The following is a 72,089-nucleotide window of genomic DNA, read 5'->3' as shown; positions in this document are numbered from 1 at the left end:
CCCCTGAAATACACGTACCCTGCTGAAATGGCGTGTGGGACTTCCCGCGCACCCCTGAAATACACGTACCCTGCTCGCACTGGGACTCTCGCGTGTGGAACTTCCCGCGCACCCCTGAAATACACGTACCCTGCTCGCACTGGGCCAATCCCGTGTGGAACTTCCCGCGCACCCCTGAAATACACGTACCCTGCTCGCACTGGGCCAATCGCGTGTGTAACTTCCCGCGCACCCCTGAAATACACGTACCCTGCTCGCACTGGGCCAATCGCGTGTGTAACTTCCCGCGCACCCCTGAAATACACGTACCCTGCTCGCACTGGGCCAATCGCGTGTGGAACTTCCCGCGCACCCCTGAAATACACGTACCCTGCTGTAATCGCGTGTGTAACTTCCCGCGCACCCCTGAAATACACGTACCCTGCTGAAATCGCGTGTGTAACTTCCCGCGCACCCCTGAAATACATGTACCCTGCTGAAATCGCGTGTGTAACTTCCCGCGCACCCCTGAAATACATGTACCCTGCTCGCACTGGCCCAATCGCGTGTGTAACTTCCCGCGCACCCCTGAAATACACGTATCCTGCTGAAATCGCGTGTGTAACTTCCCGCGCACCCCTGAAATACATGTACCCTGCTCGCACTGGGCCAATCGCGTGTGGAACTTCCCGCGCACCCCTGAAATACACGTACCCTGCTGAAATCGCGTGTGTAACTTCCCGCGCACCCCTGAAATACACGTACCCTGCTTGCACTGGGCCAATCGCGTGTGGAACTTCCCGCGCACCCCTGAAATACACGTACCCTGCTCGCACTGGGCCAATCGCGTGTGGAACTTCCCGCGCACCCCTGAAATACACGTACCCTGCTGAAATCGCGTGTGTAACTTCCCGCGCACCCCTGAAATACACGTACCCTGCTCGCACTGGCCCAATCGCGTGTGTAACTTCCCGCGCACCCCTGAAATACACGTACCCTGCTGAAATCGCGTGTGGAACTTCCCGCGCACCCCTGAAATACACGTACCCTGCTGAAATCGCGTGTGTAACTTTCCGCGCACCCCTGAAATACACGTAACCTGCTGAAATCGCATGTGGAAAACGTATTTTTTGTCAGTGGGTGTCCCTGTTTGTGGGTACCCCTTTGCACGTCATTTGTCCTGGAGGGCCACAGTATAGGACATTCATCATGGCAGTATATAGGTGCTATTTGTTGGCGCACGTTTTGGCGCACATTTCTTACAGCCGCAGAGACGCTACCGCCTGCTTTCTTGTGGCGGTCGTGTTTGTACCTGTGCGCTGGTTTGAGCGTGCGCTTTTTTGGCCTATTCTATTCCATGAATACGTGTTGTAGGCGAGCGTGTGGGCGTTCCGCGCACTTGTGCCCTGTACTTCACCCCGTGACGCCCACTTTTTGGCAAGTTGTTCCCCATTCCGAGTGTTACGCCCGTGTTCCGCCTACTTTTGTTGCGTGCGCCGCGCTATGTGCGAATTTCGCTGTGGCCTGTGCGATTTTCGCTGTGACCTGGCGCACGCTGTTAGATGGCCTGTGCGCCAACGTGCGCCGCGCTATTTTTTATCGCACATCCGCTGGTTTTCTCGCGCACGGACTTCCATGAATCGATGTGCGCTGCTTTTCGTGCGATTTTCGCACTTGCACTGCGATTTTTGCTATTCCACTGCGATTCGCACGTTTTTGGCCACTTGCGCCACGCTAATTATTCCATGAATCGGCCTGTATGTCCATTCACTGAGTCTTGCCCACTTCTATTGATGAAAAATTACAGTGAAAATTTGTTGGGATTAAATTTACTAAAGAAATTGAATGCGGTTATTTATTGTTCTCCTGATGGGGTGTATTTGACAATATCGCCACAGAAAACCCCTGTGTCACAATTTCTGTCTGAACCATTACAGACCGAATTGAGTAAAGTACCGAGGGTGAACGATAATTATGTTGGTTGTTTAAAAGTAGAGCCAATGAAAATTGTTCTAAAAGAAGGAATTACTTCCACAATATAAAATTTCGGCTGAAGGGGAGAAAGCATTGAAATGCATTGTGTCGAAATTGATTAAAAGAAACGTAATTGAAGAAATTTCAGGTAGCACTTACAATAGTCCGATTCTTCCAGTTTACAAGAAAGGAGGTAATGAAATACTGTACCGTTTCATAATTGATTTGCGCGTAGTGAATAAAGTTGTTGATCCGCAATTTCCATTAGTCCCGGATGTGACTACAATTCTGACTATGATCCCACCGTCTGCATCGTATTGTAGTGTTGTGGATTTTGAAGAATGCGTTTTTCAGCATTCCAGTACATCCAGATAGCAGATATTTATTTGCTTTTACTTTAGGAGGATGTTCATTTACATTCACACGGATTCCGCAGGGTTACACTGAAAGTCAGAGTATTTACAGTAGAGCCTTAAAAGAACAACTAGATATGCTAGAACTACCAGAAGGTTGTGTTTTGTTACAATACATAGACAATTTATTGATAGTAGCATATATGGAAGAAATGTGTAAAGAAAGTACAGTTGCGCTATTGAAACATTTGGCAATGCATGGACACAAAGCTGTCGAAAGGAAGTATCTTACTTGGGCTACCTCCTTTTTTTAGAAGATTGACACCTGAAAGGATAGAAAGCATCTCTGGTATGCCTATTCCAAAGACGCAGAAAGAAGTCAGGGATTTAATTGGCATGGCTTCATATTGTAGGCAGTGGATCGCCAGTTTTTCTATGATTGTGAAACCAATAGTGGCATTGACAAGGAAAGATATTACCTTACCTTTGCCTTGGAATATGGAATGTCAGGAAGCATTTGACCTGCTCAAAGCTGCATTATGTTCAGCTCCAGTTTTGGGCACACCAAATTATGACAAGAGTTTTAAGTTATTTGTGCATGAGAAGGATGGATGTGCTTTGGCTGTTTTGACTCAGGAACAAGGAGGGAGAAATAGACTATGCAGCTACTTCTCTTCCAAGTTGGATCCTGTCACCTGTGCTTTGCTGTGCTGCTTGTGAGCTGTTGCTGCAGCTGCCGCGTCAGTAAAGCAAACTGAGGGTATGGTTTTAGGTCATGCTTTAACCGTCATGGTGCCCCATGCAGTGGTCATTCTCTTAAACAGAACGCAGACTCAACACCTTACATTAGCCAGATTAACAAGGTATGAAATTGTCCTTTTTGCACCTCATATTCAAATTATGAGGTGTTACGCTTTAAATCCGGCTAAGTTAATGCCCCCTCCCAATGAAAAAGGGGGTGAAAAAGAACTCCCACATGATTGTTTAATGGCTACTGAACCAGAGATGAATGGAAGAATTGATCTAACTGATCTAACTGATACCCCACAGAAAGATCCAGATGGAGAACTGTTCTGTGAAGGTTCTTGTTTTAAATTACCCAATGGTACATCAACTGCTGCATATGCCATTACTACACTGAAAGATATTGTAGAGAGCAAAAGAATCCCATACAACTCAGTGCAAGCCGCAGAGATAATAGCGTTAACCAGAGCATGTGAAATTTCTGCAAACCTGAATGTAAACATATATACTGACAGTCAGTATGAATTTGGGGTGGTACATAATTGTGGTCGATTATGGGCTGAAAGGGGTTTCCTGACATCACATGGAACTAAAATCCAACATGGCACTTTGATAGTGAGACTGCTGTCTGCACTCGCGCTTCCCAAACGCTTAGCAATAATGAAATGCGAAGCACATAAAAAGGTAACATGTAACGTTGGAATGGGAAATGCATTTGTAGACAAAATTGCGAAACAAACTGCCACTGATTTACACACAAAAATGTTCATTGAGATAATGAAAGAGGTAACCTGCATGATAGAAAATGGGATTGCCACAGTTAAGGAAATGCAAGCAGAAGCTACTGCAGATTAAATAAAAGCATGGTCTGGGGGTCCAGCAGAATTAGACTTTGAAGGTTGTTCGGTGGACAAAAAGAACAAAAGATGGATGTTGCCAAATGCCTATTTAATGGCGATGGTCACTATGGCCCACAGTCCTACACACATATGTGCTAAGAAAATGATTCAGCATTTAGATACGGTTTGGCAAAATCCAAATATCAGAACAACTGCTGACAGATTGGTCCAAAACTGTATTACGTGTCTACAACATAACAGTGGAAAAGGGACAGCAACACCAACAGGAAGTTAGTTTTGCCCCCGCTCTATGCCATTTGAAGTCATCCATTTTGACTTCATAGAAATGAAAAGGTGCCACAATTATAACTATGTCCTCGTGGTGGTCTGCGCATTTAACAAATGGGTAGAGGCCTATCCCCTGAAAGATTGTACATCTATGTCCACAGCAAGTGTTATGCTAAAAGAGTACTTTTCCTGTTTTGGCCTACCCCGTGTCATATGGTCAGATAACGGCCCGCATTTTATTGCAGCCGTGATATTACAAATTTGTGCAGGTCTCCAAATTGACAAAAGATTTCATTCGGCCAGGCACCTGATGAGTGCCAGTTTGGTGGAACGCCAGAACAGTATTTTGAAGAATAAAATTAGCAAGATTTGTGAGGGGAGCAATTTGAAATGGCCAGACGCATTGCTGCTAGCTCTGTTGTGTATGTGAACCTCTGTACAGGCAAGGACTGGACTCTCCTCCTATGAAATTTTCATGGGGAGACCAGCGAATGTTTGGAATGCTCCACAGCCAAAATGTCTTAGGGATATAGAACACCCAACATCACAACAGATATGCGCCCTTGAGTGCATACAAAGGGATCACCTGTAGCCATTGTACTGATACACACCGTACACCTCTACTGAAGTGCCGCTTCACAGCATGGGGACATCGATTACAAAATGGCAGTACACTAGCAGTGTGGAACAAACGTGGCCTGGGCCCAGAAACACTAATGACTTGACCTCACCCAGAAAATGGCAATAACTGCCATAGTCATGCATGGTGCATTTCCACTTGCAAATCAGAGTAACTGCAATGTTGAAAGGTGAGGTAGTTCACCTTCCAACATTGCAGTTCCTCTGATTGCCTCCATACATGCTGGGATTTGTGGATGTCAATCACAATGCAAAGTTGATTTGTCTGATATGTACAGGTTCCACTTGATGTAACACGAACACACACCCATTGTTGCACCCATGCAGGCGATGCTGGCTATCCCCTGAAGAGGTGGCTCCTTACCCCTGTACGGAACCCACAGAACAGGCACAAAGAGGAATACAATCGTGCACCTACCCGTACCCGCGTGGTAATTGAGCAGACATTTGGCCTTTTCAAGACACGTTTCCGGTGCCTCGGCAGGTCGGGTGGGGCACTCCTGTACGGCCATGAGAAGGTGACCAAGATCACCATGGCATGTGTCATGCTTCACAATATGTGTATCAGACGGAATGTGCCAATGCCCCCTGACATTCAAATGCAACCACCTGATGAGGTGATGATGGGGATGAGGAGGGAGGCGATGGGGCTGCAGGTCATGCAGGTGGCGATGCCCAGGAGGGACGTGCTGTGCGTCAGCCTCTGATCGATCAAATTTTCTGATTCACATGGTTGAACTCTGTTGAATGGATGTTGGTATTTGTCCACTGGGCTTTGTGGTGAAGTGCACACTGGGCCCTGTCCCCCAATAAAGCACACATACACAATGATAAGGTCCAATCCTGTGATTTAACTTGTCACCAATGTGTTTAATATATTATGAGGTAAAGAAGTGCATGGTCCCAACTACGCAAACACCCTTTCCCCCCTCCCACACAACACTCCCAAAATACCCTTTCCCGCTCCCACACAATACTCCCAAAACACCCTTTCCCCTTCTCCCCCCACAACACTCCCAAAACACCCTTTCCCCCCTCCTCCCACAACAACCCCATGTATGGCTGGTACAACAGTGCTGCCTTGCTGTACATGTGTCAGCAACATCTGGCTGGCCCTAGTTCCCATCCCCACTGGCACCGTTAGGGGGTTGAGAGGTTGTGCGCCGCATGACTCACAAGGACCGGCGCTGGGGGCTGGTCTGCCTCGAGCTGGCAGAGGAGGAGGTGCACGGTTGTTCCGGTGCCAGTGGGGGGTTCTGTCTGTCCATTGCATCAGCTATGCATGTGAGGACCTGCCTCACAAGTGACATTTCCTCACATAGCCTGTTGGTGCTCTCTTCCATGGCCTGTCTGATGTCTCTTGCATGCTCCCTGCACTCCTCCCTCAAACGTGCTGCCTCATCCACATGATGGCCAAACAGCGCAGTGATGTCCTCCTGCCACTGTCTGATGATGGCCATGTCATGGCCACTGTGTCTTGCTCGTGGGGTGGGTGCTGCACCTTGTTCTGTAGGTCCAGCATCAGGTGATGACACCGGTGGACTCCAGCACCCTGCCACTATTTCATCACCAGACTGGGCATGGCTGCTGGATTGTGATGTGGGGTGTGGGTTTGGTTCTTTTGACTGCTAGGGGCTGGGTGTGTGTTGTTGTATGACCGTCTCACAAGTGTCCTCCACATCGGACATGGGTGCTGTGGCTGCTGCCTCGCCGATGGAACTATTGGCAGCAGACAGAGTCCCTTCCGCGCGTGGTTCGTGCGTTGGGGGATTACTGGAGTGGGTGCTGCAGTTGGTTCTGCCGTAGGTTCACGTCTTGGTGATGTGGGGGGCTTGGTGTGTTTGGCCCTCTGCGGGAGTGCACTCTTCCCTGTGCCCCTCGACTCCTTTCCCCTGGGTTGTTTCTTGGCTGGGGAGCCTGTGTCGCAGTGTCCGGCTCATCGCTGTCAGTCTGTGAGCCTGTGGGGGACAAGGAGGGGGATGGCATTGGTGATTGGTCAACATGCTTCATGCAGATGTTGTTCATCATGCTATTCTATGCATTCGAACTCCATGTTTGGGCATACAGGTCGTAGGACTGTTGGGTGGGTCATTCATGCATGAGTCTGGGTGACACGTGTCTGTGATGATGCATGCATGTGTGTGTGTTGGGATGTGAACCTCACATGGGCAGGGTTGTGTGCATGTATGTTTGATGGCCACATCCATGAGATGATTTAGGGCTCACATTTGGGGGGGTACCTCATCTTTCACAGTACAGTGTTTTGTGTGGACACTCACCTCCATTTGACGATGTGGGCACACCACGCTCCATTTCGCCAACTCCCTCGATAGATTCCACACCTATGGTGCTCACACAGGTCTCCTCCCACTCCATCAGTTTAATTGGGGATCCTCCACCACCTCCTGTGCACATGGCCAGGTTCCAGTTGGCAGCCAGGATGCTGCGTACACGGAGGCAGAGATCGTCCCGCCGCTTCCTGACATCTTTCACAGTGTGGGGGGTGGTGCCCACCGCACTGACTTTCTGGGCCACCTCTGCCCAGATCGACCTTTTTTTTAATTAGGGTGACATGCTGCATGTCATTGGCGAACACCAACTCCGCGTTGGCAGCAAGCGTGTCAGTGAGCATGATGAGCTCTTCGTTGGTAAATCGCTCCTTACGCTGCCACTCTGCTCCTTTTTTAATTAGCTTGGGCATTGTCAGTGGGTCTTGGATGATTTTGTATGGCTCTGGTGTGGATACAGGTCCTGGGGGCAGAGGATGGCAATGGATTGTGTTTTTAAAGATGGCCGCTGTGCTATTACCCTTTCCTGTGCGATGACGCTACTTCCGGTTCCGCTTATTTATGGTGACCGCTAATAGCAGTCACCGCTAATACCATGTTGTAGGAGGTCGGAAGTGCTATAAGCGCTTTCATTGGTGCCGCTAAGGGTCTTTACGGGGTCCTTAACGGCATGGCAGTAGGGTCCTTACCGGCATGGCACTAAGCTCGTGCCCTCATACTCGTGATGCCACGTTATTAGCTGCCTCTAACCTACATGGACACGTTATTAGCGCCATGCCGGTAAAGGCGGTATCTTACCGCCTACCGTGTAATGAGGCCCAATGTCTTTAGTGATGTCGCTGTTATGGGACACCATAAGTGAGTCCAAATAATGCTCCTGTTTGAAACAAGTCTGGATACTGTATTTTCTTCCAGTTTGTGTGTCCTCGATCAAAATTTGGGCATATCCTTTTCTTATCAAGGCTTCAGCATGCCTCAGTCCAAAGTTCAAAGGCAACAGAATATGTTGTGGCTTGTACGTGCAATTTTTCTTCTTCACCCTGCAACTAGGATGCACAGAGTGTCTGTGTTTTATGTCCCTATCCCTTTTTTCTCAGAGGAAATGTCCAAATTTAAGCCACAACTTGCACAACTTGCACAAAAGTTATTTTCCTTGGTTTTGCTGGTCATGTGTCCTTCTTCCTTGTCATGGATCTCTTCTGCACGTGCTATGGTTCTTCCCTGTTGTCTGTAGTCTCTACGCATTGGGGTGCGGGCAATGGGCCTTATCCGATTTATGGCTTGATATCACCCAGAAACAGCTAAGCTCTTATTCCTTCTAGCTTGAATGCAGAGGGAGTAACGTTCTCCACTATGAATGGACCGTTCAACCTTGGATCTTCCCACGTCTTTCTCGTGTGGTTTCTCACCAGGACCGTGTCCCCAGGGAAAACTGGTGGTAGACGTAAACCTTGAATCGGGTGTGTTGTAGTATCTCCTTTTGTGTTCTGTGCTGCTCTGCACCCTTTTTGTCATCGCTGCAGCTGTCCTGAAATTACAGTAAGACAAGATGTCGTGCAATTCAAGTAATTTTGCATTTCAAACTTCTCCTGTTGGCTGAGCATCACATCTAGCTCTATCTCTATCAAGCGATAGGAAGGGTCTCAGGATTGGAATGGGAAGGAGTTGGATATCACATCTCATGCCATAGTATGGGTCTCAGGTTTGGTATTAGAAACATTGAGATATCACATCTCATGCTATAGGAAGGGTCTCAGGATTGGAATGGGAAGGATTTGGATATCACATCTCATGCTATAGGAAGGGTCTCAGGTTTGGTATAAGCATTGAGATATCACATATCATGCTATAGGAACGGTCTCAGGATTGGAATGGGAAGGAGTTGGATATCACATCTCATGTTAGAGGAAGGATCTCAGATTTGCTATTAGAAGCATTGAGACATTACATCTCATGCTATAGGAAGGGTCTCAGGGTTGGAATGGGAGGGAGTGGGATATCACATCTCATGCTATAGGAAGTGTCTCAGGTTTGGTATTAGAAGCATTGAGATATCCCATCTCATGCTATAGGAAGGGTCTCAGGTTTGGTATTAGAAGCATTGAGATATCACATCTAATGGTATAGGAAGGGACTTAGGATTGGAATGGGTAGGAGTTGGATATCACATCTCATGCTATAGGAAGAGTTTCAGGTTTGGTATTAGAAGCATTGAGATATCAAGTCTCATGGTATATGAAGGGTCTCAGAATTGGAATGGGAAGGATTTGGATAACACATCTCAAGCTATAGGAAGGGTCTCAGGATTGGGATTGGAATGGGAAGGAGTTGGATATCACATCTCATGCCATAGTATGGGTCTCAGGTTTGGTATTAGAAGCATTGAGATATCACATCTAATGGTATAGGAAGGGTCTCAGGATTGGAATGGGAAGGAGTTGGATATCACATCTCATGCTATAGGAAGAGTCTCAGGTTTGGTATTAGAAGGATTGAGATATCAAGTCTCATGGTATATGAAGGGTCTCAGGATTGGAATGGGAAGGATTTGGATATCACATCTCAAGCTATAGGAAGGGTCTCAGGATTGGAATGGGAAGGAGTTGGATATCACATCTCATGCCATAGTATGGTCTCAGGTTTGGTATTAGAAGCATTGAGATATCACATCTCATGCTATAGGAAGGGTCTCAGGATTGGAATGGGAAGGATTTGGATATCACATCTCATGCTATAGGAAGGGTCTCAGGTTTGGTATAAGCATAGAGACATTACATCTCATGCTATAGGAAGGGTCTCAGGATTGGAATGGGAGGGAGTGGGATATCACATCCCATGCTATAGGAAGGGTCTCTGGTTTGGTATAAGCATTGAGATATCACATCCCTGCTATCGGAAGGGTCTCAGGATTGGAATGGGAAGGACTTGGATATCACAACTCATGCTATAGGAAGGGTCTCAGGTTTGGTATTAAAAGCATTGAGATATCACATCTCATGCTATAGGAAGGGTCTCAGGATTGGAATGGGAAGGAATTGGATAGCCCATCTCATGTTATAGGAAGGATATCAGGTTTGGTATTAGAAGCATTGAGATATCACATCTCATGCTATAGGAAGGGTCTCAGGATTGGAATGGGAAGGATTTGTATATCACATCTCTTGCTATAGGAAAGGCCTCAGGTTTGGTATGAGAAACATTGAGATATCACAACTCATAGTATAGGAAGGATCTCAGGATTGGAATGGGAAGGATTTGGATATCCCATCTCATGTTATAGGAAGGATATCAGGTTTGGTATTCGAAGCATTGAGATATCACATCTCATGCTATAGGAAGGGTCTCAGGATTGGAATGGGAAGGATTTGGATATCACATCTCATGTTATAGGAAGGGTCTCAGGTTTGGTAGAAGCATTGAGATATCACATCTCAGGCTATAGGAAGGGTCTCAGGATTGGAATGGGAAGGAGTAGTATATGACGTCTCATGTCATAGGAAGGGTCTCAGGGTTGGTGTAAGCATTGAGATATCACATCTCTGCTATCGGATGGTCCCGGGATTGGAATGGGAAGGAGTTGGATATCCCATCTCATGTTATAGGAAGGGTCTCAGGTTTGGTATTAGAAGCATTGAGATATCACATCTCATGTTATAGGAAGGGGCTCAGGATTGGAATGGGAAGGACTTGGATATCACATCTCATGTTATAGGAAGGATCTCAGATTTGGTATTAGAAGCATTGAGACATTACATCTCATGCTATAGGAAGGGTCTCAGATTTGGTATTAGAAGCATTGAGACATTGCATCTCATGCTATAGGAAGGGTCTCAGGATTGGAATGGGAGGGAGTGGGATATCACATCTCATGCTATAGGAAGGGTCTCTGGTTTGGTATAAGCATTGAGATATCACATCTCTACTATCGGAAGGCTCTCAGGATTGGAATGGGAAGGAGTTGGATATCCCATCTCATGCTATAGGAAGGGTCTCAGGTTTAGTATTAGAAGCATTGAGATATCCCATCTCATGCTATAGGAAGGGTCTCAGGTTTGGTATTAGAAGCATTGAGATATCAAGTCTCATGGTATATGAAGGGTCTCAGAATTGGAATGGGAAGGATTTGGATATCACATCTCAAGCGATAGGAAGGGTCTCAGGATTGGAATGGGAAGGAGTTGGATATCACATCTCATGCCATAGTATGGGTCTCAGGTTTGGTATTAGAAGCATTGAGATATCACATCTCATGCTATAGGAAGGGTCTCAGGATTGGAATGGGAAGGATTTGGATATCACATCTCATGCTATAGGAAGGGTCTCATGTTTGGTATAAGCATTGAGATATCACATATCATGCTATAGGAACGGTCTCAGGATTGGAATGGGAAGGAGTTGGATATCACATCTCATGTTAGAGGAAGGATCTCAGATTTGCTATTAGAAGCATTGAGACATTACATCTCATGCTATAGGAAGGGTCTCAGGATTGGAATGGGAGGGAGTGGGATATCACATCTCATGCTAAAGGAAGGGTCTCAGGCTTGGAAAGGGAAGGATTTGGATATTACATCTCATGTTATAGGACGGGTCTCAGGTTTAGAATTAGAAGCATTGAGATATCACATCTCATGGTATGGGAAGGGTCTCAGGATTGGAATGGGAAGGAGTTGGATATCCCATCTCATGCTATAGGAAGGGTCTCAGGTTTGGTATTTGAAGCATTGAGATATCCCATCTCATGCTATAGGAAGGGTCTCAGGATTGGAATGGGAGGGAGTGGGATATCACATCTCATGCTATAGGAAGGGTCTCTGGTTTGGTATAAGCATTGAGATATCACATCTCATGCTATAGGAAGGGTCTCAGGATTGGAATGGGAAGGAATTGGATATCCCATCTCATGTTATAGGAAGGATATCAGGTTTGGAATTAGAAGCATTGAGATATCACATCTCATGCTATAGGAAGGGTCTCAGGATTTGAATGGGAAGGAGTTGGATATCACATCTCATGCTATAGGAAGGGTCTCAGGTTTGGTAGAAGCATTGCGATATCACATCTCAGGCTATAGGAAGGGTCTCAGGATTGGAATGGGAAGGAGTAGTATATGACATCTCATGTCATAGGAAGGGTCTCAGGTTTGGTGTAAGCATTGAGATATCACATCTCTGCTATCGGATGGTCTCTAGATTGGAATGGGAAGGAGTTGGATATCCCATCTCATATTATAGGAAGGGTCTCAGGTTTGGTATTAGAAGCATTGAGATATCACATCTCATGTTATAGAAAGGGTCTCAGGATTGGAATGGGAATGACTTGGATATCACATCTCATGCTATAGGGAGGGTCTCAGGTTTGATATTAGAAACATTGAGATATCACATATCATGCTATCGGAAGGGTCTCAGGATTGGAATGGGAAGGAGTTGGATATCACATCTCATGCTAAAGGAAGGGTCTCAGGCTTGGAAAGGGAAGGATTTGGATATTACATCTCATGTTATAGGACGGGTCTCAGGTTTAGAATTAGAAGCATTGAGATATCACATCTCATGGTATAGGAAAGGTCTCAGGATTGGAATGGGAAGGAGTTGCATATCCCATCTCATGCTATAGGAAGGGTCTCAGGTTTAGTATTAGAAGCATTGAGATATCCCATCTCATGCTATAGGAAGGGTCTCAGGTTTGGTATTAGAAGCATTGAGATATCAAGTCTCATGGTATATGAAGTGTCTCAGAATTGGAATGGGAAGGATTTGGATATCACATCCCAAGCTATAGGAAGGGTCTCAGGATTGGAATGGGAAGGAGTTGGATATCACATCTCATGCCATAGTATGGGTCTCAGGTTTGGTATTAGAAGCATTGAGATATCACATCTCATGCTATAGGAAGGGTCTCAGGATTGGAATGGGAAGGATTTGGATATCACATCTCATGCTATAGGAAGGGTCTCAGGTTTGGTATAAGCATTGAGATAACACATATCATGCTATAGGAACGGTCTCAGGATTGGAATGGGAAGGAGTTGGATATCACATCTCATGTTATAGGAAGGATCTCAGATTTGCTATTAGAAGCATTGAGACATTACATCTCATGCTATAGGAAGGGTCTTAGGATTGGAATGGGAGGGAGTGGGATATCACATCTCATTCTATAGGAAGGGTCTCTGGTTTGGTATAAGCATTGAGATATCACATCTCTGCTATCGGAAGGGTCTCAGGATTGGAATGGGAAGTACTTGGATATCACATCTCATGCTATAGGAAGGGTCTCAGGTTTGGTATTAAAAGCATTGAGATATCACATCTCATGCTATAGGAAGGGTCTCAGGATTGGAATGGGAAGGAATTGGATATCCCATCTCATGTTATAGGAAGGATATCAGGTTTGGTATTAGAAGCATTGAGATATCACATCTCATGCTATAGGAAGGGTCTCAGGATTGGAATGGGAAGGATTTGTATATCACATCTCTTGCTATAGGAAAGGCCTCAGGTTTGGTATGAGAAACATTGAGATATCACAACTCATAGTATAGGAAGGATCTCAGGATTGGAATGGGAAGGATTTGGATATCCCATCTCATGTTATAGGAAGGATATCAGGTTTGGTATTAGAAGCATTGAGATATCACATCTCATGCTATAGGAAGGGTCTCAGGATTTGAATGGGAAGGAGTTGGATATCACATCTCATGCTATAGGAAGGGTCTCAGGTTTGGTAGAAGCATTGAGATATCACATCTCAGGCTATAGGAAGGGTCTCAGGATTGGAATGGGAAGCAGTAGTATATGACGTCTCATGTCATAGGAAGGGTCTCAGCTTTGGTGTAAGCATTGAGATATCACATCTCTGCTATCGGATGGTCCCGGGATTGGAATGGGAAGGAGTTGGATATCCCATCTCATGTTATAGGAAGTGTCTCAGGTTTGGTATTAGAAGCATTGAGATATCACATCTCATGTTATAGGAAGGGTCTCAGGATTGGAATGGGAAGGACTTGGATATCACATCTCATGTTATAGGAAGGATCTCAGATTTGGTATTAGAAGCATTGAGACATTACATCTCATGCTATAGGAAGGGTCTCAGATTTGGTATTAGAAGCATTGAGACATTGCATCTCATGCTATAGGAAGGGTCTCAGGATTGGAATGGGAGGGAGTGGGATATCACATCTCATGCTATAGGAAGGGTCTCTGGTTTGGTATAAGCATTGAGATATCACATCTCTGCTATCGGAAGGGTCTCAGGATTGGAATGGGAAGGAATTGGATATCACATCTCATGCTATAGGAAGGGTCTCAGGTTTGGTATAAGCATTGAGATATCACATATCATGCTATAGGAAGGGTCTCAGGATTGGAATGGGAAGGAGTTGGATATCACATCTCATGTTATAGGAAGGATCTCAGATTTTGTATTAGAAGCATTGAGACATTACATCTCATGCTATAGGAAGGGTCTCAGAATTGGAATGGGAGGGAGTGGGATATCACATCGCATGCTATAGGAAGGGTCTCTGGTTTGGTATAAGCATTGAGATATCACATCTCTGCTATCGGAAGGGTCTCCGGATTGGAATGGGAAGGACTTGGATATCACATCTCATGCTATAGGAAGGGTCTCAGGTTTGGTATTAAAAGCATTGAGACATTACATCTCATGCTATAGGAAGGGTCTCAGGATTGGAATGGGAGGGAGTGGGATATCACATCTCATGCTATAGGAAGGGTCTCAGGTTTGGTATTAGAAGCATTGAGATATCCCATCTCATGCTATAGGAAGGGTCTCAGGTTTGGTATTAGAAGCATTGAGATATCACATCTAATGGTATAGGAAGGGTCTCAGGATTGGAATGGGAAGGAGTTGGATATCACATCTCATGCTATAGGAAGAGTCTCAGGTTTGGTATTAGAAGCATTGAGATATCAAGTCTCATGGTATATGAAGGGTCTCAGAATTGGAATGGGAAGGATTTGGATAACACATCTCAAGCTATAGGAAGGGTCTCAGGATTGGGATTGGAATGGGAAGGAATTGGATATCCCATCTCATGTTATAGGAAGGATATCAGGTTTGGTATTAGAAGCATTGAGATATCACATCTCATGCTATAGGAAGGGTCTCAGGATTGGAATGGGAAGGATTTGTATATCACATCTCTTGCTATAGGAAAGGCCTCAGGTTTGGTATGAGAAACATTGAGATATCACAACTCATAGTATAGGAAGGATCTCAGGATTGGAATGGGAAGGATTTGGATATCCCATCTCATGTTATAGGAAGGATATCAGGTTTGGTATTAGAAGCATTGAGATATCACATCTCATGCTATAGGAAGGGTCTCAGGATTTGAATGGGAAGGAGTTGGATATCACATCTCATGCTATAGGAAGGGTCTCAGGTTTGGTAGAAGCATTGAGATATCACATCTCAGGCTATAGGAAGGGTCTCAGGATTGGAATGGGAAGCAGTAGTATATGACGTCTCATGTCATAGGAAGGGTCTCAGGTTTGGTGTAAGCATTGAGATATCACATCTCTGCTATCGGATGGTCCCGGGATTGGAATGGGAAGGAGTTGGATATCCCATCTCATGTTATAGGAAGTGTCTCAGGTTTGGTATTAGAAGCATTGAGATATCACATCTCATGTTATAGGAAGGGTCTCAGGATTGGAATGGGAAGGACTTGGATATCACATCTCATGTTATAGGAAGGATCTCAGATTTGGTATTAGAAGCATTGAGACATTACATCTCATGCTATAGGAAGGGTCTCAGATTTGGTATTAGAAGCATCGAGACATTGCATCTCATGCTATAGGAAGGGTCTCAGGATTGGAATGGGAGGGAGTGGGATATCACATCTCATGCTATAGGAAGGGTCTCTGGTTTGGTATAAGCATTGAGATATCACATCTCTGCTATCGGAAGGGTCTCAGGATTGGAATGGGAAGGAATTGGATATCACATCTCATGCTATAGGAAGGGTCTCAGGTTTGGTATAAGCATTGAGATATCACATATCATGCTATAGGAAGGGTCTCAGGATTGGAATGGGAAGGAGTTGGATATCACATCTCATGTTATAGGAAGGATCTCAGATTTTGTATTAGAAGCATTGAGACATTACATCTCATGCTATAGGAAGGGTCTCAGAATTGGAATGGGAGGGAGTGGGATATCACATCGCATGCTATAGGAAGGGTCTCTGGTTTGGTATAAGCATTGAGATATCACATCTCTGCTATCGGAAGGGTCTCCGGATTGGAATGGGAAGGACTTGGATATCACATCTCATGCTATAGGAAGGGTCTCAGGTTTGGTATTAAAAGCATTGAGACATTACATCTCATGCTATAGGAAGGGTCTCAGGATTGGAATGGGAGGGAGTGGGATATCACATCTCATGCTATAGGAAGGGTCTCAGGTTTGGTATTAGAAGCATTGAGATATCCCATCTCATGCTATAGGAAGGGTCTCAGGTTTGGTATTAGAAGCATTGAGATATCACATCTAATGGTATAGGAAGGGTCTCAGGATTGGAATGGGAAGGAGTTGGATATCACATCTCATGCTATAGGAAGAGTCTCAGGTTTGGTATTAGAAGCATTGAGATATCAAGTCTCATGGTATATGAAGGGTCTCAGAATTGGAATGGGAAGGATTTGGATATCACATCTCAAGCTATAGGAAGGGTCTCAGGATTGGGATTGGAATGGGAAGGAGTTGGATATCACATCTCATGTCATAGTATGGGTCTCAGGTTTGGTATTAGAAGCATTGAGATATCACATCTAATGGTATAGGAAGGGTCTCAGGATTGGAATGGGAAGGAGTTGGATATCACATCTCATGCTATAGGAAGAGTCTCAGGTTTGGTATTAGAAGGATTGAGATATCAAGTCTCATGGTATATGAAGGGTCTCAGAATTGGAATGGGAAGGATTTGGATATCACATCTCAAGCTATAGGAAGGGTCTCAGGATTGGAATGCGAAGGAGTTGGATATCACATCTCATGCCATAGTATGGTCTCAGGTTTGGTATTAGAAGCATTGAGAGATCACATCTCATGCTATAGGAAGGGTCTCAGGATTGGAATGGGAAGGATTTGAATATCACATCTCATGCTATAGGAAGGGTCTCAGGTTTGGTATAAGCATAGACACATTACATCTCATGCTATAGGAAGGGTCTCAGGATTGGAATGGGAGGGAGTGGGATATCACATCCCATGCTATAGGAAGGGTCTCTGGTTTGGTATAAGCATTGAGATATCACATCCCTGCTATCGGAAGGGTCTCAGGATTGGAATGGGAAGGACTTGGATATCACAACTCATGCTATAGGAAGGGTCTCAGGTTTGGTATTAAAAGCATTGAGATATCACATCTCATGCTATAGGAAGGGTCTCAGGATTGGAATGGGAAGGAATTGGATAGCCCATCCCATGTTATAGGAAGGATATCAGGTTTGGTATTAGAAGCATTGAGATATCACATCTCATGCTATAGGAAGGGTCTCAGGATTGGAATGGGAAGGATTTGTATATCACATCTCTTGCTATAGGAAAGGCCTCAGGTTTGGTATGAGAAACATTGAGATATCACAACTCATAGTATAGGAAGGATCTCAGGATTGGAATGGGAAGGATTTGGATATCCCATCTCATGTTATAGGAAGGATATCAGGTTTGGTATTCGAAGCATTGAGATATCACATCTCATGCTATAGGAAGGGTCTCAGGTTTGGTAGAAGCATTGTGATGTCACATCTCAGGCTATAGGAAGGGTACCAGGATTGGAATGGGAAGGAGTAGTATATGACATCTCATATCATAGGAAGGGTCTCAGGTTTGGTGTAAGCATTGAGATATCACATCTCTGCTATCGGATGGTCTCGGGATTGGAATGGGAAGGAGTTGGATATCCCATCTCATATTATAGGAAGGGTCTCAGGTTTGGTATTAGAAGCATTGAGATATCACATCTCATGTTATAGGAAGGGTCTCAGGATTGGAATGGGAAGGACTTGGATATCACATCTCATGCTATAGGGAGGGTCTCAGGTTTGATATTAGAAACATTGAGATGTCACATCTCATGCTATCGGAAGGGTCTCAGGATTGGAATGGTAAGGAGTTGGATATCACATCTCATGCTAAAGGAAGGGTCTCAGGCTTGGAAAGGGAAGGATTTGGATATTACATCTCATGTTATAGGACGGGTCTCAGGTTTAGAATTAGAAGCATTGAGATATCACATCTCATGGTATAGGAAGGGTCTCAGGATTGGAATGGGAAGGAGTTGGATATCCCATCTCATGCTATAGGAAGGGTCTCAGGTTTGGTATTAGAAGCATTGAGATATCCCATCTCATGCTATAGGAAGGGTCTCAGGTTTGGTATTAGAAGCATTGAGATATCAAGTCTCATGGTATATGAAGGGTCTCAGAATTGGAATGGGAAGGATTTGGATATCGCATCTCAAGCTATAGGAAGGGTCTGAGGATTGGAATGGGAAGGAGTTGGATATCACATCTCATGCCATAGTATGGGTCTCAGGTTTGGTATTAGAAGCATTGAGATATCACATCTCATGCTATAGGAAGGGTCTCAGGATTGGAATGGGAAGGATTTGGTTATCACATCTCATGCTATAGGAAGGGTCTCAGGTTTGGTATAAGCATTGAGATATCACATATCATGCTATAGGAAGGGTCTCAGGATTGGAATGGGAAGGAGTTGGATATCACATCTCATGTTATAGGAAGGATCTCAGATTTGCTATTAGAAGCATTGAGACATTACATCTCATGCTATAAGAAGGGTCTCAGGTTTGGAATGGGAGGGAGTGGGATATCACATCTCATGCTATAGGAAGGGTCTCTGGTTTGGTATAAGCATTGAGATATCACATCTCTGCTATCAGAAGGGTCTCAGGATTAGAATGGGAAGGACTTGGATATCACATCTCATGCTATAGGAAGGGTCTCAGGTTTGGTATTAAAAGCATTGAGATATCACATCTCATGCTATAGGAAGGGTCACAGGATTGGAATGGGAAGGAATTGGATATCCCATCTCATGTTATAGGAAGGATATCAGGTTTGGTATTAGAAGCATTGAGATATCACATCTCATGCTATAGGAAGGGTCTCAGGATTGGAACGGGAAGGATTTGTATATCACATCTCTTGCTATAGGAAAGGCCTCAGATTTGGTATGAGAAACATTGAGATATCACAACTCATAGTATAGGAAGGATCTCAGGATTGGAATGGGAAGGATTTGGATATCCCATCTCATGTTATAGGAAGGATCTCAGATTTGGTATTAGAAGCATTGAGACATTACATCTCATGCTATAGGAAGGGTCTCAGATTTGGTATTAGAAGCATTGAGACATTGCATCTCATGCTATAGGAAGGGTCTCAGGATTGGAATGGGAGGGAGTGGGATATCACATCTCATGCTATAGGAAGGGTCTCTGGTTTGGTATAAGCATTGAGATATCACATCTCTGCTATCGGAAGGGTCTCAGGATTGGAATGGGAAGGAATTGGATATCACATCTCATGCTATAGGAAGGGTCTCAGGTTTGGTATAAGCATTGAGATATCACATATCATGCTATAGGAAGGGTCTCAGGATTGGAATGGGAAGGAGTTGGATATCACATCTCATGTTATAGGAAGGATCTCAGATTTTGTATTAGAAGCATTGAGACATTACATCTCATGCTATAGGAAGGGTCTCAGAATTGGAATGGGAGGGAGTGGGATATCACATCGCATGCTATAGGAAGGGTCTCTGGTTTGGTATAAGCATTGAGATATCACATCTCTGCTATCGGAAGGGTCTCAGGATTGGAATGGGAAGGACTTGGATATCACATCTCATGCTATAGGAAGGGTCTCAGGTTTGGTATTAAAAGCATTGAGACATTACATCTCATGCTATAGGAAGGGTCTCAGGATTGGAATGGGAGGGAGTGGGATATGACATCTCATGCTATAGGAAGGGTCTCAGGTTTGGTATTAGAAGCATTGAGATATCCCATCTCATGCTATAGGAAGGGTCTCAGGTTTGGTATTAGAAGCATTGAGATATCACATCTAATGGTATAGGAATGGTCTCAGGATTGGAATGGGAAGGAGTTGGATATCACATCTCATGCTATAGGAAGAGTCTCAGGTTTGGTATTAGAAGCATTGAGATATCAAGTCTCATGGTATATGAAGGGTCTCAGAATTGGAATGGGAAGGATTTGGATATCACATCTCAAGCTATAGGAAGGGTCTCAGGATTGGGATTGGAATGGGAAGGAGTTGGATATCACATCTCATGTCATAGTATGGGTCTCAGGTTTGGTATTAGAAGCATTGAGATATCACATCTAATGGTATAGGAAGGGTCTCAGGATTGGAATGGGAAGGAGTTGGATATCACATCTCATGCTATAGGAAGAGTCTCAGGTTTGGTATTAGAAGGATTGAGATATCAAGTCTCATGGTATATGAAGGGTCTCAGAATTGGAATGGGAAGGATTTGGATATCACATCTCAAGCTATAGGAAGGGTCTCAGGATTGGAATGCGAAGGAGTTGGAAATCACATCTCATGCCATAGTATGGTCTCAGGTTTGGTATTAGAAGCATTGAGATATCCCATCTCATGCTATAGGAAGGGTCTCAGGCTTGGAAAGGGAAGGATTTGGATATTACATCTCATGTTATAGGACGGGTCTCAGGTTTAGAATTAGAAGCATTGAGATATCACATCTCATGGTATAGGAAGGGTCTCAGGATTGGAATGGGAAGGAGTTGGATATCCCATCTCATGCTATAGGAAGGGTCTCAGGTTTGGTATTAGAAGCATTGAGATATCCCATCTCATGCTATAGGAAGGGTCTCAGGTTTGGTATTAGAAGCATTGAGCTATCAAGTCTCATGGTATATGAAGGGTCTCAGAATTGGAATGGGAAGGATTTGGATATCGCATCTCAAGCTATAGGAAGGGTCTCAGGATTGGAATGGGAAGGAGTTGGATATCACATCTCATGCCATAGTATGGGTCTCAGGTTTGGTATTAGAAGCATTGAGATATGACATCTCATGCTATAGGAAGGGTCTCAGGATTGGAATGGGAAGGATTTGGTTATCACATCTCATGCTATAGGAAGGGTCTCAGGTTTGGTATAAGCATTGAGATATCACATATCATGCTATAGGAAGGGTCTCAGGATTGGAATGGGAAGGAGTTGGATATCACATCTCATGTTATAGGAAGGATCTCAGATTTGCTATTAGAAGCATTGAGACATTACATCTCATGCTATAGGAAGGGTCTCAGGTTTGGAATGGGAGGGAGTGGGATATCACATCTCATGCTATAGGAAGGGTCTCTGGTTTGGTATAAGCATTGAGATATCACATCTCTGCTATCAGAAGGGTCTCAGGATTAGAATGGGAAGGACTTGGATATCACATCTCATGCTATAGGAAGGGTCTCAGGTTTGGTATTAAAAGCATTGAGATATCACATCTCATGCTATAGGAAGGGTCACAGGATTGGAATGGGAAGGAATTGGATATCCCATCTCATGTTATAGGAAGGATATCAGGTTTGGTATTAGAAGCATTGAGATATCACATCTCATGCTATAGGAAGGGTCTCAGGATTGGAATGGGAAGGATTTGTATATCACATCTCTTGCTGTAGGAAAGGCCTCAGGTTTGGTATGAGAAACATTGAGATATCACAACTCATAGTATAGGAAGAATCTCAGGATTGGAATGGGAAGGATTTGGATATCCCATCTCATGTTATAGGAAGGATATCAGGTTTGGTATTAGAAGCATTGAGATATCACATCTCATGCTATAGGAAGGGTCTCAGGATTTGAATGGGAAGGAGTTGGATATCACATCTCATGCTATAGGAAGGGTCTCAGGTTTGGTAGAAGCATTGAGATATCACATCTCAGGCTATAGGAAGGGTCTCAGGATTGGAATGGGAAGGAGTAGTATATGACATCTCATGTCATAGGAAGGGTCTCAGGTTTGGTGTAAGCATTGAGATATCACATCTCTGCTATCGGATGGTCCCGGGATTGGAATGGGAAGGAGTTGGATATCCCATCTCATGTTATAGGAAGGGTCTCAGGTTTGGTATTAGAAGCATTGAGATATCACATCTCATGTTATAGGAAGGGTCTCAGGATTGGAATGGGAAGGACTTGGATATCACATCTCATGCTATAGGAAGGGTCTCAGGTTTGGTATTAAAAGCATTGAGACATTACATCTCACGCTATAGGAAGGGTCTCAGGATTGGAATGGGAGGGAGTGGGATATCACATCGCATGCTATAGGAAGGGTCTCAGGTTTGGTATTAGAAGCATTGAGATATCCCATCTCATGCTATAGGAAGGGTCTCAGGTTTGGTATTAGAAGCATTGAGATATCACATCTAATGGTATAGGAAGGGTCTCAGGATTGGAATGGGAAGGAGTTGGATATCACATCTCATGCTATAGGAAGAGTCTCAGGTCTGGTATTAGAAGCATTGAGATATCAAGTCTCATGGTATATGAAGGGTCTCAGAATTGGAATGGGAAGGATTTGGATATCACATCTCAAGCTATAGGAAGGGTCTCAGGATTGGGATTGGAATGGGAAGGAGTTGGATATCACATCTCATGTCATAGTATGGGTCTTAGGTTTGGTATTAGAAGCATTGAGATATCACATCTAATGGTATAGGAAGGGGCTCAGGATTGGAATGGGAAGGAGTTGGATATCACATCTCATGCTATAGGAAGAGTCTCAGGTTTGGCATTAGAAGGATTGAGATATCAAGTCTCATGGTATATGAAGGGTCTCAGAATTGGAATGGGAAGGATTTGGATATCACATCTCAAGCTATACGAAGGGTCTCAGGATTGGAATGCGAAGGAGTTGGATATCACATCTCATGCCATAGTATGGTCTCAGGTTTGGTATTAGAAGCATTGAGATATCACATCTCATGCTATAGGAAGGGTCTCAGGATTGGAATGGGAAGGATTTGGATATCACATCTCATGCTATAGGAAGGGTCTCAGGTTTGGTATAAGCATTGAGATATCACATCCCTGCTATCGGAAGGGTCTCAGGATTGGAATGGGAAGGACTTGGATATCACAACTCATGCTATAGGAAGGGTCTCAGGTTTGGTATTAAAAGCATTGAGATATCACATCTCATGCTATAGGAAGGGTCTCAGGATTGGAATGGGAAGGAATTGGATAGCCCATCTCATGTTATAGGAAGGATATCAGGTTTGGTATTAGAAGCATTGAGATATCACATCTCATGCTATAGGAAGGGTCTCAGGATTGGAATGGGAAGGATTTGTATATCACATCTGTTGCTATAGGAAAGGCCTCAGGTTTGGTATGAGAAACATTGAGATATCACAACTCATAGTATAGGAAGGATCTCAGGATTGGAATGGGAAGGATTTGGATATCCCATCTCCTGTTATAGGAAGGATATCAGGTTTGGTATTCGAAGCATTGAGATATCACATCTCATACTATAGGAAGGGTCTCAGGATTTGAATGAGAAGGAGTTGGATATCACATCTCATGCTATAGGAAGGGTCTCAGGTTTGGTAGAAGCATTGTGATATCACATCTCAGGTTATAGGAAGGGTACCAGGATTGGAATGGGAAGGAGTAGTATATGACATCTCATGTCATAGGAAGGGTCTGAGGTTTGGTGTAAGCATTGAGATATCACATCTCTGCTATCGGATGGTCTCGGGATTGGAATGGGAAGGAGTTGGATATCCCATCTCATATTATAGGAAGGGTCTCAGGTTTGGTATTAGAAGCATTGAGATATCACATCTCATGTTATAGGAAGGGTCTCAGGATTGGAATGGGAAGGACTTGTATATCACATCTCAAGGGTCTCAGGTTTGATATTAGAAACATTGAGATATCACATCTCATGCTAACGGAAGGGTCTCAGGATTGGAATGGGAAGGAGTTGGATATCACATCTCATGCTAAAGGAAGGGTCTCAGGCTTGGAAAGGGAAGGATTTGGATATTACATTTCATGTTATAGGACGGGTCTCAGGTTTAGAATTAGAAGCATTGAGATATCACATCTCATGGTATAGGAAGGGTCTCAGGATTGGAATGGGAAGGAGTTGGATATCCCATCTCATGCTATAGGAAGGGTCTCAGGTTTGGTATTAGAAGCATTGAGATATCCCATCTCATGCTATAGGAAGGGTCTCAGGTTTGGTATTAGAAGCATTGAGATATCAAGTCTCATGGTATATGAAGGGTCTCAGAATTGGAATGGGAAGGATTTGGATATCGCATCTCAAGCTATAGGAAGGGTCTCAGGATTGGAATGGGAAGGAGTTGGATATCACATCTCATGCCATAGTATGGGTCTCAGGTTTGGTATTAAAAGCATTGAGATATCACATCTCATGCTATAGGAAGGGTCTCAGGTTTGGTATAAGCATTGAGATATCACATATCATGCTATAGGAAGGGTCTCAGGATTGGAATGGGAAGGAGTTGGATATCACATCTCATGTTATAGGAAGGATCTCAGATTTGCTATTAGAAGCATTGAGACATTACATCTCATGCTATAGGAAGGGTCTCAGGATTGGAATGGGAGGGAGTGGGATATCACATCTCATGCTATAGGAAGGGTCTCTGGTTTGGTATAAGCATTGAGATATCACATCTCTGCTATCAGAAGGGTCTCAGGATTAGAATGGGAAGGACTTGGATATCACATCTCATGCTATAGGAAGGGTCTCAGGTTTGGTATTAAAAGCATTGAGATATCACATCTCATGCTATAGGAAGGGTCACAGGATTGGAATGGGAAGGAATTGGATATCCCATCTCATGTTATAGGAAGGATATCAGGTTTGGTATTAGAAGCATTGAGATATCACATCTCATGCTATAGGAAGGGTCTCAGGATTGGAATGGGAAGGATTTGTATATCACATCTCTTGCTATAGGAAAGGCCTCAGGTTTGGTATGAGAAACATTGAGATATCACAACTCATAGTATAGGAAGGATCTCAGGATTGGAATGGGAAGGATTTGGATATCCCATCTCATGTTATAGGAAGGATATCAGGTTTGGTATTAGAAGCATTGAGATATCACATCTCATGCTATAGGAAGGGTCTCAGGATTTGAATTGGAAGGAGTTGGATATCACATCTCATGCTATAGGAAGGGTCTCAGGTTTGGTAGAAGCATTGAGATATCACATCTCAGGCTATAGGAAGGGTCTCAGGATTGGAATGGGAAGGAGTAGTATATGAGATCTCATGTCATAGGAAGGGTCTCAGGTTTGGTGTAAGCACTGAGATATCACATCTCTGCTATCGGATGGTCCTGGGATTGGAATGGGAAGGAGTTGGATATCCCATCTCATGTTATAGGAAGGGTCTCAGGTTTGGTATTAGAAGCATTGAGATATCACATCTCATGTTATAGGAAGGGTCTCAGGATTGGAATGGGAAGGACTTGGATATCACATCTCATGTTATAGGAAGGATCTCAGATTTGGTATTAGAAGCATTGAGACATTACATCTCATGCTATAGGAAGGGTCTCAGATTTGGTATTAGAAGCATTCATACCTTACATCTCATGCTATAGGAAGGGTCTCAGGATTGGAATGGGAGGGAGTGGGATATCACATCTCATGCTATAGGAAGGGTCTCTGGTTTGGTATAAGCATTGAGATATCACATCTCTGCTATCGGAAGGGTCTCAGGATTGGAATGGGAAGGACTTGGATATCACATCTCATGCTATAGGAAGGGTCTCAGGTTTGGTATAAGCATTGAGATATCACATATCATGCTATAGGAAGGGTCTCAGGATTGGAATGGGAAGGAGTTGGATATCACATCTAATGTTATAGGAAGGATCTCAGATTTTGTATTAGAAGCATTGAGACATTACATCTCATGCTATAGGAAGGGACTCAGGATTGGAATGGGAGGGAGTGGGATATCACATCTCATGCTATAGGAAGGGTCTCTGGTTTGGTATAAGCATTGAGATATCACATCTCTGCTATCGGAAGGGTCTCAGGTTTGGTATTAGAAGCATTGAGATATCACATCTAATGGTATAGGAAGGGTCTCAGGATTGGAATGGGAAGGAGTTGGATATCACATCTCATGCTATAGGAAGAGTCTCAGGTTTGGTATTAGAAGCATTGAGATATCAAGTCTCATGGTATATGAAGGGTCTCAGAATTGGAATGGGAAGGATTTGGATATCACATCTCAAGCTATAGGAAGGGTCTCAGGATTGGGATGGAATGGGAAGGAGTTGGATATCACATCTCATGCCATAGTATGGGTCTCAGGTTTGGTATTAGAAGCATTGAGATATCAGATCTAATGGTATAGGAAGGGTCTCAGGATTGGAATGGGAAGGAGTTGGATATCACATCTCATGCTATAGGAAGAGTCTCAGGTTTGGTATTAGAAGCATTGAGATATCAAGTCTCATGGTATATGAAGGGTCTCAGAATTGGAATGGGAAGGATTTGGATATCACATCTCAAGCTATAGGAAGGCTCTCAGGATTGGAATGGGAAGGAGTTGGATATCACATCTCATGCCATAGTATGGTCTCAGGTTTGGTATTAGAAGCATTGAGATATCACATCTCATGCTATAGGAAGGGTCTCAGGATTGGAATGGGAAGGATTTGGATATCACATCTCATGCTATAGGAAGGGTCTCAGGTTTGGTATAAGCATTGAGACATTACATCTCATGCTATAGGAAGGGTCTCAGGATTGGAATGGGAGGGAGTGGGATATCACATCTCATGCTATAGGAAGGGTCTCTGGTTTGGTATAAGCATTGAGATATCACATCCCTGCTATCGGAAGGGTCTCAGGATTGGAATGGGAAGGACTTGGATATCACAACTCATGCTATAGTAAGGGTCTCAGGTTTGGTATTAAAAGCATTGAGATATCACATCTCATGCTATAGGAAGGGTCTCAGGATTGGAATGGGAAGGATTTGTATATCACATCTGTTGCTATAGGAAGGATATCAGGTTTGGTATTAGAAGCATTGAGATATCAAGTCTCATGGTATATGAAGGGTCTCAGAATTGGAATGGGAAGGATTTGGATATCACATCTCAAGCTATAGGAAGGGTCTCAGGATTGGGATTGGAATGGGAAGGAGTTGGATATCACATCTCATGCCATAGTATGGGTCTCAGGTTTGGTATTAGAAGCATTGAGATATCAGATCTAATGGTATAGGAAGGGTCTCAGGATTGGAATGGGAAGGAGTTGGATATCACATCTCATGCTATAGGAAGAGTCTCAGGTTTGGTATTAGAAGCATTGAGATATCAAGTCTCATGGTATATGAAGGGTCTCAGAATTGGAATGGGAAGGATTTGGATATCACATCTCAAGCTATAGGAAGGCTCTCAGGATTGGAATGGGAAGGAGTTGGATATCACATCTCATGCCATAGTATGGTCTCAGGTTTGGTATTAGAAGCATTGAGATATCACATCTCATGCTATAGGAAGGGTCTCAGGATTGGAATGGGAAGGATTTGGATATCACATCTCATGCTATAGGAAGGGTCTCAGGTTTGGTATAAGCATTGAGACATTACATCTCATGCTATAGGAAGGGTCTCAGGATTGGAATGGGAGGGATTGGGATATCACATCTCATGCTATAGGAAGGGTCTCTGGTTTGGTATAAGCATTGAGATATCACATCTCATGCTATAGGAAGGGTCTCAGGATTGTAATGGGAAGGAATTGGATATCCCATCTCATGTTATAGGAAGGATATCAGGTTTGGTATTAGAAGCATTGAGATATCACATCTCATGCTATAGGAAGGGTCTCAGGATTGGAATGGGAAGGATTTGGATATCCCATCTCATGCTATAGGAAGGGTCTCTGGTTTGGTATAAGCATTGAGATATCACATCCCTGCTATCGGAAGGGTCTCAGGATTGGAATGGGAAGGACTTGGATATCACAACTCATGCTATAGTAAGGGTCTCAGGTTTGGTATTAAAAGCATTGAGATATCACATCTCATGCTATAGGAAGGGTCTCAGGATTGGAATGGGAAGGAATTGGATATCCCATCTCATGTTATAGGAAGGATATCAGGTTTGGTATTAGAAGCATTGAGATATCACATCTCATGCTATAGGAAGGGTCTCAGGATTGGAATGGGAAGGATTTGTATATCACATCTGTTGCTATAGGAAAGGCCTCAGGTTTGGTATGAGAAACATTGAGATATCACAACTCATAGTATAGGAAGGATCTCAGGATTGGAATGGGAAGGATTTGGATATCCCATCTCATGTTATAGGAAGGATATCAGGTTTGGTATTAGAAGCATTGAGATATCACATCTCATGCTATAGGAAGGGTCTCAGGATTTGAATGGGAAGGAGTTGGATATCACATCTCATGCTATAGGAAGGGTCTCAGGTTTGGTAGAAGCATTGCGATATCACATCTCAGGCTATAGGAAGGGTCTCAGGATTGGAATGGGAAGGAGTAGTATATGACATCTCATGTCATAGGAAGGGTCTCAGGTTTGGTGTAAGCATTGAGATATCACATCTCTGCTATCGGATGGTCTCGGGATTGGAATGGGAAGGAGTTGGATATCCCATCTCATATTATGGGAAGGGTCTCAGGTTTGGTATTAGAAGCATTGAGATATCACATCTCATGTTATAGGATGTGATATCTCAATGTTTCTAATAAAAAACCTGAGACCCTTCCTATAGCAAGAGATGTGATATCCAAATCCTTCACATTCCAATCCTGAGACCCTTTCTATAACATGAGATGTGATATCCAACTACTTCCCATTCCAATTCTGAAACCCTTCCTATAGCATGAGATGTGATATCTCAATGTTTCTAATAAAAAACCTGAGACACTTCCTATAGCAACAGATGTGATATCCAAATCCTTCCCATTCCAATCCTGAGATCCTTCCTATAACATGAGATGTGATATCCAATTCCTTCCCATTCCAAACCTGAGATCCTTCCTATTGGATGAGATGTGATATCCAACTCATTCCCATTCCAATCCTGAGACCCTTCCTATACCATGAGATGTGATATCTCAATGCTTCTAATACCAAACTTGGGACCCGTCCTATAACCTGAGATATGATGTCCAAATCCTTCCCCTTCCAAACCTGAGACCCTTCCTTTAGCATGAGATGTGATATCAAAATCCTTCCCATTCCAATCCTGAAACCCTTCCTATAGCATGAGATGTGATATCTCAATGTTTTTAATAGAAAACCTGAGACCCATCCTATAGCAAGAGATGTGATATCCAAATCCTTCCCATTCCAATCCTGAGACCCTTTCTATAACATGAGATGTGATATCCAACTCCTTCCCATTCCAATCCTGAAACCCTTCCTATAGCATGAGATGTGATATCTCAATGTTTCTAATAAAAAACCTGAGACCCTTCCTATAGCAAGAGATGTGATATCCAAATCCTTCCCATTCCAATCCTGAGATCCTTCCTATAACATGAGATGTGATATCCAATTCCTTCCCATTCCAAACCTGAGACCCTTCCTATTGGATGAGATGTGATAACCCACTCTTTCCCATTCCAATCCTGAGACCCTTCCTTTACCATGAGATGTGATATCTCAATGCTTCTAATACCAAACCTGGGACCCGTCCTATAACATGAGATATGATATCCAAAACCTTCCCCTTCCAAACCTGAGACCCTTCCTTTAGCATGAGATGTGATATCCCAATCCTTCCCATTCCAATCCTGAAACCCTTCCTATAGCATGAGATGTGATATCTCAATGTTTCTAATAAAAAAACATGAGACCCTTCCTATAGCAAGAGATGTGATATCCAAATCCTTCCCATTCCAATCCTGAGACCCTTTCTATAACATGAGATGTGATATCCAACTCCTCCCCATTCCAATTCTGAAACCCTTCCTATAGCATGAGATGTGATATCTCAATGCTTCTAATAAAAAACCTGAGACCCTTCCTATAGCAAGAGATGTGATATCCAAATCATTCCCATTCCAATCCTGAGATCCTTCCTATAACATGAGATGTGATATCCAATTCCTTCCCATTCCAAACCTGAGACCCTTCCTATTGGATGAGATGTGATATCCAACTCCTTCCCATTCCAATCCTGAGACCCTTCCTATACCATGAGATGTGATATCTCAATGCTTCTAATACCAAACCTGGGACCTGTCCTATAACATGAGATATGATATCCAAATCCTTCCCCTTCCAAACCTGAGACCCTTCCTTTAGCATGAGATGTGATATCCAAATCCTTCCCATTCCAATCCTGAAACCCTTCCTATAGCATGAGATGTGATATCTCAATGTTTCTAATAAAAAACCTGAGACCCATCCTATAGCAAGAGATGTGATATCCAAATCCTTCCCATTCCAATCCTGAGACCCTTTCTATAACATGAGATGTGATATTCAATTCCTTCCCATTCCAAACCTGAGACCCTTCCTATTGGATGAGATGTGATATCCAAATCCTTCCCATTCCAATCCTGGGACCCTTCCTATACCATGAGATGTGATATCTAAATGTTTCTAATAAAAACCTGAGACCCATCCTATAGCAAGAGATGTGATATCCAAATCCTTCCCATTCCAATCCTGAAACCCTTCCTATAGCATGAGATGTGATATCTCAATGTTTCTAATAAAAAACCTGAGACCCTTCCTATAGCAAGAGATGTGATATCCAAATCCTTCCCATTCCAATTCTGAGATCCTTCCTATAACATGAGATGTGATATCCAAATCCTTCCCCTTCTAAATGTGAGACCCTTCCTTTAGCATGAGATGTGATATCCAAATCCTTCCCATTGCAATCCTGAAACCCTTCCTATAGCATGAGATGTGATATCTCAATGTTTGTAATAAAAAACCTGAGACCCATCCTATAGCAAGAGATGTGATATCCAAATCCTTCCCATTCCAATCCTGAGACCCTTCCTTTAGCATGAGATGTGATATCTAAATAATTCCCATCCCAATCCTGAAACCCTTCCTATAGCATGAGATGTGATATCTCAATGTTTCTAATAAAAAACCTGAGACCCTTCCTATAGCAAGAGATGTGATATCCAAATTCTTCCCATTCCAATCCTGAGACCCTTCCTATAACATGAGATGTGATATCCAAATCCTTCCCCTTCCAAACCTGAGACCCTCCCTTTAGCATGAGATGTGATATCCAACTCCTTCCCATTCCAAGCCTGAGACCCTTCTGATAGCATGAGATGTGATATCTCAATGGGCCTCATTCCGAGTACGGCGCTAACCAATGGCGCTATTAACGCCTTGGTTGACGCCGTACCCGGAACGGCAGCGCCTTGGTGGATGGCAGAATCACCGCCCCATTCCAAGGTTGGCGGGGCGGTAATTCCCCATTCACCAAGGCTCTTCCCCATTCCCAAATGAGCCCCCACAGGGCTCAATGGGAATGGGGAAGATGCAAATAACGGTGACCGTTCATTACGGTCACCGTTATTGGCTTGGAGGCCCCTTTGCACCCTCGACTTTAACACCTGCTCAAAGCAGGCGTTAAGGGCGAGGGCGCAGAGGGAACTCGGAGTATGGCGGTAAGGGATTACCGCCACCGGTCTCGTTACCGGTGGCCGCTATCCCTTACCGCCATACTCGGAATGAGGCCCAATGCCTCTAATACCAAACCTGAGATCCTACCTCTAACATGAAATGTGCTATCCAACTCCTTCCCTTTCCAAACCTGAGAGCCTTCCTATAGCATGAGATGTGATATCCAAGTCCTTCCCATTCCAATCATGAGACCCTTCATATAACATGAGATGTGATATCCAACTCCTTCCCATTCCAATTCTGAAACCCTTCCTATAGCATGAAATGTGATATCTCAATGTTTCTAATAAAAAACCTGAGACCCTTCCTATAGCATGAGATGGGATATCCAACTCCTTCCAAATCCAATCCTGATACCCTTCCGATAGCATGAGATGTGATATCCCAATGCTTCTACCAAACCTGAGACCCATACTATGGCATGAGATGTGATATCAAACTCCTTCCCATTCCAAACCTGAGACCCTTCCTATAGCTTGAGATGTGATATCCAACTCCTTCCCATTCCAATCCTTAGACCCTTCCTATAGCATGAGATGTGATATCTCAATGCCTCTAATACCAAACCTGAGATCCTTCCTCTAACATGCAATGTGATATCCAACTCCTTCCCTTTCTAAACCTGAGAGCCTACCTATAGCATGAGATGTGATATCCAAGTCCTTCCCATTCCAATCCTTAGACCCTTCCTACAGCATGCGATGTGATATCTCAATGATTCTAATACCAAACCTGAGACCCGTCCTATAACATGAGATGGGATATCCAACTCCTTCCCATTCCAATCCTGAGACACTTCCGATAGCAGAGAAGTGATATCTCAATGCTTATACCAAACCTGAGGCGCTTCCTATAACATGAAATGTGATATCCAACTCCTTCCAGTTCCAAACCTGAGACCCATCCGATTGCATGAGATGTGATATCTCAATGCTTCTAATACCAAACCTGAGATTCTTCCTATAACATGAGATGTGATATCCAAATCCTTCCCATTCCAATCCTGAGACCCATCCGATAGCATGAGATGTGATATCTCAATGCTTCTAATACCAAACCTGAGATCCTTCCTATAACATGAGATGTGATATCCAAATCCCCTTCCAAACCTGCGACCCTCCCTATAGCATGAGATGTGATATCCAACTCCTTCCAGTTCCAAACCTGAGACCCTTCCTATAGCATGAGATGTGATATCTCATTGCCTCTAATACCAAACCTGAGATCCTTCCTCTAACATGAAATGTGATATCCAACTCCTTCCCTTTCCAAATCTGAGAGCCTTCCTATAGCATGAGATGAGATATCCAAGTCCTTCCCATTCCAATCCTGAGACCCTTCCTATAGCATGAGATGGGATATCCAACTCCATCCAAATCCAATCCTGAGACCCTTCTGATAGCATGACATGTGATATCTCAATGCTTCTACCAAACCTGAGACCCATACTATGGCATGAGATGTGATATCAAACTCCTTCCCATTCCAATCCTGAGACCCTTCCTATAGCTTGAGATGTGATATCCAACTCCTTCCCAGTCCAATTCTGAGACCCTTCCTATACCATGAGACTTGATATCTCAATGCTTCTAATACGAAACCTGAGACCCTTCCTATAGCATGAGATGTGATATCCAACTCCTTCCCATTCCAATCCTGAGACCCTTCCTATAGCATGAGATGTGATATCTCAATGCTTCTAATACCAAACTTGAGACCCTTCCTATTGGATGAGATGTGATATCCAACTCCTTCCCATTCCAATCCTGAGACCCTTGCTATACCATGAGATGTGATATCTCAATGCTTCAATTACCAAACCTGGGACCCGTCCTATAACATAAGATATGATATCCAAATCCTTCCCTTTCCAAACCTGAGACACTTCCTTTAGCATGAGATGTGATATCCAAATCCTTCCCATTCCAATCCTGAAACCCTTCCTATAGTATGAGATGTGATATCTCAATGTTTCTAATAGAAAACCTGAGACCCTTCCTATAGCAAGAGATGTGATATCCAAATCATTCCCATTTCAATCCTGAGACCCTTCTGATAGCATGAGATGTGATATGTCAATGCTTCTAATACCAAACCTGAGATCCTTCCTATAGCATGAGATGTGATATCCAACTCCTTCCCATTCCAATCATGAGACCCTTCCTATAGCTTGAGATGTGATATCAAACTCCTTCCCATTCCAATCCTGAGATAGCTTGAGATGTGCTATCCAACTCCTTCCCATTCCAATCCTGAGACCCTTCCTATACCATGAGATGTGATATCTCAATGCTTCTAATACCAAACCTGAGACCCGCCCTAAAACATACGTGAGATCCAAATCCTTCCCCTTCCAAACCTGAGACCTTTCCTTTAGCATGAGATGTGATATCCAACTCCTTCCCATTCCAATCCTGAGATCCTTCCTATAACATGAGATGTGTATCCAACTCCTTCCCATTCCAAACCTGAGACCCTTCCTATAGCATGAGATGTGATATCTTAATGCTTCTAAAACCAAACCTGAGAACCATCCTATAACATATGTGAAATCCAAATCCTTCCCTTTCCAAACCTGAGACCCTTCCGATAGCATGAGATGTGATATCTCAATGCTTCTAAAACCAAACATGAGAACCATCCTATAACATGAGATGTGAAATCCAAATCCTTCCCTTTCCAAACCTGAGACCCTTCCTATAGCTTGAGATGTGATATCAAACTCCTTCCCATTCCAATCCTGAGATAGCTTGAGATGTGATACCCAACTCCTTCCCATTCCAATCCTGAGACCCTTCGGATAGCATGAGATTTGATATCTCAATGCTTCTATCAAACCTGAGACCCTTCCTTTAGCATGAGATGTGATATCCAACTCCCTCCCATTCCAATCCTGAGACCCCTCCTATAGCATGAGATGTGATATCTCAATGCTTCTAATACCAAACCTGGGACCCGTCCTATAACATGAGATATGATATCCAAATCCTTCCCCTTCCAAACCTGAGACCCTTCCTTTAGCATGAGATGTGATATCCAAATCCTTCCCATTCCAATCCTGAAACCCTTCCTATAGCATGAGATGTGATATCTCAATGTTTCTAATAAAAAACCTGAGACCCATCCTATAGCAAGAGATGTGATATCCAAATCCTTCCCATTCCAATCCTGAGACCCTTTCTATAACATGAGATGTGATATCCAACTCCTTCACATTCCAATCCTGAAACCCTTCCTATAGCAAGAGATGTGATATCCAAATCCTTCCCATTCCAATCCTGAGATCATTCCTATAACATGAGATGTGATATTCAATTCCTTCCCATTCCAAACCTGAGACCCTTCCTATTGGATGAGATGTGATATCCAAATCCTTCCCATTCCAATCCTGGGACCCTTCCTATACCATGAGATGTGATATCTAAATGTTTCTAATAAAAACCTGAGACCCATCCTATAGCAAGAGATGTGATATCCAAATCCTTCCCATTCCAATCCTGAAACCCTTCCTATAGCATGAGATGTGATATCTCAATGTTTCTAATAAAAAACCTGAGACCCTTCCTATAGCAAGAGATGTGATATCCAAATCCTTCCCATTCCAATCCTGAGATCCTTCCTATAACATGTGATGTGATATCCAAATCCTTCCCCTTCCAAATGTGAGACCCTTCCTTTAGCATGAGATGTGATATCCAAATCCTTCCCATTGCAATCCTGAAACCCTTCCTATAGCATGAGATGTGATATCTCAATGTTTGTAATAAAAAACCTGAGACCCATCCTATAGCAAGAGATGTGATATCCAAATCCTTCCCATTCCAATCCTGAGACCCTTCCTTTAGCATGAGATGTGATATCTAAATAATTCCCATCCCAATCCTGAAACCCTTCCTTTAGCATGAGATGTGATATCTCAATGTTTCTAATAAAAAACCTGAGTCCCTTCCTATAGCAAGAGATGTGATATCCAAATTCTTCCCATTCCAATCCTGAGACCCTTCCTATAACATGAGATGTGATATCCAAATCCTTCCCCTTCCAAACCTGAGACCCTCCCTTTAGCATGAGATGTGATATCCAAGTCCTTCCCATTCCAATCCTTAGACCCTTCCTACAGCATGCGATGTGATATCTCAATGATTCTAATACCAAACCTGAGACCCGTCCTATAACATGAGATGGGATATCCAACTCCTTCCCATTCCAATCCTGAGACACTTCCGATAGCAGAGATGTGATATCTCAATGCTTATACCAAACCTGAGGCGCTTCCTATAACATGAAATGTGATATCCAACTCCTTCCAGTTCCAAACCTGAGACCCATCCGATTGCATGAGATGTGATATCTCAATGCTTCTAATACCAAACCTGAGATTCTTCCTATAACATGAGATGTGATATCCAAATCCTTCCCATTCCAATCCTGAGACCCATCCGATAGCATGAGATGTGATATCTCAATGCTTCTAATACCAAACCTGAGATCCTTCCTATAACATGAGATGTGATATCCAAATCCCCTTCCAAACCTGCGACCCTCCCTATAGCATGAGATGTGATATCCAACTCCTTCCAGTTCCAAACCTGAGACCCTTCCTATAGCATGAGATGTGATATCTCATTGCCTCTAATACCAAACCTGAGATCCTTCCTCTAACATGAAATGTGATATCCAACTCCTTCCCTTTCCAAATCTGAGAGCCTTCCTATAGCATGAGATGAGATATCCAAGTCCTTCCCATTCCAATCCTGAGACCCTTCCTATAGCATGAGATGGGATATCCAACTCCATCCAAATCCAATCCTGAGACCCTTCTGATAGCATGACATGTGATATCTCAATGCTTCTACCAAACCTGAGACCCATACTATGGCATGAGATGTGATATCAAACTCCTTCCCATTCCAATCCTGAGACCCTTCCTATAGCTTGAGATGTGATATCCAACTCCTTCCCATTCCAACCTGAGACCCTTCCTATAGCATGAGATGGGATATCCAACTCCATCCAAATCCAATCCTGAGACCCTTCTGATAGCATGAGATGTGATATCTCAATGCTTCTACCAAACCTGAGACCCATACTATGGCATGAGATGTGATATCAAACTCCTTCCCATTCCAATCCTGAGACCCTTCCTATAGCTTGAGATGTGATATCCAACTCCTTCCCAGTCCAATTCTGAGACCCTTCCTATACCATGAGACTTGATATCTCAATGCTTCTAATACGAAACCTGAGACCCTTCCTATAGCATGAGATGTGATATCCAACTCCTTCCCATTCCAATCCTGAGACCCTTCCTATAGCATGAGATGTGATATCTCAATGCTTCTAATACCAAACTTGAGACCCTTCCTATTGGATGAGATGTGATATCCAACTCCTTCCCATTCCAATCCTGAGACCCTTGCTATACCATGAGATGTGATATCTCAATGCTTCAATTACCAAACCTGGGACCCGTCCTATAACATAAGATATGATATCCAAATCCTTCCCTTTCCAAACCTGAGACACTTCCTTTAGCATGAGATGTGATATCCAAATCCTTCCCATTCCAATCCTGAGATAGCTTGAGATGTGCTATCCAACTCCTTCCCATTCCAATCCTGAGACCCTTCCTATACCATGAGATGTGATATCTCAATGCTTCTAATACCAAACCTGAGACCCGCCCTAAAACATACGTGAGATCCAAATCCTTCCCCTTCCAAACCTGAGACCTTTCCTTTAGCATGAGATGTGATATCCAACTCCATCCCATTCCAATCCTGAGATCCTTCCTATAACATGAGATGTGTATCCAACTCCTTCCCATTCCAAACCTGAGACCCTTCCTATAGCATGAGATGTGATATCTTAATGCTTCTAAAACCAAACCTGAGAACCATCCTATAACATATGTGAAATCCAAATCCTTCCCTTTCCAAACCTGAGACCCTTCCGATAGCATGAGATGTGATATCTCAATGCTTCTAAAACCAAACATGAGAACCATCCTATAACATGAGATGTGAAATCCAAATCCTTCCCTTTCCAAACCTGAGACCCTTTCTATAGCTTGAGATGTGATATCAAACTCCTTCCCATTCCAATCCTGAGATAGCTTGAGATGTGATACCCAACTCCTTCCCATTCCAATCCTGAGACCCTTCGGATAGCATGAGATTTGATATCTCAATGCTTCTATCAAACCTGAGACCCTTCCTTTAGCATGAGATGTGATATCCAACTCCCTCCCATTCCAATCCTGAGACCCCTCCTATAGCATGAGATGTGATATCTCAATGCTTCTAATACCAAACCTGGGACCCGTCCTATAACATGAGATATGATATCCAAATCCTTCCCCTTCCAAACCTGAGACCCTTCCTTTAGCATGAGATGTGATATCCAAATCCTTCCCATTCCAATCCTGAAACCCTTCCTATAGCATGAGATGTGATATCTCAATGTTTCTAATAAAAAACCTGAGACCCATCCTATAGCAAGAGATGTGATATCCAAATCCTTCCCATTCCAATCCTGAGACCCTTTCTATAACATGAGATGTGATATCCAACTCCTTCACATTCCAATCCTGAAACCCTTCCTATAGCAAGAGATGTGATATCCAAATCCTTCCCATTCCAATCCTGAGATCATTCCTATAACATGAGATGTGATATTCAATTCCTTCCCATTCCAAACCTGAGACCCTTCCTATTGGATGAGATGTGATATCCAAATCCTTCCCATTCCAATCCTGGGACCCTTCCTATACCATGAGATGTGATATCTAAATGTTTCTAATAAAAACCTGAGACCCATCCTATAGCAAGAGATGTGATATCCAAATCCTTCCCATTCCAATCCTGAAACCCTTCCTATAGCATGAGATGTGATATCTCAATGTTTCTAATAAAAAACCTGAGACCCTTCCTATAGCAAGAGATGTGATATCCAAATCCTTCCCATTCCAATCCTGAGATCCTTCCTATAACATGTGATGTGATATCCAAATCCTTCCCCTTCCAAATGTGAGACCCTTCCTTTAGCATGAGATGTGATATCCAAATCCTTCCCATTGCAATCCTGAAACCCTTCCTATAGCATGAGATGTGATATCTCAATGTTTGTAATAAAAAACCTGAGACCCATCCTATAGCAAGAGATGTGATATCCAAATCCTTCCCATTCCAATCCTGAGACCCTTCCTTTAGCATGAGATGTGATATCTAAATAATTCCCATCCCAATCCTGAAACCCTTCCTATAGCATGAGATGTGATATCTCAATGTTTCTAATAAAAAACCTGAGTCCCTTCCTATAGCAAGAGATGTGATATCCAAATTCTTCCCATTCCAATCCTGAGACCCTTCCTATAACATGAGATGTGATATCCAAATCCTTCCCCTTCCAAACCTGAGACCCTCCCTTTAGCATGAGATGTGATATCCAACTCCTTCCCATTCCAAGCCTGAGACCCTTCTGATAGCATGAGATGTGATATCTCAATGGGCCTCATTCCGAGTACGGCGCTAACCAATGGCGCTATTAACGCCTTGGTTGACGCCGTACCCGGAACGGCAGTGCCTTGGTGGATGGCGGAATCACCGCCCCATTCCAAGGTTGGCGGGGCGGTAATTCCCCATTCACCAAGGCTCTTCCCCATTCCCAAATGAGCCCCCATAGGGCTCAATGGGAATGGGGAAGATGCAAATAACGGTGACCGTTCATTACGGTCACCGTTATTGGCTTGGAGGCCCCTTTGCGCCCTCGACTTTAACACCTGCTCAAAGCAGGCGTTAAGGGCGAGGGCGCAGAGGGAACTCGGAGTATGGCGGTAAGGGATTACCGCCACCGGTCTCGTTACCGGTGGCCGCTATCCCTTACCGCCATACTCGGAATGAGGCCCAATGCCTCTAATACCAAACCTGAGATCCTACCTCTAACATGAAATGTGCTATCCAACTCCTTCCCTTTCCAAACCTGAGAGCCTTCCTATAGCATGAGATGTGATATCCAAGTCCTTCCCATTCCAATCCTGAGACCCTTCCTATAACATGAGATGTGATATCCAACTCCTTCCCATTCCAATTCTGAAACCCTTCCTATAGCATGAAATGTGATATCTCAATGTTTCTAATAAAAAACCTGAGACCCTTCCTATAGCATGAGATGGGATATCCAACTCCTTCCAAATCCAATCCTGATACCCTTCCGATAGCATGAGATGTGATATCCCAATGCTTCTACCAAACCTGAGACCCATACTATGGCATGAGATGTGATATAAAACTCCTTCCCATTCCAATCCTGAGACCCTTCCTATAGCTTGAGATGTGATATCCAACTCCTTCCCATTCCAATCCTGAGACCCTTCCTATAGCATGAGATGTGATATCTCAATGCCTCTAATACCAAACCTGAGATCCTTCCTCTAACATGCAATGTGATATCCAACTCCTTCCCTTTCTAAACCTGAGAGCCTACCTATAGCATGAGATGCGATATCCAAGTCCTTCCCATTCCAATCCTTAGACCCTTCCTACAGCATGCGATGTGATATCTCAATGATTCTAATACCAAACCTGAGACCCGTCCTATAACATGAGATGGGATATCCAACTCCTTCCCATTCCAATCCTGAGACACTTCCGATAGCAGAGATGTGATATCTCAATGCTTATACCAAACCTGAGGCGCTTCCTATAACATGAAATGTGATATCCAACTCCTTCCAGTTCCAAACCTGAGACCCATCCGATTGCATGAGATGTGATATCTCAATGCTTCTAATACCAAACCTGAGATTCTTCCTATAACATGAGATGTGATATCCAAATCGTTCCCATTTCAATCCTGAGACCCATCCGATAGCATGAGATGTGATATCTCAATGCTTCTAATACCAAATCTGAGATCCTTCCTATAACATGAGATGTGATATCCAAATCCCCTTCCAAACCTGCGACCCTCCCTATAGCATGAGATGTGATATCCAACTCCTTCCAGTTCCAAACCTGAGACCCTTCCTATAGCATGAGATGTGATATCCCAATGCCTCTAATACCAAACCTGAGATCCTTCCTCTAACATGAAATGTGATATCCAACTCCTTCCCTTTCCAAACCTGAGAGCCTTCCTATAGCATGATATGTGATATCCAACTCCTTCCCATTCCAATCCTGAGACACTTCTGATAGCAGAGATGTGATATCTCAATGCTTATACCAAACCTGAGGCGCTTCCTATAACATGAAATGTGATATCCAACTCCTTCCAGTTCCAAACCTGAGACCCATCCGATTGCATGAGATGTGATATCTCAATGCTTCTAATACCAAACCTGAGATTCTTCCTATAACATGAGATGTGATATCCAAATCGTTCCCATTTCAATCCTGAGACCCATCCGATAGCATGAGATGTGATATCTCAATGCTTCTAATACCAAATCTGAGATCCTTCCTATAACATGAGATGTGATATCCAAATCCCCTTCCAAACCTGCGACCCTCCCTATAGCATGAGATGTGATATCCAACTCCTTCCAGTTCCAAACCTGAGACCCTTCCTATAGCATGAGATGTGATATCCCAATGCCTCTAATACCAAACCTGAGATCCTTCCTCTAACATGAAATGTGATATCCAACTCCTTCCCATTCCAATCCTGAGACCCTTCCTATAACATGAGATGTGATATCCAACTCCTTCCCATTCCAACCTGAGACCCTTCCTATAGCATGAGATGGGATATCCAACTCCTTCCAAATCCAATCCTGATACCCTTCCGATAGCATGAGATGTGATATCCCAATGCTTCTACCAAACCTGAGACCCATACTATGGCATGAGATGTGATATAAAACTCCTTCCCATTCCAATCCTGAGACCCTTCCTATAGCTTGAGATGTGATATCCAACTCCTTCCCATTCCAATCCTGAGACCCTTCCTATAGCATGAGATGTGATATCTCAATGCCTCTAATACCAAACCTGAGATCCTTCCTCTAACATGCAATGTGATATCCAACTCCTTCCCTTTCTAAACCTGAGAGCCTACCTATAGCATGAGATGCGATATCCAAGTCCTTCCCATTCCAATCCTTAGACCCTTCCTACAGCATGCGATGTGATATCTCAATGATTCTAATACCAAACCTGAGACCCGTCCTATAACATGAGATGGGATATCCAACTCCTTCCCATTCCAATCCTGAGACACTTCCGATAGCAGAGATGTGATATCTCAATGCTTATACCAAACCTGAGGCGCTTCCTATAACATGAAATGTGATATCCAACTCCTTCCAGTTCCAAACCTGAGACCCATCCGATTGCATGAGATGTGATATCTCAATGCTTCTAATACCAAACCTGAGATTCTTCCTATAACATGAGATGTGATATCCAAATCGTTCCCATTTCAATCCTGAGACCCATCCGATAGCATGAGATGTGATATCTCAATGCTTCTAATACCAAATCTGAGATCCTTCCTATAACATGAGATGTGATATCCAAATCCCCTTCCAAACCTGCGACCCTCCCTATAGCATGAGATGTGATATCCAACTCCTTCCAGTTCCAAACCTGAGACCCTTCCTATAGCATGAGATGTGATATCCCAATGCCTCTAATACCAAACCTGAGATCCTTCCTCTAACATGAAATGTGATATCCAACTCCTTCCCTTTCCAAACCTGAGAGCCTTCCTATAGCATGAGATGTGATATCCAACTCCTTCCCATTCCAATCCTGAGACACTTCCGATAGCAGAGATGTGATATCTCAATGCTTATACCAAACCTGAGGCGCTTCCTATAACATGAAATGTGATATCCAACTCCTTCCAGTTCCAAACCTGAGACCCATCCGATTGCATGAGATGTGATATCTCAATGCTTCTAATACCAAACCTGAGATTCTTCCTATAACATGAGATGTGATATCCAAATCGTTCCCATTTCAATCCTGAGACCCATCCGATAGCATGAGATGTGATATCTCAATGCTTCTAATACCAAATCTGAGATCCTTCCTATAACATGAGATGTGATATCCAAATCCCCTTCCAAACCTGCGACCCTCCCTATAGCATGAGATGTGATATCCAACTCCTTCCAGTTCCAAACCTGAGACCCTTCCTATAGCATGAGATGTGATATCCCAATGCCTCTAATACCAAACCTGAGATCCTTCCTCTAACATGAAATGTGATATCCAACTCCTTCCCATTCCAATCCTGAGACCCTTCCTATAACATGAGATGTGATATCCAACTCCTTCCCATTCCAACCTGAGACCCTTCCTATAGCATGAGATGGGATATCCAACTCCATCCAAATCCAATCCTGAGACCCTTCTGATAGCATGAGATGTGATATCTCAATGCTTCTACCAAACCTGAGACCCATACTATGGCATGAGATGTGATATCAAACTCCTTCCCATTCCAATCCTGAGACCCTTCCTATAGCTTGAGATGTGATATCCAACTCCTTCCCAGTCCAATTCTGAGACCCTTCCTATAGCATGAGATGTGATATCCAACTCCTTCCCATTCCAATCCTGAGACCCTTCCTATAGCATGAGATGTGATATCCAACTCCTTCCCATTCCAATCCTGAGACCCTTCCTATAGCATGAGATGTGATATCTCAATGCTTCTAATACCAAACATGAGACCCTTCCTATTGGATGAGATGTGATATCCAACTCCTTCCCGCTCCAATCCTGAGACCCTTGCTATACCATGAGATGTGATATCTCAATGCTTCAATTACCAAACCTGGGACCCGTCCTATAACATAAGATATGATATCCAAATCCTTCCCTTTCCAAACCTGAGACCCTTCCTTTAGCATGAGATGTGATATCCAAATCCTTCCCATTCCAATCCTGAAACCCTTCCTATAGCATGAGATGTGATATCTCAATGTTTCTAATAAAAAACCTGAGACCCTTCCTATAGCAAGAGATGTGATATCCAAATCATTCCCATTCCAATCCTGAGAATCTTCTGATAGCATGAGATGTGATATCTCAATGCTTCTAATACCAAACCTGAGATCCTTCCTAAAACATGAGATGTGATATCCAAATCCGTCCACTTCCAAACCTGAGACCCTCCCTTTAGCATGAGATGTGATATCCGACTCCTTCCCATTTCAATCCTGAGACCCTTCTGATAGCATGAGATGTGATATCTCAATGCTTCTAATACCAAACCTGAGATCCTTCCTATAGCTGAGATGTGATATCAAACTCCTTCCCATTCCAATCCTGAGATAGCTTGAGATGTGCTATCCAACTCCTTCCCATTCCAATCCTGAGACCCTTCCTATACAATGAGATGTGATATCTCAATGCTTCTAATACCAAACCTGAGACCCGCCCTAAAACATACGTGAGATCCAAATCCTTCCCCTTCCAAACCTGAGACCTTTCCTTTAGCATGAGATGTGATATCCAACTCCTTCCCATTCCAATCCTGAGATCCTTCCTATAACATGAGATGTGATATCCAAATCCCCTTCCAAACCTGCGACCCTCCGTATAGCATGAGATGTGATATCCAACTCCTTCCCATTCCAATCCTGAGACCCTTCCTATAGCATGAGATGTGATATCTCAATGCTTCTAATACCAAACCTGAGATCCTTCCTATAACATGAGATGTGATATCCAAATCCTTCCACTTCCAAATCTGAGACCCTCCCTTTAGCATGAGATGTGATATCCGACTCCTTCCCATTCCAATCCTGAGACCCTTCTGATAGCATGAGATGTGATATCTCAATGCTTCTAATACCAAACCTGAGATCCTTCCGATAGCATTAGATTTGATATCTCAATGCTTCTAATACCAAACCTGAGATCCTTCCTAAAACATGAGATGTGATATCCAAATCCGTCCACTTCCAAACCTGAGACCCTCCGTATAGCATGAGATGTGATATCCAACTCCTTCCCATTCCAATCCTGAGACCCTTCCTATAGCATGAGATGTGATATCTCAATGCTTCTAATACCAAACCTGAGATCCTTCCTATAACATGAGATGTGATATCCAAATCCTTCCACTTCCAAATCTGAGACCCTCCCTTTAGCATGAGATGTGATATCCAACTCCTTCCCATTCCAATCCTGAGACCCTTCCTATAGCATGAGATGTGATATCTCAATGCTTCTAATACCAAACCTGAGATCCTTCCTATAACATGAGATGTGATATCCAAATCCTTCCACTTCCAAATCTGAGACCCTCCCTTTAGCATGAGATGTGATATCCGACTCCTTCCCATTTCAATCCTGAGACCCTTCTGATAGCATGAGATGTGATATCTCAATGCTTCTAATACTAAACCTGAGATCCTTCCTATAGCATGAGATGTGATATCCAACTCCTTCCCATTCCAATCCTGAGACCCTTCCTATAGCTTGAGATGTGATATCAAACTCCTTCCCATTCCAATCCTGAGATAGCTTGAGATGTGCTATCCAACTCCTTCCCATTCCAATCCCGAGACCCTTCCTATACCATGAGATGTGATATCTCAATGCTTCTAATACCAAACCTGAGACCCACCCTAAAACATATGTGAGATCCAAATCCTTCCCCTTCCAAACCTGAGACCTTTCCTTTAGCATGAGATGTGATATCCAACTCCTTCCCATTCCAATCCTGAGACTCTTCCTATAGCATGATATGTGATATCTCAATGCTTCTAATACCAAACCTGAGATCCTTCCTATAACATGAGATGTGTATCCAACTCCTTCCCATTCCAAACCTGAAACCCTTCCTATAGCATGAGATGTGATATCTTAATGCTTCTAAAACCAAACCTGAGAACCATCCTATAACATATCTGAAATCCAACTCCTTCCCTTTCCAAACCTGAGACCCTTCCGATAGCATGAGATGTGATATCTCAATGCTTCTAAAACCAAACATGAGAACCATCCTATAACATGAGATGTGAAATCCAAATCCTTCCCTTTCCAAACCTGAGACCCTTCCTATAGCTTGAGATGTGATATCCAACTCCTTCCCATTCCAATCCTGAGACCCTTCCGATAGCATGAGATGTGATATCTCAATGCTTCTATCAAACCTGAGACCCTTCCTTTAGCATGAGATGTGATATCCAACTCCTTCCCATTCCAATCCTGAGACCCTTCCTATGGCATGAGATGTGATATCTCAATGCTTCTAATACCAAACCTGGGACCCGTCCTATAACATGAGATATGATATCCAAATCCTTCCCCTCCCAAACCTGAGACCCTTCCTTTAGCATGAGATGTGATATCCAAATCCTTCCCATTCCAATCCTGAAACCCTTCCTATAGCATGAGAAGGGATATCCAACTCCTTCCCATTCCAATCCTGAGACCCTTCCGATAGCATGAGATGTGATATCTCAATGCTTCTAATATCAAAACTGAGACCCACCCTATAGCATGAGATGTGATATCTAAGTCCTTCCCATTCCAATCCTGAGGCCCTTCCGATAGCAGAGATGTGATATCTAAATGCTTATACCAAACCTGAAACCCTTCCTATGGCATGAGATGTGATATCCAACTCCTTCCCATTCCAATCCTGAGACCCTCCCTATAGCATGAGATGTGATATCTCAATGCTTCTACCAAAACTGAGACCCTTCCTTTAGCATGAGATGTGATATCCAACTCCTTCACCTTCCAAACCTGAGACCCTCCCTTTAGCATGAGATGTGATATCTCAATGCTTTTAATACCAAACCTGAGACCCTTCCTATAGCATGAGATGTGATATCCAAATCCTTCCCATTCCAATCCTGAGACCCTTCCGATAGCAGAGATGTGATATCTCAATGCTTATACCAAACCAGAGACCCTTCCTATAGCATGAGATGTGATATCCCACTCCCTCCCATTCCAATCCTGAGACCCTTCCTATAGCATGAGATGTGATGTCTCAATGCTTCTAATACCAAATCTGAGATCCTTCCTATAACATGAGATGTGATATCCAACTCCTCCCCATTCCAATCCTGAGACCCTTCCCATATCATGAGATTTGTTATCTCAATGCTTCTAATATCAAACTTGAGACCCTTCCTATAGCATGAGATGTGATATCCAAGTCCTTCACATTCCAATCCTGAGACCCTTCCTATAGCATGAGATGTGATATCTCAATGCTTTTAATACCAAACCTGAGACCCTTCCTATAGCATGAGATGTGATATCCAAGTCCTTCCTGTTCCAATCCTGAGACCCTTCCGATAGCAGAGATGTGATATCTCAATGCTTATACCAAACCAGAGACCCTTCCTATAGCATGAGATGTGATATCCCACTCCCTCCCATTCCAATCCTGAGACCCTTCCTATAGCATGAGATGTAATGTCTCAATGCTTCTAATACCAAATCTGAGATCCTTCCTATAACATGAGATGTGATATCCAACTCATTCCCATTCCAATCCTGAGACCTTTCCTATAGCATGAGATGTGATATCTCAATGCTTCTAATACCAAACCTGAGACCCATACTATGGCATGAGATGTGATATCCAACTCCTTCCCATTCCAAACCTGAGACCCTTCCTATAGCTTGAGATGTGATATCCAAATCCTTCCCATTCCAATTTGAGACCCTTCCTATACCATGAGATGTGATATCTAAATGCTTCTAATACCAAACCTGAGACCCATACTGTGGCATGAGATGTGATATCCAACTCCTTCCCATTCCAATCCTGAGACCCTTCCTATAGCATGAGATGTGATATCCAAGTCCTTCCCGTTCCAATCCTGAGACCCTTCCGATAGCAGAGATGTGATATCTCAATGCTTACACCAAAATCTGAGACCCTTCCTATGACATGAGATGTGATATCTCAATGCTTCTACCAAACCTGAGACCATTCCTATAGCATGAGATGTGATATCCAACTCCTTCCCATTCAAATCCTGAGACCCTTCCTATAGTATGAGATGTGATATCTCAATGCTTCTAATACCAAACCTGATATCCTTCCTATAACACGAGATGGGATATCCAAATCCTTCCCATTCCAATCCTGAGATCCTTCCTATACTATGAGTTGTGATATCTCAATGTTTCTCATACCAAACCCAAGGCCTTTCCTATAGCAAGAGATGTGATATACAAATCCTTCCCATTCCAATCCTGAGACCCTTCCTATAGCATGAGATGTGATATCTCAATGCTTCTAATACCAAACCCGATATCCTTCCTATAACATGAGATGGGATATCCAATTCCTTCACATTCCAATCCTGAAATCCTTCCTATACCATGAGATGTGATATCTCAATGCTTCTCATACCAAACCTGAGGCCCTTCCTATAGCAAGAGATGTGATATCCAAATCCTTCCCATTCCAATCCTGAGACCCTTCCTATAGCTTGAGATGTGATATCTCAATGCTTCTAATACCAAACCCGATATCCTTCCTATAACATGAGATGGGATATCCAATTCCTTCACATTCCAATCCTGAAATCCTTCCTATACCATGAGATGTGATATCTCAATGTTTATCATACCAAACCTGAGGCCCTTCCTATAGCAAGAGATGTGATATACAAATCCATCCCATTCCAAACCTGAGATCCTTCCTATAGCATGGAATGTGATATCCGACTCCTTCCCAATCCAAACCTGAGACCCTTCCTATAGCATGAGATGGGATATCCAACTCCTTCCCATTCCAATCCTGAGACACTTCCGATAGCAGAGATGTGATATCTCAATGCTTATACCAAACCTGAGACCCTTCCTATAACATGAGATGTGATATCCAAATCCGTCCACTTCCAAACCTGAGACCCTCCCTTTAGCATGAGATGTGATATCCGACTCCTTCCCATTTCAATCCTGAGACCCTTCTGATAGCATGAGATGTGATATCTCAATGCTTCTAATACTAAACCTGAGATCCTTCCTATAGCATGAGATGTGATATCCAACTCCTTCCCATTCCAATCCTGAGACCCTTCCTATAGCTTGAGATGTGATATCAAACTCCTTCCCATTCCAATCCTGAGATAGCTTGAGATGTGCTATCCAACTCCTTCCCATTCCAATCCCGAGACCCTTCCTATACCATGAGATGTGATATCTCAATGCTTCTAATACCAAACCTGAGACCCGCCCTAAAACATATGTGAGATCCAAATCCTTCCCCTTCCAAACCTGAGACCTTTCCTTTAGCATGAGATGTGATATCCAACTCCTTCCCATTCCAATCCTGAGACTCTTCCTATAGCATGATATGTGATATCTCAATGCTTCTAATACCAAACCTGAGATCCTTCCTATAACATGAGATGTGTATCCAACTCCTTCCCATTCCAAACCTGAAACCCTTCCTATAGCAGGAGATGTGATATCTTAATGCTTCTAAAACCAAACCTGAGAACCATCCTATAACATATCTGAAATCCAACTCCTTCCCTTTCCAAACCTGAGACCCTTCCGATAGCATGAGATGTGATATCTCAATGCTTCTAAAACCAAACATGAGAACCATCCTATAACATGAGATGTGAAATCCAAATCCTTCCCTTTCCAAACCTGAGACCCTTCCTATTGCTTGAGATGTGATATCCAACTCCTTCCCATTCCAATCCTGAGACCCTTCCGATAGCATGAGATGTGATATCTCAATGCTTCTATCAAACCTGAGACCCTTCCTTTAGCATGAGATGTGATATCCAACTCCTTCCCATTCCAATCCTGAGACCCTTCCTATGGCATGAGATGTGATATCTCAATGCTTCTAATACCAAACCTGGGACCCGTCCTATAACATGAGATATGATATCCAAATCCTTCCCCTCCCAAACCTGAGACCCTTCCTTTAGCATGAGATGTGATATCCAAATCCTTCCCATTCCAATCCTGAAACCCTTCCTATAGCATGAGAAGGGATATCCAACTCCTTCCCATTCCAATCCTGAGACCCTTCCGATAGCATGAGATGTGATATCTCAATGCTTCTAATATCAAAACTGAGACCCTCCCTATAGCATGAGATGTGATATCTAAGTCCTTCCCATTCCAATCCTGAGGCCCTTCCGATAGCAGAGATGTGATATCTAAATGCTTATACCAAACCTGAGACCCTTCCTATGGCATGAGATGTGATATCCAACTCCTTCCCATTCCAATCCTGAGACCCTCCCTATAGCATGAGATGTGATATCTCAATGCTTCTACCAAAACTGAGACCCTTCCTTTAGCATGAGATGTGATATCCAACTCCTTCACCTTCCAAACCTGAGACCCTCCCTTTAGCATGAGATGTGATATCTCAATGCTTTTAATACCAAACCTGAGACCCTTCCTATAGCATGAGATGTGATATCCAAATCCTTCCCATTCCAATCCTGAGACCCTTCCGATAGCAGAGATGTGATATCTCAATGCTTATACCAAACCAGAGACCCTTCCTATAGCATGAGATGTGATATCCCACTCCCTCCCATTCCAATCCTGAGACCCTTCCTATAGCATGAGATGTGATGTCTCAATGCTTCTAATACCAAATCTGAGATCCTTCCTATAACATGAGATGTGATATCCAACTCCTCCCCATTCCAATCCTGAGACCCTTCCCATATCATGAGATTTGTTATCTCAATGCTTCTAATATCAAACTTGAGACCCTTCCTATAGCATGAGATGTGATATCCAAGTCCTTCACATTCCAATCCTGAGACCCTTCCTATAGCATGAGATGTGATATCTCAATGCTTTTAATACCAAACCTGAGACCCTTCCTATAGCATGAGATGTGATATCCAAGTCCTTCCTGTTCCAATCCTGAGACCCTTCCGATAGCAGAGATGTGATATCTCAATGCTTATACCAAACCAGAGACCCTTCCTATAGCATGAGATGTGATATCCCACTCCCTCCCATTCCAATCCTGAGACCCTTCCTATAGCATGAGATGTAATGTCTCAATGCTTCTAATACCAAATGTGAGATCCTTCCTATAACATGAGATGTGATATCCAACTCATTCCCATTCCAATCCTGAGACCTTTCCTATAGCATGAGATGTGATATCTCAATGCTTCTAATACCAAACCTGAGACCCATACTATGGCATGAGATGTGATATCCAACTCCTTCCCATTCCAAACCTGAGACCCTTCCTATAGCTTGAGATGTGATATCCAAATCCTTCCCATTCCAATTCTGAGACCCTTCCTATACCATGAGATGTGATATCTAAATGCTTCTAATACCAAACCTGAGACCCATACTATGGCATGAGATGTGATATCCAACTCCTTCCCATTCCAATCCTGAGACCCTTCCTATAGCATGAGATGTGATATCCAAGTCCTTCCCGTTCCAATTCTGAGACCCTTCCGATAGCAGAGATGTGATATCTCAATGCTTACACCAAAATCTGAGACCCTTCCTATGACATGAGATGTGATATCTCAATGCTTCTACCAAACCTGAGACCATTCCTATAGCATGAGATGTGATATCCAACTCCTTCCCATTCAAATCCTGAGACCCTTCCTATAGCATGAGATGTGATATCTCAATGCTTCTAATACCAAACCTGATATCCTTCCTATAACACGAGATGGGATATCCAAATCCTTCCCATTCCAATCCTGAGATCCTTCCTATACTATGAGTTGTGATATCTCAATGTTTCTCATACCAAACCCGAGGCCTTTCCTATAGCAAGAGATGTGATATACAAATCCTTCCCATTTCAATCCTGAGACCCTTCCTATAGCATGAGATGTGATATCTCAATGCTTCTAATACCAAACCTGATATCCTTCCTATAACATGAGATGGGATATCCAATTCCTTCACATTCCAATCCTGAAATCCTTCCTATACCATGAGATGTGATATCTCAATGTTTCTCATACCAAACCTGAGGCCCTTCCTATAGCAAGAGATGTGATATCCAAATCCTTCCCATTCCAATCCTGAGACCCTTCCTATAGCTTGAGATGTGATATCTCAATGCTTCTAATACCAAACCTGATACCCTTCCTATAACATGAGATGGGATATCCAACTCCTTCCCATTCCAATCCTGAGATCCTTCCTATTCCATGAGATGTGATATCTCAATGTTTATCATACCAAACCTGAGGCCCTTCCTATAGCAAGAGATGTGATATACAAATCCATCCCATTCCAAACCTGAGATCCTTCCTATAGCATGGAATGTGATATCCGACTCCTTCCCAATCCAAACCTGAGACCCTTCCTATAGCATGAGATGGGATATCCAACTCCTTCCCATTCCAATCCTGAGACACTTCCGATAGCAGAGATGTGATATCTCGATGCTTATACCAAACCTGAGACCCTTCCTATAACATGAGATGTGATATCCAACTCCTTCCCGTTCCAAACCTGAGACCCTTCCTATAGCATATGTGATATCCAACTACTTCCCATTCCAAACATGAGACCCTTCCTATAGCAAGAATGTAATATCCAACTCCTTCCCATTCCAATCCTGAGACCATTCCTATAGCATGAGATGTGATATCTCAATGCTTCTAGTACCAAACCTGAAATCCTTCCTATGACATGAGATGTGATATTCAATTCCTTCCCATTCCAAACCTGAGACCCTTCCTACAGCATGCATTGTGATATCTCAATGCTTCTAATACCAAACCTGAGACCCGTCCTATAACATGAGATGGGATATCCAACTCCTTCCCGTTCCAAACCTGAGACCCTTCCTATAGCATGAGATGTGATATCCAACTCCTTCCCATCCCAATCCTGAGACACTTCCGATAGCAGAGATGTGATATCTCAATGCTTATACCAAACCTGAGACCCTTCCTATGGCATGAGATGTGATATCCAACTCCTTCCCATTCCAATCCTGAGACCCTTCCTATAGCATGAGATGTGATATCAAACTCCGTCCCATTCCAATCCTGCGTCCCTTCCTATAGCATGAGATTTGATATCTCAATGTTTCTACTACCAAACCTGAGACCCTTCCTATAACATGAGACGCGATATCCAACTCCTTCCCATTCCAATCCTGAGACTCTTCCTATAGCATGAGATGTGATATCTCAATGCTTTTACCAAACCTGATAACCTTCCTATAGCATGAGATGTGATATCCAACTCCTTCCCATTCCAATCCTCATACACTTCCTATAGCATGAGATGTGATATATCAATGCTTCTAATACCAAACTTGAGACCCTCCTATAGCATGAGATTTGATATCAAACTCCTTCCCATTCCAATCCGGAGACCCTTCCTACAGCATGAGAGATGATATCCAACTCCTTCCCATTCCAATCCTGAAACCCTTCCTATACCATGAGATGTGATATCTCAATGCTTCTAATACCAAACCTGAGACCCATCCTATAACATGAGATGTGATATCCAAATCCTTCCCCTTCCAAACCTGAGACCCTTCCTTTAGCATGAGATGTGATATCTCAATGCTTCTATGAAAACTGAGACCCTCCCTATAGCATGAGATGTGATATCTAAGTCCTCCCCATTCCAATCCTGAGACCCTTCCGATAGCAGAGATGTGATATCTCAATGCTTATACCAAACCTGAGACCTTTCCTATAACATGAGATGTGATATCCAACTCCTTCCCGTTCCAAACCTGAGACCCTTCCTATAGCATATGTGATATCCAACTCCTTCCCATTCCAAACATGAGACCCTTCCTATAGCAAGAATGTAATATCCAACTCCTTCCCATTACAATCCTGAGACCATTCCTATAGCATGAGATGTGATAGCTCAATGCTTCTAATACCAAACCTGAGACCCGTCCTATAACATGAGATGTGATATCCAAATCCTTCCCCTTCCAAACCTGAGACCCTTCCTTTAGCATGAGATGTGATATCCAGCTCCTTCCCATTCCAATCCTGAGACCCTTCCGATAGCATGAGATGTGATATCTCAATGCTTCTAATATCAAAACTGAGACCCACCCTATAGCATGAGATGTGATCTCTAAGTCCTTCCCATTCCAATCCTGAGACCCTTCCGATAGCAGAGATGTGATATACAAATCCTTCCCATTCCAAACCTGAGACCCTTCCTATGGCATGAGATGTGATATCCAACTCCTTCCCATTCCAATCCTGAGACCCTCCATATAGCATGAGATGTGATATCTCAATGCTTCTACCAAAACTGAGACCCTTCCTTTAGCATGAGATGTGATATCCAACTCCTTCCACTTCCAAACCTGAGACCCTCCCTTTAGCATGAGATGTGATATCTCAATGCTTTTAATACCAAACCTGAGACCCTTCCTATAGCATTAGATGTGATATCCAAATCCTTCCCATTCCAATCCTGAGACCCTTCCGATAGCAGAGATGTGATATCGCAATGCTTATACCAAACCAGAGATCCTTCCTATAGCATGAGATGTGATATCCCACTCCCTCCCATTCCAATCCTGAGACCCTTCCTATAGCATGAGATGTGATGTCTCAATGCTTATAATACCAAATCTGAGATCCTTCCTATAACATGAGATATGATATCCAACTCCTTCCCATTCCAATCCTGAGACCCTTCCCATATCATGAGATTTGTTATCTCAATGCTTCTAATATCAAACTTGAGACCCTTCCTATAGCATGAGATGTGATATCCAAGTCCTTCACATTCCAATCCTGAGACCCTTCCTATAGCATGAGATGTGATATCTCAATGCTTTTAATACCAAACCTGAGACCCTTCCTATAGCATGAGATGTGATATCCAAGTCCTTCCCGTTCCAATCCTGAGACCCTTCCGATAGCAGAGATGTGATATCTCAATGCTTATACCAAACCAGAGACCCTTCCTATAGCATGAGATGTGATATCCCACTCCCTCCCATTCCAATCCTGAGACCCTTCCTATAGCATGAGATGTAATGTCTCAATGCTTCTAATACCAAATCTGAGATCCTTCCTATAACATGAGATGTGATATCCAACTCCTTCCCATTCCAATCCTGAGACCCTTCCTATAGCATGATATGTGATATCTCAATGCTTATACCAAACCTGAGACCCTTCCTATAGCTTGAGATGTGTTATCAAACTCCTTCCCATTCCAATCCTGAGATAGCTTGAGATGTGATACCCGACTACTTCCCATTCCAATCCTGAGACCCTTCCTATAGCATGAGATGGGATATCTCAATGCTTCTAATACCAAACCTGAGACCCTTAGTATAGCATGAGATAGGATATCCAACTCCTTCCCATTCCAATCCTGAGACCCTTCCTATACCATGAGATGGGACATCTCAATGCTTCTAATTCTAAACCTGAGACCCGTCCTATAACATGAGATGTAATATCCAAATCCTTCCCTTTCCAAGCCTGAGACCCTTCCTTTAGCATGAGATGTGATATCCAACTCCTTCCCATTCCAATCCTGAGACCCTTCCGAATGCATGAGATGTGATATCTCAATGTTTCTAATATCAAACCTGAGACCCTCCCTATAGCATGAGATGTGATATCCAAGTCCTTCCCATTCCAATCCTGAGACCCTTCCTATAACATGAGATGTGATATCTCAATGCTTCTCATACCAAACCTGAGACCCTTCCTATAACATGAGATGGGATATCCAACTCCTTCCCATTCCAATCCCGAGACCATCCGATAGCAGAGATGTGATATCTCAATGCTCATACCAAACCAGAGACCCTTCCTATAGCATGAGATGTGATATCCCACTCCCTCCCATTCCAATCCTGAGACCCTTCCTATAGCATGAGATGTAATGTCTCAATGCTTTTAATACTAAACCTGAGACCCTTCCTATAGCATGAGATGTGATATCCAAGTCCTTCCCATTCCAATCCTGAGACCCTTCCGATAGCAGAGATATGATATCTCAATGCTTATACCAAACCAGAGACCCTTCCTATAGCATGAGATGTGAGATCCCACTCCCTCCCATTCCAATTCTGAGACCCTTCCTATAGCATGAGATATAATGTCTCAATGGTTCTAATACAAAATCTGAGATCCTTCCTATAACATAAGATGTGATATCCTACTCCTTCCAATTCCAATCCTGAGACCTTTCCTATAGCATGATATGTGATATCTCAATGCTTATACCAAACCTGAGACCCTTCCTATAGCATGAGATGTGATATCCAAGTCCTTCCCATTCCAATCCTGAGACCCTTCCGATAGCAGAGATGTGATATCTCAATGCTTATACCAAACCAGAGACCATTCCTATAGCATGAGATGTGATACCCACTCCCTCCCATTCCAATCCTGAGACCCTTCCTAAAGCATGAGATGTAATGTCTCAATGCTTCTAATACCAAATCTGAGACCCTTCCTATAGCATGAGATGTAATGTCTCAATGCTTCTAATACCAAATCTGAGATCCTTCCTATAACATGAGATGTGATATCCAAGTCCTTCCCATTCCAATCCTGAGACCCTTCCTATAACATGAGATGTGATATCTCAATGCTTCTAATACCAAACTTGAGACCCTTCCTATAATATGAGATAGGATATCCAACTCCTTCCCATTCCAATCCCGGGACCATCCGATAGCAGAGATGTGATATCTCAATGCTTACACCAAACCTGAGACCCTTCCTATGACATGAGATGTCATATACTACTCCTTCCCATTCCAATCCTGAGACCCTTCCTATAGCCTGAGATGTGATATCTCAATGCTTCTACCAAACCTGAGACCCTTCCTATAGCATGAGATGTGATATCCAACTCCTTCCCATTCAAATCCTGAGACCCTTCCTATAGCAGAGATGTGATATCTCAATGCTTATACCAAACCAGAGACCCTTCCTATAGCATGAGATGTGATATCCCACTCCCTCCCATTCCAATCCTGAGACCCTTCCTATAGCATGAGATGTAATGTCTCAATGCTTCTAATACCAAATCTGAGATCCTTCCTATAACATGAGATGTGATATCCAACTCCTTCCCATTCCAATCCTGAGACCCTTCCTATAGCATGATATGTGATATCTCAATGCTTATACCAAACCTGAGACCCTTCCTATAGCTTGAGATGTGTTATCAAACTCCTTCCCATTCCAATCCTGAGATAGCTTGAGATGTGATACCCGACTACTTCCCATTCCAATCCTGAGACCCTTCCTATAGCATGAGATGGGATATCTCAATGCTTCTAATACCAAACCTGAGACCCTTAGTATAGCATGAGATAGGATATCCAACTCCTTCCCATTCCAATCCTGAGACCCTTCCTATACCATGAGATGGGACATCTCAATGCTTCTAATTCTAAACCTGAGACCCGTCCTATAACATGAGATGTAATATCCAAATCCTTCCCTTTCCAAGCCTGAGACCCTTCCTTTAGCATGAGATGTGATATCCAACTCCTTCCCATTCCAATCCTGAGACCCTTCCGAATGCATGAGATGTGATATCTCAATGTTTCTAATATCAAACCTGAGACCCTCCCTATAGCATGAGATGTGATATCCAAGTCCTTCCCATTCCAATCCTGAGACCCTTCCTATAACATGAGATGTGATATCTCAATGCTTCTCATACCAAACCTGAGACCCTTCCTATAACATGAGATGGGATATCCAACTCCTTCCCATTCCAATCCCGAGACCATCCGATAGCAGAGATGTGATATCTCAATGCTCATACCAAACCAGAGACCCTTCCTATAGCATGAGATGTGATATCCCACTCCCTCCCATTCCAATCCTGAGACCCTTCCTATAGCATGAGATGTAATGTCTCAATGCTTTTAATACTAAACCTGAGACCCTTCCTATAGCATGAGATGTGATATCCAAGTCCTTCCCATTCCAATCCTGAGACCCTTCCGATAGCAGAGATATGATATCTCAATGCTTATACCAAACCAGAGACCCTTCCTATAGCATGAGATGTGAGATCCCACTCCCTCCCATTCCAATCCTGAGACCCTTCCTAAAGCATGAGATGTAATGTCTCAATGCTTCTAATACCAAATCTGAGACCCTTCCTATAGCATGAGATGTAATGTCTCAATGCTTCTAATACCAAATCTGAGATCCTTCCTATAACATGAGATGTGATATCCAAGTCCTTCCCATTCCAATCCTGAGACCCTTCCTATAACATGAGATGTGATATCTCAATGCTTCTAATACCAAACTTGAGACCCTTCCTATAATATGAGATAGGATATCCAACTCCTTCCCATTCCAATCCCGGGACCATCCGATAGCAGAGATGTGATATCTCAATGCTTACACCAAACCTGAGACCCTTCCTATGACATGAGATGTCATATACTACTCCTTCCCATTCCAATCCTGAGACCCTTCCTATAGCCTGAGATGTGATATCTCAATGCTTCTACCAAACCTGAGACCCTTCCTATAGCATGAGATGTGATATCCAACTCCTTCCCATTCAAATCCTGAGACCCTTCCTATAGCATGAGATGTGATATCTCAATGCTTCTAATACCAAACCTGATATCCTTCCTATAACATGAGATGGGATATCCAAATCCTTCCCATTCCAATCCTGAGATCCTTCATATACTATGAGTTGTGATATCTCAATGTTTCTCATACCAAACCTGAGGCCTTTCCTTTAGCAAGAGATGTGATATACAAATCCTTCCCATTCTAATCCTGAGACCCTTCCTATAGCATGAGATGTGATATCTCAATGCTTCTAATACCAAACCTGATATCCTTCCTATAACATAAGATGGGATATCCAATTCCTTCCCAATCCAATCCTGAGACCCTTCCTATAGCATGAGATGTGATATCTCAATGCTTTTAATACCAAACCTGAGACCCTTCCTATAGCATGAGATGTGCTATCCAAGTCCTTCCCATTTCAAACCTGAGACCCTTCCGATAGCAGAGATGTGATATCTCAATGCTTATACCAAACCAGAGACCCTTCCTATAGCATGAGATGTGATATCCAAATCCTTCCCATTCCAATCCTGAGACCCTTCCTATAGCATGAGATGTGATATCTCAATGCTTCTAATACCAAACCTGAGACCCTTCCTATGACATGAAATGTCATATACTACTCCTTCCCATTCCAATCCTGAGACCCTTCCTATAGCCTGAGATGTGATATCGCAATGCTTCTACCAAACCTGAGACCCTTCCTATAGCATGAGATGTGATATCCAACTCCTTCCCATTCAAATCCTGAGACCCTTCCTATAGCATGAGCTGTGATATCTCAATGCTTCTAATACCAAACCTGATATCCTTCCTATAACATGAGATGGGATATCCAAATCCTTCCCATTCCAATCCTGAGATCCTTCCTATACTATGAGTTGTGATATCTCAATGTTTCTCATACCAAACCTGAGGCCTTTCCTATAGCAACAGATGTGATATACAAATCCTTCCCATTCCAATCCTGAGACCCTTCCTATAGCATGAGATGTGATATCTCAATGCTTCTAATACCAAACCTGATATCCTTCCTATAACATGAGATGGGATATCCAATTCCTTCCCATTCCAATCCTGAGACCCTTCCTATAGCATGAGATGTGATATCTCAATGCTTTTAATACCAAACCTGAGACCCTTCCTATAGCATGAGTTGTGATATCCAAGTCCTTCCCATTCCAATCCTGAGACCCTTCCGATAGCAGGGATGTGATATCTCAATGCTTATACCAAACCAGAGACCCTTCAAATAGCATGAGACCCTTCCTATGACATGAGATGTCATATACTACTCCTTCCCATTCCAATCCTGAGACCCTTCCTATAGCCTGAGATGTGATATCTCAATGCTTCTACCAAACCTGAGACCCTTCCTATAGCATGAGATGTGATATCCAACTCCTTCCCATTCAAATCCTGAGACCCTTCCTATAGCATGAGATGTGATAACTCAAATCTTCTAATACCAAACCTGATATCCTTCCTATAACATGAGATGGGATATTCAAATCCTTCCCATTCCAATCCTGAGATCCTTCCTATACTATGAGTTGTGATATCTCAATGTTTCTCATACCAATCCTGAGGCCTTTCCTATAGCAAGAGATGTGATATACAAATCCTTCCCATTCCAAACCTGAGACCCTTCCTTTAGCATGAGATGTGATATCCAAATCCTTCCCAATCCAATCCTGAGACCCTTCCGATAGCATGTGATATATTATCTCAATGCTTCTAATACCAAACCACTGACCTGTCCTATAACTTGAGATGTGATATCCAAATCCTTCCCCTTCCAAACCTGAGACCCTTCCTTTATCATAAGATGTGATATCCAACTCCACCCCATTCCAATCCTGAGACCCTTGCTATAGCATGAGATGTGATATCCCAATGCTTCTACCAAACCTGAGACCCTTCCTATAGCATGAGATGTGATATCCAACTCCTTCCCATTCAAATCCTGAGACCCTTCCTATAGCATGAGCTGTGATATCTCAATGCTTCTAATACCAAACCTGATATCCTTCCTATAACATGAGATGGGATATCCAAATCCTTCCCATTCCAATCCTGAGATCCTTCCTATACTATGAGTTGTGATATCTCAATGTTTCTCATACCAAACCTGAGGCCTTTCCTATAGCAACAGATGTGATATACAAATCCTTCCCATTCCAATCCTGAGACCCTTCCTATAGCATGAGATGTGATATCTCAATGCTTCTAATACCAAACCTGATATCCTTCCTATAACATGAGATGGGATATCCAATTCCTTCCCATTCCAATCCTGAGACCCTTCCTATAGCATGAGATGTGATATCTCAATGCTTTTAATACCAAACCTGAGACCCTTCCTATAGCATGAGTTGTGATATCCAAGTCCTTCCCATTCCAATCCTGAGACCCTTCCGATAGCAGGGATGTGATATCTCAATGCTTATACCAAACCAGAGACCCTTCAAATAGCATGAGACCCTTCCTATGACATGAGATGTCATATACTACTCCTTCCCATTCCAATCCTGAGACCCTTCCTATAGCCTGAGATGTGATATCTCAATGCTTCTACCAAACCTGAGACCCTTCCTATAGCATGAGATGTGATATCCAACTCCTTCCCATTCAAATCCTGAGACCCTTCCTATAGCATGAGATGTGATAACTCAAATCTTCTAATACCAAACCTGATATCCTTCCTATAACATGAGATGGGATATTCAAATCCTTCCCATTCCAATCCTGAGATCCTTCCTATACTATGAGTTGTGATATCTCAATGTTTCTCATACCAATCCTGAGGCCTTTCCTATAGCAAGAGATGTGATATACAAATCCTTCCCATTCCAATCCTGAGACCCTTCCTATAGCATGAGATATTTTGGCGTGCTTCTAATACCAAACCTGATATCCTTCCTATAACATGAGATGGGATATCCAATTCCTTCCCATTCCAATCCTGAGATCCTTCCTATACCATGAGATGTGATATCTCAATGCTTCTAATACCAAACCTGAGACCCGCCCTAAAACATATGTGAGATCCAAATCCTTCCCCTTCCAAACCTGAGACCTTTCCTTTAGAATGAGATGTGATATCCAACTCCTTCCCATTCCAATCCTGAGACCCTTCCTATAGCATGATATGTGATATCTCAATGCTTCTAATACCAAACCTGAGATCCTTCCTATAACATGAGATGTGTATCCAACTCCTTCCCATTCCAAACCTGAAACCCTTCCTATAGCATGAGATGTGATATCTTAATGCTTCTAAAACCAAACCTGAGAACCATCCTATAACATATGTGAAATCCAACTCCTTCCCTTTCCAAACCTGAGACCCTTCCGATAGCATGAGATGTGATATCTCAATGCTTCTAAAACCAAACATGAGAACCATCCTATAACATGAGATGTGAAATCCAAATCCTTCCCTTTCCAAACCTGAGACCCTTCCTATAGCTTGAGCTGTGATATCAAACTCCTTCGCATTCCAATTCTGAGATAGCTTGAGATGTGATATCCAACTCCTTCCCATTCCAATCCTGAGACCCTTCCGATAGCATGAGATGTGATATCTCAATGCTTCTATCAAACCCGAGACCCTTCCTTTAGCATGAGATGTGATATCCAACTCCTTCCCATTCCAATCCTGAGACCCTTCCTATGGCATGAGATGTGATATCTCAATGCTTCTAATACCAAACCTGGGACCCGTCCTATAACATGAGATATGATATCCAAATCCTTCCCCTTCCAAACCTGAGACCCTTCCTTTAGCATGAGATGTGATATCCAAATCCTTCCCATTCCAATCCTGAAACCCTTCCTATAGCATGAGAAGGGATATCCAACTCCTTCCCATTCCAATCCTGAGACCCTTCCTATAGCATGAGATGTGATATCTCAATGTTTCTAATAAAAAACCTGAGACCCTTCCTAGAGCAAGAGATGTGATATCCAAATCCTTCACATTCCAATCCTGAGACCCTTTCTATAACATGAGATGTGATATCCAACTACTTCCCATTCCAATTCTGAAACCCTTCCTATAGCATGAGATGTGATATCTCAATGTTTCTAATAAAAAACCTGAGACCCTTCCTATAGCATGAGTTGTGATATCCAAGTCCTTCCCATTCCAATCCTGAGACCCTTCCGATAGCAGGGATGTGATATCTCAATGCTTATACCAAACCAGAGACCCTTCAAATAGCATGAGACCCTTCCTATGACATGAGATGTCATATACTACTCCTTCCCATTCCAATCCTGAGACCCTTCCTATAGCCTGAGATGTGATATCTCAATGCTTCTACCAAACCTGAGACCCTTCCTATAGCATGAGATGTGATATCCAACTCCTTCCCATTCAAATCCTGAGACCCTTCCTATAGCATGAGATGTGATAACTCAAATCTTCTAATACCAAACCTGATATCCTTCCTATAACATGAGATGGGATATTCAAATCCTTCCCATTCCAATCCTGAGATCCTTCCTATACTATGAGTTGTGATATCTCAATGTTTCTCATACCAATCCTGAGGCCTTTCCTATAGCAAGAGATGTGATATACAAATCCTTCCCATTCCAAACCTGAGACCCTTCCTTTAGCATGAGATGTGATATCCAAATCCTTCCCAATCCAATCCTGAGACCCTTCCGATAGCATGTGATATATTATCTCAATGCTTCTAATACCAAACCACTGACCTGTCCTATAACTTGAGATGTGATATCCAAATCCTTCCCCTTCCAAACCTGAGACCCTTCCTTTATCATAAGATGTGATATCCAACTCCACCCCATTCCAATCCTGAGACCCTTGCTATAGCATGAGATGTGATATCCCAATGCTTCTACCAAACCTGAGACCCTTCCTATAGCATGAGATGTGATATCCAACTCCTTCCCATTCAAATCCTGAGACCCTTCCTATAGCATGAGCTGTGATATCTCAATGCTTCTAATACCAAACCTGATATCCTTCCTATAACATGAGATGGGATATCCAAATCCTTCCCATTCCAATCCTGAGATCCTTCCTATACTATGAGTTGTGATATCTCAATGTTTCTCATACCAAACCTGAGGCCTTTCCTATAGCAACAGATGTGATATACAAATCCTTCCCATTCCAATCCTGAGACCCTTCCTATAGCATGAGATGTGATATCTCAATGCTTCTAATACCAAACCTGATATCCTTCCTATAACATGAGATGGGATATCCAATTCCTTCCCATTCCAATCCTGAGACCCTTCCTATAGCATGAGATGTGATATCTCAATGCTTTTAATACCAAACCTGAGACCCTTCCTATAGCATGAGTTGTGATATCCAAGTCCTTCCCATTCCAATCCTGAGACCCTTCCGATAGCAGGGATGTGATATCTCAATGCTTATACCAAACCAGAGACCCTTCAAATAGCATGAGACCCTTCCTATGACATGAGATGTCATATACTACTCCTTCCCATTCCAATCCTGAGACCCTTCCTATAGCCTGAGATGTGATATCTCAATGCTTCTACCAAACCTGAGACCCTTCCTATAGCATGAGATGTGATATCCAACTCCTTCCCATTCAAATCCTGAGACCCTTCCTATAGCATGAGATGTGATAACTCAAATCTTCTAATACCAAACCTGATATCCTTCCTATAACATGAGATGGGATATTCAAATCCTTCCCATTCCAATCCTGAGATCCTTCCTATACTATGAGTTGTGATATCTCAATGTTTCTCATACCAATCCTGAGGCCTTTCCTATAGCAAGAGATGTGATATACAAATCCTTCCCATTCCAATCCTGAGACCCTTCCTATAGCATGAGATATTTTGGCGTGCTTCTAATACCAAACCTGATATCCTTCCTATAACATGAGATGGGATATCCAATTCCTTCCCATTCCAATCCTGAGATCCTTCCTATACCATGAGATGTGATATCTCAATGCTTCTAATACCAAACCTGAGACCCGCCCTAAAACATATGTGAGATCCAAATCCTTCCCCTTCCAAACCTGAGACCTTTCCTTTAGAATGAGATGTGATATCCAACTCCTTCCCATTCCAATCCTGAGACCCTTCCTATAGCATGATATGTGATATCTCAATGCTTCTAATACCAAACCTGAGATCCTTCCTATAACATGAGATGTGTATCCAACTCCTTCCCATTCCAAACCTGAAACCCTTCCTATAGCATGAGATGTGATATCTTAATGCTTCTAAAACCAAACCTGAGAACCATCCTATAACATATGTGAAATCCAACTCCTTCCCTTTCCAAACCTGAGACCCTTCCGATAGCATGAGATGTGATATCTCAATGCTTCTAAAACCAAACATGAGAACCATCCTATAACATGAGATGTGAAATCCAAATCCTTCCCTTTCCAAACCTGAGACCCTTCCTATAGCTTGAGCTGTGATATCAAACTCCTTCGCATTCCAATTCTGAGATAGCTTGAGATGTGATATCCAACTCCTTCCCATTCCAATCCTGAGACCCTTCCGATAGCATGAGATGTGATATCTCAATGCTTCTATCAAACCCGAGACCCTTCCTTTAGCATGAGATGTGATATCCAACTCCTTCCCATTCCAATCCTGAGACCCTTCCTATGGCATGAGATGTGATATCTCAATGCTTCTAATACCAAACCTGGGACCCGTCCTATAACATGAGATATGATATCCAAATCCTTCCCCTTCCAAACCTGAGACCCTTCCTTTAGCATGAGATGTGATATCCAAATCCTTCCCATTCCAATCCTGAAACCCTTCCTATAGCATGAGAAGGGATATCCAACTCCTTCCCATTCCAATCCTGAGACCCTTCCTATAGCATGAGATGTGATATCTCAATGTTTCTAATAAAAAACCTGAGACCCTTCCTAGAGCAAGAGATGTGATATCCAAATCCTTCACATTCCAATCCTGAGACCCTTTCTATAACATGAGATGTGATATCCAACTACTTCCCATTCCAATTCTGAAACCCTTCCTATAGCATGAGATGTGATATCTCAATGTTTCTAATAAAAAACCTGAGACCCTTCCTATAGCAAGAGATGTGATATCCAAATCCTTCCCATTCCAATCCTGAGATCCTTACTATAACATGAGATGTGACATCCAATTCCTTCCCATTCCAAACCTGAGATCCTTCCTATTGGATGAGGTGTGATATCCAACTCCTTCCCATTCCAATCCTGAGACCCTTCCTATACCATGAGATGTGATATCTCAATGCGTCTAATACCAAACTTGGGACCCGTCCTATAACATGAGATATGATGTCCAAGTCCTTCCCCTTCCAAACCTGAGACAGTTCCTTTATCATGAGATGTGATATCCAAATCCTTCCCATTCCAATCCTGAAACCCTTCCTATAGCATGAGATGTGATATCTCAATGTTTTTAATAAAAAACCTGAGACCCATCCTATAGCAAGAGATGTGATATCCAAATCCTTCCCATTCCAATCCTGAGATCCTTCCTATAACATGAGATGTGATATCCAACTCCTTCCCATTCCAATCCTGAAACCCTTCCTATTGGAAGAGATGTGATAACCCACTCCTTCCCATTCCAATCCTGAGACCCTTCCTATACCATGAGATGTGATATCTCAATGCTTCTAATACCAAACCTGGGACCCGTCCTATGACATGAGATATGATATCCAAATCCTTCCCCTTCCAAACCTGAGACCCTTCCTTTAGCATGAGATGTGACATCCCAATCCTTCCCATTCCAATCCTGAAACCCTTCCGATAACATGAGATGTGATATCTCAATGCTTCTACCAAACCTGAGACCCTTCCTATGGCATGAGATGTGATATCAAACTCCTTCCCATTCCAATCCTGAGACCCTTCCTATACCATGAGATGTGATATCTCAATGCTTCTAATACTAAACCTGAGACCCGTCCTATAACATGAGATGTAATATCCTAATCCTTCCCCTTCCAAGCCTGAGACCCTTCCTTTAGCATGAGATGTGATATCCAACTCCTTCCCATTCCAATCCTGAGACCCTTCCGATAGCATGAGATATGATATCTCAATGCTTCTAATATCAAACCTGAGACCCTCTCTATAGCATGAGATGTGATATCGAAGTCCTTCCCATTCCAATCCGGAGACCCTTCCTATAACATGAGATGTGGTATCTCAATGCTTCTAATACCAAACCTGAGACCCTTCCTATAACATGAGATGGGATATCCAACTCCTTCCCATTCCAATCCCGAGACCCTTCCGATAGCAGAGATGGGATATATCAATGCTTATACCAAACCTGAGACCCTTCCTATGACATGAGATGTCATATACTACTCCTTCCCATTCCAATCCTGAGACCCTGCCTATAGCATGAGATGTGATATCTCAATGCTTCTACCAAATCTGAGACCCTTCCTATAGAATGAGATGTGATATCCAACTCCTTCCCATTCCAATCCTGAGACCCTTCCTATAGCATGAGATGTGATATCTCAATGCTTCTAATAAAAAACCTGATATCCTTCCTATAACATGAGATGGGATATCCAACTCCTTCCCATTCCAATCCTGAGATCCTTCCTATACCATGAGATGTGATATATCAATGTTTCTCATACCAAACCTGAGGCCCATCCAATAGCAAGATGTGATATACAAATCCTTTCCATTCCAAACCTGAGACCCTTCCTATAGCATGGGATGGGATATCCAACTCATTCCCATTCCAAATCTGAGACCCTTCGTATAGCATGAGATGTGATATCCAACTCCTTCCCATCCCAATCATGAGACACTTCCGATAGCAGAGATGTGATATCTCAATGCTTATACCAAACCTGAGACCATTCCTATGGCATGAGATGTGATATCCAACTCCTTCCCATTCCAATCCTGAGACTCTTCCTATAGCATGAGATTTGAAATCTCAATATTTCTACTACCAAACCTGAGACCTTTCCTATAACATGAGACGTGATATCCAACTCCTTCCCATTCCAATCCTGAGACTCTTCCTATAGCATGAGATGTGATATCTCAATGCTTCTACCAAACCAGAGACCCTTCCTATAGCATGAGATGTGATATCCAACTCCTTCCCATTCCAATCCTCAGACACTTTCTATAGTATGAGAAGTGATATCTCAATGCTTCTAATAGCAAACCTGAGACCCTTCCTATGGCATGAGATGTGATATCCAACTCCTTCCCAATCCAATCCTGAGACCCTTCCGATAGCATGAGATATGATATCTCAATGCTTCTAATATCAAACCTGAGACCCTCCCTATAGCATGAGAGGTGATATCCAACTCCTTCCCATTCCAATCCTGAGACCCTTCCGATAGCATGAGATGTGATATCCAACTCCTTCCAATTCCAACCTGTGACCCTTCCTATAGCATGAGATGGGATATCCAACTCCTTCCCAATCCAATCCTGAGACCCTTCCGATAGCATGAGATGTGATATCTTAATGCTTCTACCATACCTGAGACCTTCCTATGGCATGAGATGTGATATCAAACTCCTTCCCATTCCAATCCTGAGACCCTTCCTATAGCATGAGATGTGATATCCAACTCCTTCCCATTCCAATCCTGAGACCCGTCCTATACCATGAGATGTGATATTTCAATGCTTCAAATACCAAACCTGAGACTGTCCACATGAGATGTGATATCTCAATGCGTCTAATAACAAACCTGAGACCCTTCCTATAACATGAGATGTGATATCCAAATCCTTCCCATTCCAATCCTGAGACCCTTCCTATAGCATGAGATGTGATATCCAACTCCTTCCCATTCCAATCCTGAGACCCGTCCTATACCATGAGATATGATATCTCAATGCTTCTAATACCAAACCTGAGACTGTCCTATAACATGAGATGTGATATCTCAATGCTTCTAATAACAAACCCGAGACCCTTCCTATAACATGAGATGTGATATCCAAGTCCTTCCCATTCCAATCTTGAGGCCCTTCCTATAACATGAGATGTGATATCCAACTCCTTCCCAATCCAATCCTGAGACCCTTCCGATAGCATGAGATATGATATTTCAATGCTTCTAATACCAAAACCACAGACCCGTCCTATAACTTGAGATGTGATATCCAAATCCTTCCCATTCTAATCCTGAGACCCTTCCTATAGCATGAGATGTGATATCCCAATGCTTCTACCAAACCTGAGACCCTTCCTATAGCATGAGATGTGATATCCAACTCTTCCCATCCAATCCTGAGACCCTTCCTATAACATGAGATGTGATATCCAACTCCTTCCCAATCCAATCCTGAGACCCTTCAGATAGAATGAGGTATGATATCTCAATGCTTCTAATATCAAACCTGAGACCCTCCCTATAGCATGAGATGTGATATCCAACTCCTTCCCATTCCAATCCTGAGACCCTTCCGATAGCATGAGATGTGATATGCAACTCCTTCCAATTCCAACCTGTGATCCTTCCTATAGCATGAGATGGGATATCCAACTCCTTCCCAATCCAATCCTGAGACCCTTCCGATAGCATGAGATGTGATATCTTAATGCTTCTACCATACCTGAGACCTTCCTATGGCATGAGATGTGATATCAAACTACTTCCCATTCCAATCCTGAGACCCTTCCTATAGCATGAGATGTGATATCCAACTCCTTCCCATTCCAATCCTGAGACCCGCCCTATACCATGAGATGTGATATCTCAATGCTTCTAATACCAAACCTGAGAAAGTCCTATAACATGAGATGTGATATCTCAATGCTTCTAATAACAAACCGGAGACCCTTCCTATAACATGAGATGTGATATCCAAATCCTTCCCATTCCAATCCTGAGATCCTTCCTATAGCATGAAATGTGATATCCAACTCCTACCCATTCCAATCCAGACACCCGTCCTATTCCATAAGATATGATATCTCAATGCTTCTAATACCAAACCTGAGACTGTCCTATAACATGAGATGCGATATCTCAATGCTTCCAATAACAAACCTGAGACCTTTCCTATAACATGAGATGTGATATCCAAATCCTTCCCATTCCAATTCTGAGACCCTTCCTATAACATGAGATGTGATATCCAACCCCTTCCCAATCAAATCCTGAGACCCTTCCGATAGCATGAGATGTGATATCTCAATGCTTCTCATATCAAAATGAGATCCTCCCTATAGCATGAGATGTGATATCCAACTCCTTCCCATTCCAATCCTAAGACCCGTCCTATACTATGAGATGTTATATCTCAATGCTTCTAATACCAAACCTGAGACTTTCCTATAACATGAGATGTGATATCTCAATGCTTCTAATAACAAACCTGAGACCCTTCCTATAACATGAGATGTGATATCCAAGTCCTTCCAGTTCCAATCTTGAGACCCTTCCTATAACATGAGATGTGATATCCAACTCCTTCCAAATCCAATCCTGAGACCCTTCCGATAGCATGAGATATGATATCTCAATGCTTCTAATACCAAACCACAGACCCGTCCTATAACTTGAGATGTGATATCCAAATCCTTCCACTTCCAAACCTGAGACCCTTCCTTTAGCATGAGATGTGATATCCAACTCTTCCCATCCAATCCTGAGACCCGTCCTATACCATGAGATGTTATATCTCAATGCTTCTAATACCAAACCTGAGACTGTCCTATAACATGAGATGTGATATCTCAATGCTTCTAATAACAAACCTGAGACCCTTCCTATAACATGAGATGTGATGTCCAAGTCCTTCCCATTCCAATCCCGAGACCCTTCCTATAACATGAGATGTGATATCCAACTCCTTCCCAATCCAATCCTGAGACCCTTCCGATAGCATGAGATGTGATATCTCAATGCTTCTAATACCAAAACCACAGACCCGTCCTATAACTTGAGATGTGATATCCAAATCCTTCCCATTCTAATCCTGAGACCCTTCCTATAGCATGAGATGTGATATCCCAATGCTTCTACCAAACCTGAGACCCTTCCTATAGCATGAGATGTGATATCCAACTCTTCCCATCCAATCCTGAGACCCTTCCTATAACATGAGATGTGATATCCAACTCCTTCCCAATCCAATCCTGAGACCCTTCAGATAGAATGAGGTATGATATCTCAATGCTTCTAATATCAAACCTGAGACCCTCCCTATAGCATGAGATGTGATATCCAACTCCTTCCCATTCCAATCCTGAGACCCTTCCGATAGCATGAGATGTGATATGCAACTCCTTCCAATTCCAACCTGTGATCCTTCCTATAGCATGAGATGGGATATCCAACTCCTTCCCAATCCAATCCTGAGACCCTTCCGATAGCATGAGATGTGATATCTTAATGCTTCTACCATACCTGAGACCTTCCTATGGCATGAGATGTGATATCAAACTACTTCCCATTCCAATCCTGAGACCCTTCCTATAGCATGAGATGTGATATCCAACTCCTTCCCATTCCAATCCTGAGACCCGCCGTATACCATGAGATGTGATATCTCAATGCTTCTAATACCAAACCTGAGAAAGTCCTATAACATGAGATGTGATATCTCAATGCTTCTAATAACAAACCGGAGACCCTTCCTATAACATGAGATGTGATATCCAAATCCTTCCCATTCCAATCCTGAGATCCTTCCTATAGCATGAAATGTGATATCCAACTCCTACCCATTCCAATCCAGAGACCCGTCCTATACCATAAGATATGATATCTCAATGCTTCTAATACCAAACCTGAGACTGTCCTATAACATGAGATGCGATATCTCAATGCTTCCAATAACAAACCTGAGACCCTTCCTATAACATGAGATGTGATATCCAACCCCTTCCCAATCAAATCCTGAGACCCTTCCAATAGCATGAGATGTGATATCTCAATGCTTCTCATATCAAAATGAGATCCTCCCTATAGCATGAGATGTGATATCCAACTCCTTCCCATTCCAATCCTAAGACCCGTCCTATACTATGAGATGTTATATCTCAATGCTTCTAATACCAAACCTGAGACTTTCCTATAACATGAGATGTGATATCTCAATGCTTCTAATAACAAACCTGAGACCCTTCCTATAACATGAGATGTGATATCCAAGTCCTTCCAGTTCCAATCTTGAGACCCTTCCTATAACATGAGATGTGATATCCAACTCCTTCCAAATCCAATCCTGAGACCCTTCCGATAGCATGAGATATGATATCTCAATGCTTCTAATACCAAACCACAGACCCGTCCTATAACTTGAGATGTGATATCCAAATCCTTCCACTTCCAAACCTGAGACCCTTCCTTTAGCATGAGATGTGATATCCAACTCTTCCCATCCAATCCTGAGACCCGTCCTATACCATGAGATGTTATATCTCAATGCTTCTAATACCAAACCTGAGACTGTCCTATAACATGAGATGTGATATCTCAATGCTTCTAATAACAAACCTGAGACCCTTCCTATAACATGAGATGTGATGTCCAAGTCCTTCCCATTCCAATCCTGAGACCCTTCCTATAACATGAGATGTGATATCCAACTCCTTCCCAATCCAATCCTGAGACCCTTCTGATATCATGAGATGTGATATCTCAATGCTTCTAATACCAAACCTGAGACCCTACCTATAGCGTGAGATGTGATATCAAAGTCCTTCCGATTCCAATCTTGATACC

This window comes from Ambystoma mexicanum, chromosome 1q (assembly GCF_040938575.1).
Source record: "Ambystoma mexicanum isolate Mex_15411 chromosome 1q, UKY_AmexF1_1, whole genome shotgun sequence".
NCBI classification, from domain to species: Eukaryota; Metazoa; Chordata; class Amphibia; order Caudata; family Ambystomatidae; genus Ambystoma; species Ambystoma mexicanum.
This window is presented reverse-complemented; position numbering follows the sequence as displayed.